Below are 55,825 nucleotides of genomic sequence, written 5' to 3'. Positions count from 1 at the left end.
TATGGATTGGAGAATGCATACCCTTTCTAATAGCATACAAAACAAACAATCTTAATAAACAAATTACAGGTCAAAATAAACACAGTTGCAGGTTGGATTTGTCCCAAGGGTCAGCAACTTGATATTCTTGGGTGGTCACACCCCTTTGATGTACAGATAATAAACAGGTCTGGGGAGACAACCCATTCAGTCAGTGATGAGCTGGCCTCAGAACCCAGGTTTCCTGGCTCCCTGGCCTTCTGGTTCGAATCTCTGCAGAGAAAACTGCCCTGATGGCAGGCCCGCCTCCTCCACTCCCCCATAAGGGTCAGGATGGCAATTTGATAGCAAAAATGCACCCTACCAACCTCTTTCTGCAAATGCCCAGCCTCAAAAAACCCTCTGCCTCTAACAAGAAACAATCTTTTTTTTTTTTTAATATCCCACAGCTCACTTGCTACCCTGCAGCAAGTGAGCCAATGAAGGTCCACCACATATACCTGAAGACCAATTAGAAAGTCTCCTTGACGGGGCACCTGGGTGGCGCAGTCGGTTAAGCGTCTGACTTCAGCCAGGTCACGATCTCGCGGTCCGTGAGTTCGAGCCCCGCGTCAGGCTCTGGGCTGATGGCTCGGAGCCTGGAGCCTGTTTCCGATTCTGTGTCTCCCTCTCTCTCTGCCCCTCCCCCGTTCATGCTCTGTCTCTCTCTGTCCCAAAAATAAATAAAAACGTTGAAAAAAATTAAAAAAAAAAAAAAAAGAAAGAAAGTCTCCTTGAGGGTCTCCTGGGTGGCTCTGTTGCTTAAGTGTCTGACTTTGGCTCAGGTCATGATCTCACGGTCTGTGAGTTTGAGCCCCACATCGGGCTCTGTGCTGACAGCTTGGAGCCGGAAGCCTGCTTTGGATTCCGTGTCTCGCTCTCTCCCTGCCCCTCCCCTGCTCACACTCTGTCTCTTTTTCTGTCTCAAAAATAAATACAGATTTAAAAAATTGAAGAAAGTCCCCTTGCTTTCGAAATTCCCACCTTAAGAGAACACTTGCCAATCAGAGACTGTCTCAGTATCTCCTCTTTCTATTTTGTAAAGCAACTGTCCTTTCCTACTACCTTTCAACCCCCGCTGAAACAAAAGCAACCTGCAGAAGGGTTCCCTTGCTGTAAGTTTATGAATCCAAACCCTGAGTTCATTTTGTCCTGGCCGTGGCTTTGCCTCTGACAGCGGTGTGTGACCGGACTGGAGCCCTCAGGGATTTTGTCCCGTATCTGTCTATTCCTGGCAGAGTAGATAAAATTGGTCCCCCATCACCAGCAAGCTTTCCAAAACAGTCCACATTCCTGGGATGCCAGCTGGCAATTTCTGCTTCCCCCTGTCCTGGAGCTGCAAAAGAGGCGCCTGAGCCCACAGCACCCTGGGAATGGCGTCAGTCCCTCGGGCTTTGCACAGAGGCTCCTATGCAAAGCTCCTCCTGGAGCCCCACCGCACCCTGGCCAGCACTACCCCCTCATAATCCTCGCCTGGGACCTGTGAGCCAGCCAGTCACATAACCTCTCTGCACTGCTGTTTTTCTTCAACTGTGAGAACAAAAATGCAGCCACTCAACATCCACTCACTAAATATTTTCTCTGGTGCTCAAGCTGAGTAAAAGCCTTAGTGATCAAGACTCCCCCCTCTCCCTCGCCTGTGAGAAACTGCTGAGGGTCACAATTACATTTATTGAGCACTTACTATTTCCCAGGCACAGAGCTAAGCACGTGATACTCTTCCTCTCACCTGATTCTCATGAAAACCCAATGAGTGAGGCATTCTTGTCTCCTTTGTGCCAGTGACGAAACTGAGACTCAGAGAAGTTTAGCGAGTCGCCCAGGATCACACAGGGGCAGAGTTAAGATTTGAACCTAGGTTTAAGCCGGATCCTTGACCACTTTCCTATATGGCATAACAGCCTTTCTCAGGGACCCTCAGCCTCTCCCCTACCTCCACCCTATACCACGGACCACAGTTCCATGTCACTGCCTTCTTCTAAACCCAGACCAGCCTGGTATGAGGCTCTGGGGTGTGGAGAGAGAACAGAACCTTTAAGTCCTTTGTAGGTCCTAAGACATGTAACTTCTACAGGTACCACTTCAATGACAGCAACTATATTAAAATGTTTCCACAACCCATCTTAAATATAAATGCCATTAAAAACATTCTGAAGGTGGGGCGCCTGGGTGGCGCAGTCGGTTAAGCGTCCGACTTCAGCCAGGTCACGATCTCGCGGTCCGTGAGTTCGAGCCCCGCGTCGGGCTCTGGGCTGATGGCTCAGAGCCTGGAGCCTGTTTCCGATTCTGTGTCTTCCTCTCTCTCTGCCCCTCCCCCGTTCATGCTCTGTCTCTCTCTGTCCCAAAAATAAATAAAACGTTGAAAAAAAATTAAAAAAAAAAAACATTCTGAAGGTAATTTTATAAGTTTTCTTTTGAAATTTTTTTTTAATTTTTTAAGTTTTAATGTTTATTTATTTTTGAGAAGCAGAGAGAGACAGAACACGAGTGGGGGAGGGGCAGAGAGAGAAGGAGACACAGAAGCCGAAGCAGGCTCCGGGCTCTGAGCTGTCAGCACAGAGCCCGATGCAGGGCTCAAACCCACGGACTACGAGATCATGACCTGAGCCGAAGTGGGAAGCTTAAACAACTGAGCCACTCAGGCGCCCTTTTTTAATTTTTACTTGGCCATTTTATTTTCTTATTTTGAAATCAATTTAATCACTCATTCTGAAACATTTTGCTTGAAAAGCCCTAGGCACTGGGCTTATAGAGTACTTAAATGACTTAAATTTTTTTTTAATGTTTATCATTTTTGAGAGAGAGAGAGAGCAGGGGAGGGGTAGAGAGAGTGAGACACAGAATCCAAAACAGGCTCCAGGCTCTGAGCTATCAGCACAGAGCACGACATGGGGCTCGAACCCACAAACCGTGAGGTCGTGACCTGAGCCAAAGTTGGACGCTTAACCGACTGAGCCACCCAGGCGCCCCTGAAGTGACTTTTTAAAAATTCTTGGGTTGTGGAGAGAGTACCTCCATAGGGTTCCATGCCCTCGCCAATGCGTGAACTTTTGAGTCAATTTCCAGAAGCATTATTTTTGCCTCCTGAGCTGACGGCACTAAATCCTTTCCATGAGTGCCTTCTGGGAATTTCTGCCCGTCTACTGTTTTGGAGTTCTTTCAGCCTTTTGGTGCTGTGGGAGGGGAGTAACTGGAAACAACCATGGTTTGGGTGGTGCATCCCAAGTCCTCCGTGACTGCAGCCATGGGGCGCCCTCCTCCCTGAGGGAGGGTCAAAGACTGGCAAGGATGCATTTTGGAGACATTGACACTCCTTTATCTCTGGGATGGTGTATTCGCTGGCTATAGCAAAACACCACAGACTGGGCGGCTTACTTGTCCACAGTTCTGGAGGCTGCAGGGCAGAGATCAGGTGGCTTTCTCGAAGGGCCATGAGGGCAAGACCTGCTCCAGCCTATGACAGATGGGTTTTGGCTTAAAACGCCCTGATGGTGCTCAGAGGCATTCCCTCTACCTTCGCCTAGACCTCAGGAGAAGGCTCCGCCCCACTCACATCAGAGCTGGAGTGAGTTCTAGCGCTTCTGCCCTGTGTGTGCTTGTTAAGCTCTGGGCTAAATAAATGCCTTAACTCAACATCCAGTGCTGTGGTTATTATCCCCACTTTGCACATCAGAAAACAGAGAGGTTAAGCAATCTGCCCAAGATTAGTCAGCTAAAAAATGGCAGGGCTAGGACATGAAATGAAGCAGGCCATGCTCTTAGCCTCTATAATATGTGGGTTTGTAAAAGCCCTTTATGGGCAGGGAATAGCCTTTCATTTGCAAAGGATTTGGTCTGCTCATGCTGTGTGTGTGTGTGTGTGTGTGTGTGTGTGTGTGTGTGTGATGGAGAGAGGTGATAAACAACTTCTTGTTTTGTGTTTTGTTTTGTTTTGTTTTGTGCTGTGTAGAGTGGTTCAGAGACTTGCTCGAGAGATCACCCGTAGTCGGGCCTTTGGTTTCAAAGATGGAGGCCAGAGAGGCAATTTGGCATGATGGCCTAGCAGTAGGGGGGTAATAGGCACTGTGAGCTTGAGGTTAAGAGAAAAGGGCCCTCTGCCCAGGACTGTCTCCCAAGATCTGGAAGGGGTCGGTACAAACAGCATCCAGGGTGGGTAGAGGCTGAACCCACTCACATACTCAGACCCCAAGGTGGAAGAATCAGGAGGCCCAGTGCCTATGGAAATAGACACTGATTCCTGTGACTCTGGAACCCTACACGACGGTCCCTGAGGCCAAGCCTGGCATAAAGGGAAGCATCTTCAAGAAGAACCACCCTCCTTTGAATGCTGACTGACAGATGAAGATACATCCTCCTGTCTCGCAAGCCCAAGGGTTCTGACCTTAAGAAGGGGGAGGGGGTGCAGTGGAGGAGACACAGAACCCTGACAGCTGGTCCTGGGATTCTCCACATCCGGTCAAGTGGGTGCGTGTATAGCAGGTTTATTTTGATTTAGAGAAATAAATGTGACATTTCTTATCAGTCGAGTGCCATGACGCAATTCACATTGCACATTTATTCTGGCTCCTTTCCAATTTTTCCCATCTTGTTCAAGCTGTGGGATCCCAAACTGGGTAAGACAGATTAGTCAGGAGTGTGCAGAAAGGGGGTTAGAATTCACACTGACCAACCCAACTGTTTCCTGGTCTGATCACAGAAGTAGCTAATATATGAGTGTCACCTGTGTATTTAGCGGTCTCATCAAAATGTGGTCATTTCCCAAACCAGGCATTAGGCTTCTCCTAAATGGAAACCAGGGCTTTACCTCGGCTCTCTCGCCCCATCTTGTAACAGCCCAGAGCCCAACGCCTGGAGAAAGCTTCTAGGTGGAAAGACAAATGTGTTTAAGATTTGAACGATCTTTGTGCACAGGCTTATTTTCTGGGTAATGACAGATCTGCCCCTACAATGGGCACTAATCCCAGCCAACTGTGATCTAACCAGGGATTTTAGGCCAGAAGCATCATAATCAGAAATTATCTGGCATCTCTCAGCAGGTGCTAGACAAGAAGTACCGTGGAAGTTGCTGGCAGCTTTCTACTTATCCCTGACTTGCCAGACTCTCACCTGGCTCAGTGGAGAAAGGACTGCTTTAGAAACCAAAAGAGTTGGATTTTGAGTTATTTAACCTTGGATGAATTCCTTGAGCAAATTACTTAGCCTCTCTTAACCCTGTTTCCTGGTTTTTTAAATGGGGAAAAGAGCAATTCCTTTAAGGCATTTCTAAGAGGATTAAACGATGTCACTTATGCAAAGCCCAGTCATCATTGGCTGCCCTACCTCATCCTGCTGCCCCCCCCCCCCCTCCACCCCATCCATTCCTCAGGGGTAAGACCAGCATCCAGAAACACTCCTGAGAAGAAAGTAAGCACTGGAAAGCATTCGTAGAGGAAAGATAACTGCCTGGAGACTCTGGACCTCACACCGAAGAAAGGGCACAAAGATTTGGGACGAGGAACGCAGCCCATTTGGGGACTGGGAATTGCGTCTGAGAGCCCCAGGCTCTGCTTACCTCCACCAGAGAGCCATCTAGGTGAAAGGCAGCTCAACAGTGCAGGCCTGCATGGGGCAGCATGGCAGGCTGGTTGAGATCATAGACCTGAGTTTAAATCCTCACTCTGCCGCTTACCACCTTATGACCTTGGGTATGTCACGTAACCTATCTGAGCTTATGTTATACCTTGTAAAATAAATAGTTTGAAACACTAGCACACTGTCTGGCATCTAGTCGGCACTCAGAGGCATTTTGGTGGTTAAGAGCCTGGACTTAGGAGCCTGGCTCTTCCCCTCACTGACTTACTAACCGTGGTCAAGTAACCACCCTCTCACTGCCTCAGTTTCTTTCTTCGCAAGACAGGGACAGTAACACTACCTAATACTCTTAGTTTGGGTGTCTCCAGAAGCTCTGAGACCATGATTTGAGAGCAAGGAGTTTATTTGGGAGGTGCTTCTAGGGAACACTGGTAGGGAAATAGAAAAGTGAAACACAAAAGGAAAGGAAACTAGCAAAGGGTTACCTCTGTGGTCAGCTGGAGCTTCTTAGCACTGGGGAGATGGGAGAGTGTAGAATGTCACCCCAGATATTCCCAACCAAAGGTCAAGGAAGCTTGGGGCGCCTGGGTGGCTCAGTCAGTTAAGCGTCCGACTCTTGATTTCAGCTGTCATGATCTCACAATTCGTGAGCTCGAGCTCCCCGCTGACGGCACGGAGCCTGCTTGGGATTCTCTCTCTCCCTCTCTCTGCCCTCCCCCCACTTGCACTCTTTCTCTCCCTCTCTCAAGATAAAAATAAATAAACAAATAAATAGGCAAGGAAGCTAGAGTGTTTATCCACCAAATGTCCATCGGTCATTGGTTGAAGGCTGTTTCTGAAGATCTCAACTCTCAGCATCCCCAGAGTCTTGCGTGTGAGTTAAGTGTGCTCCCCAAACCAGGGGAAACAAAGACTATTTAAGCAAAGAATTTCAGGTGCATGCAGCAATAGTCTGCAGGATAGGGGAGAAGGACAGCAGATATGGTCAGGGCATCAGCAGCATCTGCTATCCTACCTCATAGGGCTGTTATCATGATTTAATAAAATAAACACGTAAAGTTCTTAGGACAATGCCTGGCATGGAGTAATGACTCTCCCAGATGACAGGCACACTAAACAGGTTCAAATAATCTTTCACTTAAATACATTTCAAAGTACTTGTGGATATTCTTCATTGTCTCGTATTTAATGGAAGGGAATAATTAGGAAGAGATAATTAAGTTCAAAAATATTTATGCACCATCCACCAGGCCTGTGTTCCCATAATAATCAATAGAAATAAAGACATTAGACATCTGAGGCAAGGCTTTACTCCTATCACCTCTTCCTAAGCATATCCTTTTGCTTGTTATCCTTTAAAAAATGTTTTCTTTATTTCTGACCTCTTCCTGACTTCATTTTCAGTTTGCATGCGGGGTTGTTGGTAATCTTTGGACCACCATGGAGTATATGAATTGCCAAAATCATGGAGACAGGCAAATCCCACTTTTCAATTCGATGAATAAAGATGTCAAAGAAAAAATGGCGACAAAGAGCTCTCAGCAAGCCTACTCACCAGCAGGAAAGATTCACACTCTTCTCCCATATTATTAACCTAGTCCTTCATCGTTAAATATGAACAGACCATCAAGAACCAACAGATCTTTGGGAGAAAAAAAGTCTATGGCACAAAAGAGGAACAAAAGGAGCAAATAGAATAATCTACACAGAGGGAACAGACAAAATGCAGGAAATAACAGGACGTCTACAACTGCATATTCATATGTTTAGAGAAACTTGAGAAGTCATTGTAAGCACAAAACAAGAACAAGTTGCTATAAAAAAGGAAGGAAAATAATGAACAGTAACAAGAATGCTTGGATATTAAAAGATACTTAGATGCAAATCTAGCAAAGCATATGCAGGACTTGCAGGCTGAAACGCAGAGTGCTCTATGAAGCATAAATTTAAGGAGTCTCGGGCATCACTATCACTATGCTATTGTAGAAAGAACTTAGACCTGAGATGGAAACTTGGTGTGTCTAGAGCTGTGAGATTTTGGCAAATTCACCTCAAATATCTACCACAGATGCATTTTTGTCATGGCTGAGTTGAAGCTGTTGCCAGATAATTCTAACATCTCTGTCCTCAGTGTTGGCGTCTTTTGCTTGTCTTTCTTCATTCAGTCTGAGATCTTCCTGGCTCTTGTATGCCAAATGATTTTCAATGGAAACTTGGATGTTTTTGTATTATATTATGAGATTGGGTCTCATTGATACCTTCTTCTCTAACTACCCCTTACCCCCACCCCCGCCTTTTTAAACACTATTCCAGCAGGTAAAGGAGGTGAGGGTACATCGCCCTGTTACTTACAGATGGAGGTAGGAGTCCAGGTTCCTCATGTGGACTCTAGTGACATGGGGAAGGGCCTCTTCTTCACTGCTCTGTGGGAATGGGGATTCTGGGTCCCCATGTGGTCTCTACAAACACTGAAGTGGGGGTGACCACGTTGCCTGTAGCAATTGTGAAGGTCCTGACTCTCTACTCTCTACTAGGCCTCCTCTGACCCCACCTCAGTGGGAAGGAGGGGGGGATGTCTCATTACTGCCAGATGGGGTAAAAGTCCAAGCTCCCCATGTGGTCTCCACTGACACCGCAGGGGTGGAGATTAAAGTCCTCACTCCCTATTTGGCCTCCTCTGACTCCATCCAAGAGGGTTCGGGGGATGCCTCAATACAGCCTTGTAAGAGTGGGAGTGTAGGCCTTTGGGTAGGGTAGGGCCCCGGTTTTTTCTGTGTTGTTTGGCTAGAATCGGGTGGTTACTATCCAAGTTTTCTCTTTTGCTAGGCTGTACCTTTCCTGGTCCTTTGGCTAAACAGAGCAGGAGTTTGTTGGGGTCTTTTATGTCCGCACCCATTGGCATTTCTTTGGTGCCCCAAGTCTAGGATGTATAAGGGAATGAGAAAACTGAGCTAACTCACTTCTGTGTCATTCCTGGGTCCTCGTGTCCCTAGCTGGTCTGCCTTTTCTCCTCCACCTTTCATAGTCTCTTTGTGCTCATTTCATATAGAATGCCAGGGTTTTCGTTGCATTTAGTATCAGGAACAGGAAAAAATGCATCTGTTCTATCTTTCCTGATATCCAAGTCATTCAGTTTTCATTTTAAAGTAACTAGTATAATTAAGAGTTTCATTTCAAGGGTACCTGGATGGCTTAGTCAGCTAAGCGTCTGACTTTGGCTTAGGTCATGATCTTGTGGTTCATGAATTCGAACCCTGGGTTGGGCTCCAGGCTGACAGCTCAGAGCCTGGAGCCTGCTTTGGATTCTGTATCTCTCTCTGTCTTCTCTCTGCCCCTCCCATGCTTGCGCTCTGGCTCTCTCTCTCTCTCAAAAATAAATAAACATTAAAAATTTTTAAATAAAAAAAAAAAGAATTTCATTTCAAGGCTTGGAAAATCCAACTGCTAAGAAATAGTCATGACTTTATGAGAACCCATAAAACTGGTGTTTGGGGGCCAAAACTAACTTTTCTAACAGAGAGAGACTCTATGTAAGTTTTCACGCAATGTTATTGTTTTGTTTGGGGGACCACTTTTGACCTGTGATAGATATGACATGTCATAAAAAAAAATATTAAAAGGACCGGGTCGTCACTGTGCTTTAGACGATCTGATGATATAAGTAAAGGAGGTTTTATTATATTTTGGAGCACTCTGAGGTTTTAGGATTCTATTGCCTGGATGCTTTGAGTCGGAAGGTAGGTTATTCTAGGCCAGGCACACTCCATCTGAGTGGTCTGCTTCATATCCCCAATCAATTAGGTCATTGACATGTGTGCGTGTCAGGAATAAACACTGCCAGTCTCAAAGAGTGGGGGGATAAAGTTCCCTAGGTCACCCTGACATGGAACGGCTTCCATCTGGCTTGGGTTAGAGACAAACAGCTGACTAGATAGCTTAATGAACCCCCAAGATAGTTCCATAAAGAGAAAGTGATGATCAGGAGGTTCAGCTTCCATTCTGGGATTCCCACAAATATTTCAGAAAAGATCCAGTTGCTTTCTGAAGGTCGCAAAAATTAAACCGTCTCTGTTGGAAAGGCCCCCTCCCCACCTTAAAAAAAAAAAAAAAAAAAAAAAAAAGCCCTCCGGGACTGCCGGGGTGAAACTGAGACTCGGATGATGATGACGAAGAAATCTCACTGCTCCAGTCAATACTTTGCTGGTGCTGTTCTGGTCCAAGGGCCCTGTGTACTTGAGCAATGGGTGTGAGTCCTGGGACAAGGGAAGGGGAAGGGAAATGAAAAAGCAACCCAAAGTGCGTCCCGCCAGAGTTGACAGCAACTCTCCTTGATGCACATCGATTTTCCTCCCCAAACAGTCCTGACAGAGCGTTTTAGCATCAACTAGATATTCCCAGAGAGCGCTTATAACCCTTTAGAGATCACTGTTTTCTTATGTCTATACGCATATTACCGGCAAAGACCTCACTTGCTCAGAAAAAAATGAAGTGCTGTTCACCCTCCGAGCAGCTGGCTCCGATTTTATTTCATAAGGCGCCAGTTTCCAAATCTTATGAAATGCTGCATCTTGGCAATGCAGGAAAATATCGGTGTGTGGATTCTCAGTTCCCATACACCTACCCAATGGCACAAACAATGGGTTTAAAGATATGCACACCAAGTGGGCCAAGTGGGTAGTCTTGGTAGCAAGATCCTTTCCTAACAAGTAGCTCCCTGGCCAGGATCAAGCAGTCCAAGCAAATGCAAACACTGACATTCCGAGATTCAAAGGGCAGCCCCTTCAGCAGTCTTCCTATCCTTGCCAAACAGGTCTCTAGTAACGGGACAGGACCACATCCAGAGGATATGTGCAACACTTGACTTTATGTTTTGCTATACCTTCTTCAAAGGGAGGCCAGCGTTCTTCAAGTTTCTGATGAGAGCGTAAAAACACTACAGTATGTAAAATAACACACTTTCTACTCTCAAAGAGCGGACTCCCAATGTGAGCGATGATACAAGGAAGGAGCATCCAATAAGACTTAGAGGAAGAGAACAGTCGATGGGCAAACACAACAGCATGTGCTGTTTTTGTATTTTAATTTTTTTTAATGTTTGTTTATTTTTGAGAGAGAGAGAGAGAGAGAGAGCACGAGCGGGGGAGAGGCAGAGAGAGCAAAGGAGACACAGAATCTGAAGCAGGCTCCGGGCTCCAAGCTGTCAGCACAGAGCCCGACGCGGGGCTGGAACTCGGGAATGGCAAGATCGTGACCTGAGCCGAAGTCAGATGCTCACCGGACTGAGACACCCAGGCACCCCGTGCGTGTGCCGTTTTTATAGCAAGGTGCAGGTAAGTGTGTAGAAGGAGGCAAAAATGAGCCAGACGGCAATCTATGCACAGTGAACCGGATCTCCACACCATCACACATGATAATTGAAATATTCCCTCCATGGCCTACAGCATTTACCACTTGCCAAGGGAGAGAAGGTGGAGTGGTGGGTAAAGCACAGCTCTAGAGGCAGGCAGACTGCTTTTGAATCCCAATTCATTACATCCTAGCTATGGGAAATAGTGCTGGTTGCCTAATTTCAGAACCTCCATGTTCTTATCTATAATATAGGTATACATGCATCCATGTAGCATTTATTCAATGCTTATTGCATGTCAAGGATTGCACTAGATCCCGTGTAATACAGAAATGAATAATACTTCTTGTGTGTTCTGATTTAAATGAAATAATATACAGAAATGCTTAGGCAGTATTATTTCCTTTCTCTTTCTTAATCCTTTAAGGGATGTAGAAGTAGTTTATTCCCAAATAATCACTTGTTCATTAAAAGATAAATTACAGAGATATCTACCTCTAATACACAAAGAGCTTCAATCCATGGACTTCTCTTGGGGAAATTTGGCACCTCAAATGTCAGGACCTGTCACCAGGGCTTGAAATGAAGGGATGGAAGGAACTCTAAAGGCTTCCCATCATCCACCTGCCCTGACCACTCCCAACTCTGAATCTAACTGTGGTTTGGCAGCAGGGATAGAGTACAGAAAGTGGAGGAGGTGTTGGGTCACTTCCCTGAGCTATTAAGTAGCCATGTGATGGAAAGTAAGTCATTTAAGCCAAAAGTAACAGCAGCCATCACCTACCGAATGCCTCAAAAGCGCTCCCACTAGACTAAAAACTCCTTGAGATAAGGACTTACTTATTTGTGTCCCTCCTTCAGTGACTACCAAACTACAAATAGCTGGCACTCGAACCACATTTGCTGAATGTCAATTGGGATCATTTTGCCTTGGCCATGTTGTAGGGTTTTTATGGAGATCAAATAAGGCCATTCCTATAAAAACGCTTTGAGGTTGTAAAATACCATGCAGATGTAAGGAATTAATATCTGCCTGTTTCGGGTCTGAGAAGGAAGTAGCGAAAAGGGAGAAGAAATGGGACGGATGAAAGGGAGCTGGGGGTGGGGCGCTTGGATTTGAAAGCAATCCGAAGCCGCTCTGAGCTGGAGGCTTCCATTGCTTCAAGAACAAGGGCTGATTCCCACAGAGCCTGACTGTCTTTCAGTGGCTATGGCTGAAGACCTGCTCAAAGATACTCTATCCTATGACCAGTTTCGGGGTATTGGGAAAAGGAATTACGACAGTCATATAATATGATGGAATACCACATTTCAAAGGTCATGCTTCGGGGCGCCTGGGTGGCGCAGTCGGTTAAGCGTCCGACTTCAGCCAGGTCACGATCTCGCGGTCCGTGAGTTCGAGCCCCGCGTCGGGCTCTGGGCTGATGGCTCAGAGCCTGGAGCCTGTTTCCGATTCTGTGTCTCCCTCTCTCTCTGCCCCTCCCCCGTTCATGCTCTGTCTCTCTCTGTCCCAAAAATAAATAAACGTTGAAAAAAAAATTAAAAAAAAAAAACAAAAAAAAACAAAAAAAAAAACAAAGGTCATGCTTCAGGGAGACTGTGAATGACATAAGGAGATGATTAAGAACAAATTAAATCTTTTAAAAAATAAGGCAATTAGAATCTTAATTTTAATAAAAACAAACGAATAGATAAAAGCATATGGAAGCAAGGAAAAAACACTGAAAGGACGTATACCAATAAGTTAACAGTAATACATTATTACAAATAGCCATAATAATTATAAAGAATCTTCTTGTCTTATTTATACTTGTATATGTTCCACATAACCTTCAATAAACTCGTATGGCTTTTATAATTGGAAATACGTCTGTGTGTGTATACATGGGTATTCTCTTTGTTGGTTCTTGCATCCCTTTCAGGAACTGATTTAGATCCAAATCAGTTGTTCCAGGAACCGAATCATCAGGAACTGAATCAGACGTTCCATCCAAGTCCCAGTTGGCGAAAATGAAACCCATAACTCAGCTTCTTGATTTTGTCAGCTGCAGGCTAGATTGGACTTGCTCCCCTTTCCCCTGGAAGTCGGATGCCTGGGTTCTAGTCACAGGTCTCTCCAAACAGCTGTGCATCCTTAGGTACATCACTGCCCATCTCTGGGCTCCCCTCCTCCTCCGTCAAATGAAGAAGCTGGACTCTGGGGATCTGGTGATCTGGGACCACCTGGACAGTTTTTATACCATTTACCACCTTTTCCTAGCTTTCCCTCTATGCATATGTGTTCCATTTCACTCCCCCTAACAGTTCTTCCCCAGGAAAAGAAGCAAAGCGCAGAAGAGGCTTGTTGAGTGCTTCGTGACACCTGCCATTGCAGGTTGGAAGACCTGGTTGGCTAGAGCGGAGGGCTCTGCTTGTTGGGTAGGTCAATAAGTAGGAGCCGGCCCTGCTCCCACTCTCGCCCCACAGTCAGAGCCCTGGCATCAGAATGGCACCCCACATTTGGTTCACGTGGGACACACTGTTAGTCAGGGAAAGGCAAGCACGAATACAAAAGGCCTCTCTTCTATGAGCCAGCAATAGCGCTGCTAGGAATCTACCCAAAGGATACAGGAGTGCTGATGCATAGGGGCACTTGCACCCCAATGTTTATAGCAGCACTTTCAACAATAGCCAAATTACGGAAAGAGCCCAAATGTCCATCAACTGACGAATGGATAAAGAAGATGTGGTTTATATATACAATGGAATACTACTTGGCAATGAGAAAGAATGAAGCCTGGCCATTTGCAGCAACGTGGATGGAACTGGAGGGTGTTATGCTAAGTGAAATAAGTCAGAAGAGAGAGACAGATACCATATGTTTTCACTCATATGTGGATCCTGAGAAACTGAACAGAAGACCATGGGGGAGGGGAAGGGAGCGAAAGAAAAAAAGTTACAGAGAGGGAGGGAGGCAAATCATAAGAGACTTAAGGACTAAGAACAAACTAAGGGTAGATGGGGGCTGGGGGAGTGGGCAAAGTGGGTGATGGGCAGGGAAGAGGGCACCCAGTTGGGATGAGCACTGGGTGTTATATAGAAACCAATTAGACCATAAATTATATTTAAAAAACAAAACAAAACAACAAGGCCTCTCCTCCAAGAGGCCTCTCTTTCCTCCAAGCATGTTTGAGTGTCTGCTTTTGGGTCTGTGTCTGTCTGCTGTCTGTAGTTGGCAGAGCTGGTCTTGGGGAAGGCCTGGCACTTGTGACCAAAAGGTCAGTCTCCTTCCTGCTCCAGGCTAGAAGCAGCACAAATTGTTCTGATCAAGGAGCAATAACATGGCATGACCCCAGAGCCCCCCCGCCCCTCCCCCCAGCAGCCTGAGGGGGGCACCCAGTCCTCCTCTGCCTCCATCGTCATGGCCTGTGGCCACTCGGCCTCGACAGCCTCACGCCTCACATCTCCCAGCTCTGGCCTCCTTTCAAAGGCCCTTTATTAAACCACCAACTATTTGCTGTCGAGACATTTAGGATGAAATCATTGTGTTAAACAAATAAACGTAGCTTCGTCCAGATTTCTGCTCTGGGGGCAGAGTAGGAAAATAATTTCTGTCTGCTCGCCACAAAAGCGGCTGGAAAGGCCCAAAGAAAAATATTATTTTTACTCCATTGTGTGAAATATTGTCCTGGGGATCTGACGCACTGAGCGTTTGAAGAGTTTGCGCTGGCAGGTTTCAAGGGTCCCCTGGGTCGGCCCCCTGGGATTGTTTTCTGCATTAATAAACTTAGCATGATGTGTGTTAAAAGGAATATTCTGTTTGCTTTGTAAATAAGGGATGTCAAACAAGAAGCAGAAGCCTTACAGACATTAGGTGATGTGTTCTCAGAGCAGGGAGAGGAAGGCAGGGAGGGAGAGGCACCCTGGAAAAAAAATGGGCATTACTGGGGCTCCCTGAACTGGGCTGAGGCCATGTTGGGAAAACAAATCAGCCTGTTTGAGTCCAAACCGGGCCATTTCCTCACTGATCCTGGTGGGAAAGCTGCACACTTTGCCCTGAACCAGCAGGATACAGGCTTGGGAAGGAAAGTTCTCAAGTGTCTGTCAGCTGTGTGGTGGAGGGGAGATGATGGCGCCTGGCAGAGGCCCTCCCCCAACCCACACCCACCCCCACCCCTCGTAGAGAAGTTTCTTGGCTTGTCAGGATCTCCCAGAGCTGGCGGGCAGGAGGGGGCGGAGGTTAAAGCCATATCTTTGGGGATGATGATCTGACTATCGCTCCCTCTATCTCTCTCATATGCCTTTCTCAGATGTCACTGCAGCCCCTGAACTAGTTCCCCTGTCAAATTCCTGACAGGCCCTCAGGGATGCTGACATCGTGGGAGACACATCACCCTCGCCCTGTGATCCCTGCCTCTGTGGGGAACCTGAAGGAGGCCGGGCAGGATGTACCGTCTCTGGCTCAAGTATTTGCTATTTTCACAGGTGCCTCCCCCTGGCCCCACAGCCCCCTCCGTTGTCCAATGCAATGTTATTGAAGGCTCCCCAGACCTCCCAGGCGTTTTCATTTCCACCCGCTGCCCTGCTGGCCTCCTCTTTCTCCCTAAGTTCTCCATCTCCCTCAGCCGTGCAGGGAGGACTCCCTTGAAGCGCATTTCTATTCTGGAAAGTCCTGATTCTCTCCTGCTTGGAAGTTCACGCCGATTTCTTGAGACTTTGGAGGAAGGCGAGGGCAGACGATGCAGAGATCTGTTCTGTGAGAATCACAGACTCAGAGCCCTAAGGGTGCAGACACAGACACGAGGGGGGCTGGATCCCCGGAATGAAGAGCTTTCACCGTTGCGGTTTTCCGAGCCCACCCCCAAGCCGTTCTACTGGAGTTACTCTGGGGTAAGGCTCAAACCTCGAAACGTTCCTAAGGTTTGGTGAGTCCGATGGAGGAGATTCCAGGGCAACAACTAAGCCACACAGTGGTCTCACCCACACGCTTACTTCATGGAAGAGTAACTCGTGTGTCTGCGGTCCCTGTGTTAGTTTCCTGTGGCTGCTGTAACTAACGCTGCGAGCTGGTAACTTAAACAACACAAATTTATTCTCCCAGATTTTGGCAAGAAGTTCAAAATCAAGGTGATGGCAAGGCTATGCTCCCTCTGCGAGATGCAGGAAGGCTCCTTCCCTGCGCCTTCCAGCTTCTGTTGGCTGTTAGCATTTCTTGACGGTGGCTGCCTCTCTCTCTGCCCTGTCTTCCCATGGTCTCCTCCCCTGTGAGGCTCTCTGTGTTCTCCTCTGCCATCTGTATTTCCTCCTTTTGTGTCTTTCTTATAAGGACATTCGTGATGGCATGTAGGTCCCATCCGGATACACCAAGGTAAGTTCCTCCTCTCAAAATCACTAATCACATCTTTTCCTATATAAGGTAATATCCATTCTTCTACTATATAAGGTAATTTTCGCAGGTTATGAGGATTAGGACATGACATGCCTTTTGCAGGGGGCCGCCATTCAGCCCACTACAGCCCCTCGGTCAATGGCAGAGTCAAGACCAGAACCTGGGTCTAGAACATGTTTACTACTACATCAAGCCCCTGGGCCACACGCAACCCTTTGAAGCAGCCTAGTGTAGAACTTATGTTCAGAATTTAAAGCAACAGACCTGAGTTTGAAACCCCAGCATTTACTTAGTTTACTACTGTCTTCAAGTCTGTAAACTGGGGATAATTGTATAGCCTTGTATGAAGGATGAAATAATAGAATTTGTATAAAGCACTTGGCAGGATCAGGCACATGGTAAAGGCTTAATGTTAGTTATCAATAGTATTTTTTGTTCTGGCAGGGGTTAAATATTGTATCATTACAAATCATAAGAGGGAGAAAATATTTGTAAATCACATATCCGACAAGGGAGTAGTACCCAGGATATACAGAGAACTCCTAAAATTCAACAATACAAATAAACAACCTAATTCAAAAACAGGCCAAGGACATGAATAGACTTTTCTCCAAAGAAGATATATACAGACGGCCAAGAAGCACATGAAAAGATGCTCAACACCATTAATCATTAGGGAAATGCTAAACAAAACTACAAGATACTACCTCATACCCACTGGGATAGCCACTATCAAAACAACAGAAAATAACAAATGTTGACAAGGATGTGGAGAAACTGGAACGCTTGCACGTGGTGAGGCCGCTGTGGAAAACAGTCTGGTGTTTCCTCAAAAAATTAAACATGGAACTACCATAGGATCCAGCAATCCCATGTCTGGGTATATACCCAAAAGAATTTAAAGCAGGGTCTCAAATCAATATTTGTAAATTCATGTTCGTAGCAGCATTATGAACAATGACCAAGCCATGGAAGCAACCCAAGTGCCCATCAGTGGGTAATGGACAAGCAAAATGTGGTATCTACATACAGTGGAATATTATTCAGCCTTAAAAAGGAAGGAATTCTGACATTTGCTACAGCATGGATGACCCTTGAGGACATTATGCTGAAATAAGCCCGTCACAAAGAGATACACACTATATCATTCCATTTATATGAGGTACGGAGAACAGTCAAATCCACAGGGATGGAAAGTAGAATGGTAGCTGCTAGGGGCTGGGGGAGAGAGGAATGGGGAATTATTGTTTAATGGGTATGTAGAGAGTTTCAGTTTTGCAAAAGGAAAAAAGTGCTGGCGATGGATGGTGATGATGGTTGCACAACAATGGAGGGAAGAAAACAAACTACAAATGCAACAAGTATATTGCTAATGCAACATTAGCAACCTATGAACTTGACTGAGATTGAACAAGGAAGGTAAAGGTCCCAGAAGCCCCACCTGGGAGGTAGGGGGAGATGAGCCACACCGCGAAAGTTCCTCTCTCTGGCTTCATAGCTAAGTGGCCTCCAAGGAGCTGGGCTGCCAGCTGCACAGCATCCCTGTGACCCTCAGCAGTAGCCACGCCAGCCTGCTGTTCTCCCACCGCTAGCCTGCTTTAGGACCATCCACCTGGCTGAGGAGGATGAGCCGAAAAAAGGCAGAGAGACCTGAATGGTATGCTGAGAACTGTCAGAAATGAGAGGTTGTATCATCCAAGAGCTAGGAGCTAAGACACTGAAGGATTTCACGTCACTTTTGAAAACCTCTGTCCCACGGCCAGTATTAAAGGGAGAGTTCCTTGTGGCCAGAGTTCAGAACAAATCTCTCAGCATCATGGGGTTGTGACCTTCCCCATCGTGTGGCCGTTGTTGGCAGTCAGCATGATCATACTGAAAGATCTATGTTAAAAGGTGACCTACTCATGTCCTTGTCTCCCCCTCTGACACTTCCACTATATAGCCCCCCCCCTCCCAAACGCACACATACTGCCAATGAGCCCCCCAGTGAAGCCCCAGCAATTCGTCTGAAAATACTCTCGGCTATTTGCTTCTGTTGCAGTTCTCACTATGGACAGAGGTCTCCAACTTAAGCACCCATAGCCCAGAGAGAATTTGAAAACTGCAGAATGCCATGCAACACCCTGACGGAACATGCAGCTTCCCTGAGATAGACGAGGTATGAGCAGGCCACCCAAGTACTTCACATCCGGGGACCAACTCCCGTGACCTGGTGGTCTGCCCTATGGTCAGAATAAACCAGGCAAGGAGGTAAAAGCAGCTTTAGAAGGCTCAGGAATCTTCCTGCAACTGTCTCCCACGGTTTTCTTTTCCTAATCTTGCTCCATGAGCAGCGGGTTACCAGAAATCCAATCTGGCTCTGGAGGAAAGTTCAAGATGGTAAGATAGGGGAGAAGTCTGAGTGTTAGGATCACTCCACCTACCTTCACAGCTAGAGAAAGCCAGGCTGGTTTCAGCCTCTTTCCCAAGCTTCATACCAGAAGGCAGCCCGCACCAAAACCCACGCCCAGAGAAAGCTTGTCCTGTGCACATAGTATATAATCAAAACAAAGTAAAAACATTCTCCCTCTAGGATGTTGAATATAGGTCCACTTTCCACTTCTTTTCCCTTCTCTCTTTAACCGGTTGTCTTTTCATATAAATTTCAAAGCTGTAGCCAAACAAGCTTTAACACCATACCAGTAAGGGCTCTTAAAGATATTGTGGGAAAAAGAGACCAAGACTCAATAGTTTCCATGCTCTATCATATCATCTTCATGCAGCTACCTTTAATGATGCCTCTGGCTGTTCTCTGCATTGCGGTCTCTGCCTACAGGCTAACCAAAGCCTGGCCACCGCAGGAGTAATGACAGCTTAAAGTAGCTTGAGCTTTGGATGAAATCAGAATCATGATGTGGTGACAGTGTTTCCAAGCTTGTTCAAAATAATGCTAGAGCACCATTCGGTATCTTAAAACTGCCGCAACCTTCCCTGGGGATCTTGCCTTCAGCGCACCCTGGAGGATGGGAGTTTTAGTCATAAAGTATTCAGGGGCTAAGTGGTCCCAGCACCAAGACATGGGTTAAACTGGACCAGTTCTAAGAAGCCTTTCAACTAAATACCTGGGGGTGTACGGATCTTCAGTTTAAATAGAGGGAAGGCTAGGGGTCTCACTCAAGCACCCGTCGCCAGGGAAGGAGACACCCAAGGGATGACCAGATCTCAGGGCTCAAGATTTCCTGTTTGCAGACAGCAGAACTTTTTTTTCTTCTCTATATATCTAGCTTTATTTTTTTATTAAGCAGGGTCATAAATTACGCATAACAAAATTCGCCCTTTTAATTGTACAGTTTTGAATGTTTTGACAAGCACACCAATTAGGTAACCACTACAATCAAGATATTAATCAGCTCAATCATTCCGCCCACACATATCTCACATTCTCCCATACCATTTTGTAGTTGGTCTTAGTCTGCTTGGGCTGCTATAACAAAATACCAGAGACTGGGTGGCTTATAAACAACAAACACTTGTTTCTCCCAGTTCTGAAGTCTGAGAAGTCTGCGATCATGGCACTGGCAGATGTGGTATCTGGTGAGGGCTTCCTGTTTCACAGGTGGCCATGTTTTCACTGTGTTCTCATATGGTAGAAAGGGGCAAGGTAGCTTTCTCAGGCTGTGTTTTTTTTTGTTTTGTTTTTTTTTTTTATAGATAAACTCTACCCCCAACGTGGCACTCAAACTTATGACTCCAAGATCAAGAGTCACACGATCTACCAACTGAGCCAGCCAGGTGCCCCTCAGGCTGCTTTTATAAGGTCACAGTCCCATTCATCAGGGCTCCACCCTTATGACGAAATCACCTCCCAGAGGCCCACCTCCAAATACCATCACCTTGGGAGTTAGGTTTCAACATATGAATTGTGGGGAGTCATAGACATTCAGACCATAGCAGTAGTCAACCTCTTTTCCCACCTCCAGGCCCTGGCAACCACTGCCTTTTCTGGTACATCATATGAATAAAATCATACACTATGCCGTCTTTTGAGTCTGGCTCCTTTCGCTTAACATAAGCATTGAAATTCACCCACGGTATTGGGGGACGCCTGGGTGGCTCAGTGGGCTGAGTGTCAACTCTTGATTTTGGCTCAGGTCATGATCTCACGGTTCATGTTTTTAAGCCCTGAGTTGGGCTCCACGCTGTCTCCCATTCTCTGTCTCCCATTTTCTCTGCCCCTCCCTCAGTCGCTCTCTCTCTTTCAAAAATAAATAAATAAACTTAAAAAAAAAAAAAAGAAATTCACCCACATTATTGGCAGTATCAGTGATGTGTTATTTTTAATTTTTGAAAATAATTTTAATTATGGAATTATTTGTATTATTTGTATGTTTATTTTTTCACCAGTTGAAGGACATTTTTTTTCCCTAGGTTTTGGTGATCACGAATAAAGCCACTATAAAAATTCATATGCAGGGGGGCGCCTGGGTGGCGCAGTCGGTTAAGCGTCCGACTTCAGCCAGGTCACGATCTCGCGGTCCGTGAGTTCGAGCCCCGCGTCAGGCTCTGGGCTGATGGCTCAGAGCCTGGAGCCTGTTTCCCATTCTGTGTCTCCCTCTCGCTCTGCCCCTCCCCCGTTCATGCTCTGTCTCTCTCTATCCCAAAAATAAATAAACGTTGAAAAAAAAAATTCATATACAGGTTTTGGCATGGACACAGATTTTCACTTCACTTGGGTAAGTATGTGAGAGTGAGGTTACTGCATCATATGGTAAAAGTATATTGAACTTTAACTGAGGGGCTTTGAATTGAATTGAATTGAATTGAATTGAATTGAATTGAATTGAATTGAATTTGAACTGAATTCAAAACTGCCACAGGGCTTCCCAAAGCAACTGTTCCCATTTTGCATTCCCATCAAAAATGGGTCAGAGATCCATTTACTATATATGTTCGGCAGCACTCAGTGTTGTTACTTATACTTTGTTTTAAACATACAACAATCCTATTCTTTACCAAAGGAAGGCGAGCCAGCAAGAATGTGTGACTTATCCAGCTGACCAAATAGCCAGGCCAGAATTTGAACTCAGAACCGTAGACAGCTCTAAACTAGGGGTAGCCCAGTATTTTAACTTGCTTTAATCTCATCTCCTACATAGCTCTATGATAGTCAAATAACTCAATAAGAAAAAAAAATAGCTCAATTAAAAAATGAGCATGGAATTTGAATAGACATTTCTTCAAAGGTATACAAATGACCAATGAGCACTTGGAAAGATGCTCAACATTGTTAACCATCAGAGATGCAAGCTGAAACTACAAGGAGGTATCATATCATATTAACCAGGATGGCTATAAAAATTTTAAAAAAACATAGAAACTAACAAGTGTTGGTAAAGAAATAGAGAAATTGTAACCTTCGTGCATTGCTGATGGGAATGTAAAATGGTGCGGTCACTTTGGAAAACAATATGGAAGCCCCTCAAAAAGTTAAACACAGTTACTCTATAACTCAGTAATACCCACTCCTAGCTATATCCCCAAGAGAACTGAAACCAGATCTTCACACAAAAACTTGTACTCGAAAGTTCATAGCAGCACTATTCATAATAGCCAAGAAGTGGAAACAACCCAAGTGTTCCTCAACAGATGAGTGGATAAACAAAATGTGGTATACTCGTGCAAGAAAATATTGTTCTGCCACGAAAAGGAATGAAGTTCTGATACATACTACATGAGTGAACCTTGAGAACAGTATGCTAATACATCTCAATAAAGCTGTTACTAAGAAAAAACGTGTCTATGTGTCAATATCCCAACTTGAGGAAAAGCATGGGGAGAGGAACCAAACTTGGGGATGAAAGACTCAACTTCACCCCTTATTCGCTCTATGACCTTGTAAAAAATCCCCTTAACCCATTTGACGCTTGGTTTCCTCATTTGAAATATAGGGAAAATGAATCCCCCTCGAAGTGTTTTCTGTCAGAGAAGATACTGTCTGTAAACTTACAGGTTGCTATTTCATTGTTAGCTGTAACATGAAGGTCTTGAATTTTTCTCTGAAATGGTAATTCTCTTTCTGTAAGATTTGAGCTGCTTAAGAGTAGCCGAGTCAGTTTTGTAGATTCTGTTCCTTGCCACTGGCCCTCAGTGCTTAACAGTGTTTAGTAGAGTAAATACTCCATAAATTTACTCACCCGTTGAGCAGCGGTTGTAGGCCTGGGTTATAAACATAAACAAGACTTAACTGTCCCTTCAGGAAGGTCAGTCAATTGGGGGAAGGGTAGGAGACCAGATATCTGAATTTATAACTATAAAGTAGGTACATGTAATCGTAGTAAGATGAGCAGGTGATCATGTGTGCGCATCCAACCTTTCCAACATACGTCTCCTGGAAATAAAAGTTGAGGACTTTGATGGATTGGGGAATCTGTGTCTCTCGCCGTTGAATCCCGCATACTTCCAACAGAAGGAAAGGGTTGAAAATGGTTCAAAAGGATTTCTAAAAATGTATGATGTTAGCTATTTAAGGAAATAAAAACATCACTAACATATGATTGCTAGTAGAATGGGAACTTGAAAAATATCATATTTCCGCAGCGAGGGGCCATTCTTAGCTCACCCGCTTTCCTGGTAACCTCTCGATTATTTTGTCTTAAAAACCCTAATAAAAACATCATGTAATTCCTTCCAATAGTGGGTTCAAAGCAAAGCAATGGAGTGGATCAGCTATGTATTTTCTCGGTTATTCATAGGGCTAAAGCCCCACGAGGGAGGCATTAGATGGACCTACTTCTATTAGGTCATATGTTGTTTATAATGAGTTTCTGAAAATCCAGTTGTCTTTTCTCAGGACCCCAGGATGTTATGACCAAAAACATACATTTCAGAACCTCTCCACCTCCCGAGCCCTGCTCAAAAGGAGCCTTGCTGTATCTTTGGAGTCTCGATATTGAAATATTTCCGTTGATGAGTACTTGGCATAGCAGGTTTCAAAACCTTGGTATTCGGAATCGCTTGCTAATGTTTTCTTAAATTACATCCTCTTGTGGGTCCATCAAATCCTGTAGTTATTACAAATAAATAAATGGAGTTTCTCTTCATGATGTAAACCAGCTTTCAATGAAGTCATCGAGGGGAAGTTTGGTTTGGATGAGAGCATCGCCTACCCAGGGCAAGCGCTGCTTTCCGCTCGCTGGGGGCTGGAGGCGCTGGTCAGCAGCTGCTCTGAGGCGACCAAGTAGAGCAAACTCCTGCTGTTTCATTTCTTGTTGTAACTTCCAGCAGGAAATTCCGCATTTTCAAATGCTCCTTTTCCCAAAAGCCCTGTGTGTGTGGTGACCACGGCCCAGCCACCCTGGAGCTGCTTGAAGACAGACGGTGTATTGGTGCTCACTCCCCACATCCTCACCCCAATGTGGACCATGCTGGATGCCCTCGGGCAATCCTACAGCGTGTAGGTGCCCCCAAAGCTGACGTGTCTTGCCCTAAGCCACAAGGCCCCGGTCTTCCCCAAGCACAATGGGAAATCCATTATTGAGGATGAAAGGGAGGTGGGATGAGAAGGTTGACTCCCAGGAGAGCAGCAGAGACTCTCGGGGCTCATCCTGGGCATACTTCTGGGACACCACCTGGGAGGTAGACATTCTTGTGGGCCCACCTCATGGGGAGTGGTAAGCAGGCAGTGTCCTGAATACCTGCGGGCAGCCCCACCCTCCACAGTGGCACGAGGCAGAAGGTACCCCCATATCGGCGTGGAAGTAATGCCCACTCACGGACACAGTTTGGGTCTGGAGAGCTGTCTCACAGCATTTCTTGGCTGGATAATTTCCTTTTCTGCTTCTTGAAATGTAAGGCAGGGCCTCCTCTGTGCAGGGCCTCTCTTTCCCACCTCTCCCCCACAAAAATGCTTTCCCTATGTGCCTAGTAATAGGGAAATATACTTCTTAAATCATAATAGAGAAGTGTTGTCTAGGATTTGGGGCGTAATTGAGAGCCAGAAATATAAGGTTAATGCTGTTGCTTCAGTGATATGTATAGATTGTTGTTGCGTTTCTTCATTCTTTTCCTTATTCATATGGTGGAAACTGCTACCTTATAAGGGTGTCAAACAGCTCCTGGACTCAGGGTCCTGCCTTTTGATTGCCTTCAGATTTGCATCGGTAGCTAAATGGAAATTAATCAGAGCTAGATAGCTTAAGGCTATCAAGTGGCTTCAGAGTAAAAGGCTGATTTTAAGTGAGGAGTTTGCTATTGTGTTGTTCCATAACCAAGTAAGAGAAAGAGAAATGAAAATGCCGAATTCACCAGTGCCCCTACTCTCTCAATATAAATGCCCCTGCTGGGATTCAATAGAAAGCGAAAGGCAGTGCAGTGCAGTGGTTAGGAACATGTGCCCCCAAATCCGAGAGACTTGTGCTCAAATCCCTGCTCTGTACATTTACCACCATTTATCTTGGGAAACTCACCACTTTGAGCCTCAGATTGCACATCTCCAAGACCAGGATCAACACTACCTACCCCACATCGGCGGGTAAGGTTTGATAGCGTGCTTATAACAATTGGCACATGGCAGGCTCCCAGTGATCAGTCATTAAGCTTCACTTCACCTTGAAGTTCAGCTTTGCTGCCTACCCAGGAACCAAGGCTTCACACCATTATACACATTGTCTTCTCCCCTCTGGAAGGTAAGACCCACAAGGCAGAGATTTTCATTTCCTTTATTTATAACCATTTCCTCAGTACCCACGACAATGTTCGAAACCTGGGAGGTCCTCAAGAACTAAATAAATTCACTCATTCATTTGGTTTCCATGCAACAAATTTTCACTGAATACCTACACACCAGGCAATGTGTGCCAGACAATGTGCGTGACTCAAAATAACAGGTCCCTTGAGGGACGATGAGATACCATCTCGTGTAGAGATGTGAGGCTCAGGCAAAAGAACTAAAGGTTGCTTTCAGGGAGTGCCCAAGAGCAACACTGGGTGGTATGAGAGCCAACAGAGACCTTCACACGACAAGGGGCTGGTGGGATGAGCGGGTCAGGGTGGGCTTTGCATAGAAGCAGGTGTGGAGTTAGGGCTCCAGCCTCCTCCTAAAGAAGGCAGCACCAGGGTACATTGTAGAGGGCTCAGTCAGGTACCTGGGTCTCTTTATGGGTCCAGTAAGACTAGTTCTGAGGGCTGGTAATATGCTCACAAGTTTTTGAGAAATGATTGGAAAGCAATTAGTAATTCTATTTTTCATTCCGATTGCTATCAAAAGAAAAGTTCCACGTCTTAGTAAACACTGATCAGCAATCCCAAAAACTCATAAAAAACAAAACTCTATTTCACATGACAAGTTTTCTGCCCCTGGAAAATTTGCAGAATGACCAAAGGAGACAGTAAACTGATCCACCAGTAAACGTACTGGCATTTTTACAGCCCCAAGCCTCCCTGCCCCTTGTTGGTTTTTAGAATGCTCCTGCCTTCACCTTATCAGGTCTGAGACCTGACAGGCTCCCTCCTTCCTCCTTCCTCCTTCCTTCCTTCCTTCCTTCCTTCCTTCCTTCCTTCCTTCCTTTTTTCCTTCCTTCCTTCCTTCCTTCCTTCCTTCCTTCCTTCCTTCCTTCCTTCCTTTTTTAAGATGTATTTATTTGTGAGAGAGAGAGAACAAGAAGGGAAGGGGCAGAGAGAGAGAGAGAGGGACAGAAGATCTGCAGTGAGCTCTTGCACTGACAGCAGCAAGCGCAACGTGGGGTTCAAACTCATGAGGCATGAGATCATGACCTAAGCTCAAGTCAGAGGCTCAAATGACTGAGCCACCCAGGTGCCTCTGACAGGCCTCCTTCTAATTTTCCCTGATATGAGATGCTTGCCTTTTGCCTTGATTCTTTGATTTCCCTCCTTTTCCTGACAAGAACATCACTGCGTCCCAAACTCCACAGGCTGAACCACAGGGCGAGTTGGGGCTCAGTGGGCTAGAGGCATTCCTGCAGAGTCCCTCGTGTTTCCTGATGGCCTGCCTCCTTTCCCCACAGCCCTTCGTCTCGCCTCCACATCTGAGAGATGGCCAGAGCGAAGCCCATGATGCCTACATCTACATTTATTGCCTGGGTGCTTACCCATCACCCCAAGAAGCCAGATGTCCCCAACGGCCCTCTCGCTTGGACTCATCCCCACAGAGCCAGGTATATTCCCGCTTGAGCCAAGTATATCCCCCCAACTCCCCACCTTGCACACTCCCAGACACCTTCACCCAGTGCTCTCTGGAATGCACAGCCAATCATCAATAGAATCCCCCAAATCCTCTACTTCTCCTCTAAACGTTCCTTCACCTTCTGCTTCAGGTGGGAGCCTGATCCCCTCTGAGGGAACTGCTTCCCTACAGCTCCCTCAGGGGTTCTGGAGCAGGGACAGATGTCTTCTTCCTTTCCAGAGGACTGTCTCTTCTCCTTCAAACATCAGACTATGGCCTCCAGGTCATTCCTTGAAGATTCTGCCCCAGGCTCATGATCTCTCTCTGCAACATCACTCCTGCCATGATTCAATGTCCTGGAATCCACCAGGATCCCCAACTTACATCCCTTCTTACCACCTTTCCTCTGCCACATAGCGTCACCTCCCTCCTTACCCAGCACAGAGCCCATGATCTGTCGCACATCCTAACTCCCTTCCCCCTCACCTTGCTTAGGGCTCAACAGGAAAAAACCCAACCCTGTTAAATCCAATTCTCCACCCACTGATCATCTGCTCTCAAGCACGTAAAACATGCCATACTCTTTTAGATTTTATTTTCCAATGAGAAATATCTTAGACAAGGATTGCAGCACAAATGGTTTTTTGGGAGATGATCCTAAGAAACATCAGAAGGGTCAGGAAGTAAGACAGGGGATGAAAGAAAACCAATAAAGGATTACTACTAAGCAAATTATCTCTGTGGACAACTGGGGAATCCCAGTGGGGAATGCTGCCCAATATGTTGAACATGCCTGAAAACCACCCCAGCTGAATGCTGTGGGAGCTGGCGTATTTATCCACCAAAGCCCGGTCCGTCATGGGTTGAGAACTGCTTCAGAGGCACAGTAAGTCTTTAGCGCACCCTGATTACGCAGTGTGTAGGCAGCAAGTGCTCCCACAGCCAGAACAAAGCCCTGAGGCAGCGCATTGGAAATGCATGCAGTCATTGTGGGAAGGTGAGTGCCTGCAGGTCACCCCCCACCCCAAGCAACGTCTCCACTTACTGACCAGTTTCCACCGGAGATAGGCCATTAATGCTACCTGAGGATCTTGTTGCATTCCTCCAGGGAACTTCGTCCCTCTCTCACACGCTCCTGGAAAACTCTTTCTCACTTCTTCCTCGCTCCTTAAACTTCCAAGCTCCCCCAGCCTTTGACCTTGCTTCTTCCTTCATGGAAATAACCAAAGCCATCAGAACACAAGGGCATCCCCTCCCACCAGCACACCCACTCTACCTGCCCCTGTAACCCATTCCTTCTGCCATCCTCCTATTGACCGTGAATGAGCTCAGCATTATCATCTCCAACACGGAGCCCTCCACTTGGGTGCCGTTAGCCCCATCCCTTCTCCCTACTCAACGTCAGCACCCCTGTATTTGCTTCACCCTGCCTGCCTCATCTATGTTCCCGTATTAGTATCCAAACCTTCTGTAACTTCTCCCATCTCAAAACAAAACAAAAACAAAATCCAGAGACCAATCCAGGCACTGCCCGTTTCTTTACTCTCCTTTAGAGCAAAACGCTTGAAAAAATTTGTGTATTCCTGCTGTCTCTAATTCCTTTTTTCCCATTCGCTTTATCTAACTTAGAAACAATTTACCGTGACAGTTTTCAATCGTACATAAAAATAAAGAATATTATAATGAACTCCATAATCACATCACCCAAATTTAATAATTATGAATGCGATACTTACTTGCTTCATTCTTTTTTTCCCTTGCTGAAGTATTTCAAAGCAATCACAGATAACATGACATTTCACTGTTCAATATTTTGAAATGCATCTGTAAAGACATGAAAAATTTTCTTACATAACTTTAATAATAGGTAAGAACAATGAGGTAACACCATTGTAATATATATTGTGTAACAATAAAACCAACCCCGCCCAGGTTTTTTTGTCCCCACTATTCCACACAAACTTTTCTTACCTTAACATTCATGACCAATAAGCCCAATGGCCATTTCTCCCTGGTAGGAGAAATGCTTGGCATTTGCTTCGCATTAAGCACTCCCTTAGAACACAGGATTTTCAGTGCTAAGACACGGAGAGGCCTGGGCAAATCAGGACAGTTGGTTGCCCTATTTCTCAGTTTTTATCCTCCTCAACTTTTCAGGAGCAATCACAGAGGTGATTACTCCTTTCTTCTTGAACAACATTCTTTTCTTGTCTACTGGGACCCCACTCTCCCTTGACTGTCCCCCTCCCTCTCTGGCCGCTGTGCATCTGTCTGACCTCTGAATGTTGGCACAGCCCAGGAGTCTCTGTTCACAGCCCCTTTTCATCTTTCCTCACTTTCAAGTCTTTAAATACCATGTACAGGGGCGCCTGGGTGGCGCAGTCGGTTAAGCGTCCGACTTCAGCCAGGTCACGATCTCGCGGTCCGTGAGTTCGAGCCCCGCGTCGGGCTCTGGGCTGATGGTTCGGAGCCTGGAGCCTGTTTCCGATTCTGTGCCTCCCTCTCTCTCTGCCCCTCCCCCGTTCATGCTCTGTCTCTCTCTGTCCCAAAAATAAATAAACGTTGAAAAAAAAATTAAAAATAAATAAATACCATGTACACACTGATAACTCACGGTTTTCTATCTCTAACCCAGACCTCTTGCCTACATGCAGACTCTTATTCATCTGACTCCTTGGCATCTGCCCTTGGAAGTCTCAAAGGCATCTCAGGCTTCGGAGTTCAAAACCAAATTCTTGATCTCTCTTTGAAAACCACCTCTTCTTACAGCCCTCTTTATGACAGTAAATGGCAAATGCCTTCTTCTATCTACTCAGAGTAAAAATCTTGGAGTCATCTTTGACTTCTCTCTCTTACGCTTACTAAAATCTACTAGCAAATCTTATTTTCTTTCAAAAATCAGTGACAGTCTAAGGACTCACTTTCCCCATTTGCTCAAATTATTGCAACAGTCTGCTAACTGGTGCCCCTCTGTCATTCATTGATCCCTTTACCATGCTAAGATGTTCTGAGTTTTATGTCCTTACGTTAAAGCTTGAGAAACGTAAGAATCATGTATTAATAGAAGTGTGAAAGAATTTCCCCATGATTCTATCCTAGAGGAATATATTAGGTCATAGGCATAAAATTGACGCTCTTTTAACGTTTGATTTTACAAAGAATCTATCCTAGGCTGTGTCTAGAGAGCCATAATTAAAAGATTGAGTTGTCTAAGACTGTGGAATACTTTTTCCACATTTCTCTATTTTTTAGAAGAAGCTATATTGCACATGAAACAAATAACTGGGTCACTTCCATTTCAATCCTGTTTTACTGACACAGACTTTAATAATTTTTAGAATACTTTATAAACTTGTATTAAAATGCACATTTCTCATATTAAGAAGCCGGAGAATATGAGAGGAACCCAACTGCTGGCCTCTATTCAGTGTGCCCACCCCTTGAAGCCAAATTTTCTGGAGGTAGGGGTGCCTAACTGTAGCAACTATTCTTATGTTTTAGCTTTTCATTACGAACAGTACCTCTCACAAAGTGATTTCTCTGCTGTCCCAGCAGATCATTAATTTTAGCATTGCATTGCGGTCTCTATTTTAGAAACCTTTCTTTAAAGAGAATCACTCTTTTTAGAGGAATTCCTGAAAAACTAACACGACAATTGTTTCATTGCCATGAAAAATAATATGTTTCTAATTATCTTTCCCCAGAAGCTCCCCAGCAAACACAGCTGTGATTATTCATCATTCTCAATAATCAATAAAATATTGGCCAAGCCCTTTATTACTAGGATTACATGCAAAGAGGCATGGAGAATGTTATCTGTGGTGTAGCCACCAAGAGTTCTAATGGAATACCTCCTGCCACCACAAAATCGTGCTGAATACTACAGAGACGGACTTCCCTTCTCCTAAAACCATGCTGACTTGCTCTGCACATATAAAAAGCCGAGTTAATCGTCCGAGAAACCAGTGGGGAAAGAGCAGCTCCTTGAGGCAGGCTTTGTCTTCTGTCCGGACCTCCTCCCTCCTCCTTCTGGAGAAAGGGCAGGCTGTGCCTTGGCCGTCACACTTCCTCCATTCTTTCCAATTCCCGGAAGTCACAACATGCCTCCACGTGCAGTTACCCAGCTCCTGATCATGGAACTGGGCTCAGTCTTCCGAGGCTGTCACGATAACTGTGATCTCTTCCACAACGTGAAAGGACTTCCACCAATTCCTAACTGCCCGCGGAACTCTTCCCTGGGTTTGTCCGGCCATATGTCCTCGGGGGGGCCTGAGCCGTTGGAAAACTTAAAATGTGGTCCAGCAGGACCCGTGTCTTTGGTCCAGCGTGATCACGGTAGACCTTTTTCAGCCATCGGGGTTCAACTCTGTTTAGAAGAACGCAAGTGGCAAGAGAGGCCACAGCAAAGCAAACAGCCCACTGAATGATGTCACCTGACACGCTCTCCCCAGGACAATGCAACTGGCTGCATGTGCAGGATGGTGGGCATATGCTCATGGGAAACACATCCTCTGTAGATGCTGATGAATCACACAGAGGTTCTGTGCCACCCTTCTCATACCTGAAGCGCTAATCGCCCCCTATTATCTTTTGACAGGAGAAAATGGCCGAAGACCCCCCCCACACACACAACTAAGAAGGTTTACGAAGCCTGCCTTACCTAATTTGATTCAGATTCACTGTATAAATACTCCATGTTACTTTCTCTCCACAGAAACAATCAAGTCTGGGGTGCCTGGGTGGCTCAGTCTGGTAAGCAAGCACCCGACTTCGGCTCAGGTCACGAACTTGCAGGCCGTGGGTTTGAACCCCGCAACAGGCTCTGTGCTGACAGCTCAGAGCCTGGAACCCGCTTCATATTCTGTGTCTCCCTCTCTCTCTGCCCCTCCCCCACTTGTGCTCTGTCTCTCTCTCAAAAATAAATAAACATTAAAAATTTTTTTTAAAAAGAAAGAATCGGGGCGCCTGGGTGGCGCAGTCGCTTAAGCGTCCGACTTCAGCCAGGTCACGATCTCGCGGTCCGTGAGTTCGAGCCCCGCGTCGGGCTCTGGGCTAATGGCTCAGAGCCTAGAGCCTGTTTCCGATTCTGTGTCTCCCTCTCTCTCTGCCCCTCGCCCGTTCATGCTCTGTCTCTCTCTGTCCCAAAAATAAATAAAGGTTGAAAAAAAAATTAAAAAAATAAAAAGAAAAAGAAAGAATCGAGTCTGCATAACCAAACTGAGCAAGACAGCTAGTAGCAGTTTCAGATATTCTTTTTTTTTATTCATTTTTTTTTTTATTTTTGAGGGAGAGAGAGAAAGTGGGGGAGGGGCAGAAAAAGGGGGACAGAAGATCCGAAGCGGGCTCTGGATTGACAGCAGCAAGCCCCATGCAGGGCTCGAACTCATGAACCATGAAGTCACAACGTGAGTCGAAGTCAGACGCTCAACCAACTAAGCCACACAAGCACCCCTTCGGATATTCCCTTGGCTCATATTAGACATCACCTCTGCCAGAAGTCCCATAAAATTAAGGTCTCATTGTAAATACACAATCATTTCACTACAGATAACTGGACACCCTCTTTCAGAGAGAAGCTATTGCTCAGTTTTGTTTGTTTCAAGTGAGTTTCCGTATTTCAAAGGAAAGAAACAGTGGCTGATTGTTTGTCTACCTAGCATCTGTTCCCTTTTCCTAATTAGCAGTCTGATTTCTTTTTTTGGGAAATAACTCTTTCCCCCGCGTGTAGTTTGGGTGGGACTATCCACCTGCTGTCACAGAAGCTGAGAGACTGGATACTATTTTCTCCTATGGCATATCCGCGATAAAAACCCAACCAACTGGATGCCTCTTCTCAAGGCCGTGACTCTTGAGTGACCCAAGGGTGGCAACCTTGCCTTATCCAGACCATTAGAGCTATGGCATCATTCCCAGACCACAGGCTTCCTCACTCTGGAGCGGTCTTGGTTTCCACCTGCCTCCATGCCCGTTTCTTCAGGCTCCCTGTCAATCTGGGAACACCAGAGAGCTGCTAAAAAATCCCCCTCCTCTTGGGTCATCCAGAATTCCTGCCTCTTGCCTACACCACAGCACTCTGACTCACCCACTAACACAACTGAGGAAAACATACGTCTGACCCCACAAACACCTTCTCTTCGGCCTGCGGGCAAGTGAGAAGCTCAGTGAGCTGCTGATTAGTAGGGTTACGTGTTTCCATAAATGTGCAGATAGGTGGCCGGGCCTGCTCTAGTGGCACTCTGTGTGGACCATACAATGGCAGGGCTCTGATATGAATCACTGGAATATTCTTAACCCACTTGACCGTCCTGGGCTCCGCTTGTCAGTTTAAAAAAAGTAAATCAAGAGCCTTCGTTTTTATTAACCAACCTAAACTACGTGGGTCCGGTTGAGACAGCACAACTTAGTGGCATCAGACTTTCAGCACACCTGCTTACGAGCCCTTGGGGGGTTGAAATTTCCCTTTCCCTCCCAGAACTAGTATTATAAAAGGCTTCCCATGTTACCTGTCCTTCAGGGTCATGCGTGGGAATAAAAATGTTCCTGGACGTGCTCATCTGAAATGGGTGAAAGGTTCGGGAATACCCATGTGGCAGGCAGGAAAGAATGCCATTCACCAAGGCAGCAAAGCACAAAGTCGTGAGCGGGAGGCGGGCATGGAGGGACATGAGGCTCACGGCCAGGGGTCCTCAGCATGTGGCCACAGTGAGTGCCTGAGCGGCCACTTCTATGAGGTTTATACCCCGAGAAATCCTCACACCTCACAGCCGGATAGATGTGTGGATTCCACACCAGGCCACTTGTGTGGCAGTGCCTGCTGAAGAGGGGACAGGCCGAAGAAGGGCAAACTGAGGGGTCCTATCTATCAGATGATAGAGGCATCTCTTGGCTCAAGGCTTCTGCTTATGACACCAGCAAAACAAAACAAGACAAACGCACAAAAACAAATGGCCCAAGCTGGCATTTTGCTGAGCCTTATTTATCAGTCAGTGCCTCCAACCAACCTCCCTGGTGCTTTCCAACAGTTGAGAAATACGGCTCCCACAGGGAGTGGCTCATAGGACCAGTGTTGCCAGAGACAGGGTGGGGATTTGAGATCTCTATCTAGATCAACCAAACCCCAGAGACCAAATACGTAGTGCAGGCACGTAAAGGAACATTCAGAACTGAATACCCATTGGAGTCTCGACGGATGGACACTGAAGTGCAGAGATGTGGCCAGAAGGTAGGAGAAAAGATGCGCCAATAGGTCCGTCCAAGCCGCAGGTCTGAGGTGTGCAAATATTTGAACAAGGTTCCCAGTTGGCTCAGGGAGGGAAGCAAGAAGGAAATGGGGCTGTTTCCTGGAGACTTGAGTTCATCACTTCTTTTTTTTTTAATTGCATTTTTTTCATCGAGATAAAATTCACCGTTTTAAAGTGTACAATTGAGTGAGTTTTGTATACTCTTAATGTTGAGCAACCATCACCACTAATTCCAGAAAATTTCTATCACCCCAAAAAGAAACCCCATGCCCACTAGCAGTCATTCCCCCGTGTTCCTCCCCCCAACTCCAGGCAATCACAAATCTACCTTCCGACTGTGTGAATTTGCCTCTCTGGGTATTTCATCTGAATGGAATCATACAGTCTGTGGCCTTTTGTGTCTGGCTTCTTCCACCGAGAGTGCTTCCAAGGTTCGTCCTTGTTATAGCACATGTCCACACTTACTCTCTTCACAGCTGAGTAATATCCCAGTGCGTGGACATACCACATTTGTTGCCCCATTCAGTAGCTCATGAACATACGGATTGTTTCCACTTTTTGGCTACTGTGGACAGTGTTGCTGTGAACATCTGTGTACAAGTTTGATTGTGAAGATATGTTTTCAGTTCTCTTGGGTATATACCTAGGAGTGGAATGGCTGGGTCCTAGAGTCCCTTTATGTCTTAAAACTCTTATCTTCAGGGAAGGAGTATGGGGCAAAATGGCAACAGTGCCGTCCTTGGCTGCCACGCTCTTGGATGTGACGCCAGAGGCGCAGAGGGAGGGTGCCATGTGACGGTGTGACGTGAGCCCTTGGTGCCTGCAGGAGTGTGGTGGTGACCACAGTCTCTCCCTGAAAAGTGCAAGTAGAAGGTGACGTGGCAAAGGAAGCCAGGCGAGAATCCGAGCGAGGACCCTTGCAGGGAACATCCATTGCCTCCTGCTTGTCAGCTCAGCTCCTCCCAGGAGTCTGCTGTCCTATCCACATTCCTTCCACTGCTGTTCTTTGCAGAAGCAGCAAAACATGGGTCAGGTAGTCAGGGGAATAGGTGCAAAGAACTGATAAGATTTTGTAAGATACCACCCTGATGTCTTAGTCGGGCTGCTAAAGCCAACTACATAGATTATGTGGCTTATAAACAATAGAAATTGATTTCTCACCATTCTAGAAACTGAAAGCCCAAGGTCAGGGTGCCATCATGGTGGGGTTCTGGTGACAGCCCTCTCCCAGGTTGCAGACCACCATTTTCTCACTGTGACCTCACATGGCAGAGGGAGCGTTTCTTCAGTCTCTTTTACAAGGGCGTTGATCCTATTCGCAGGGCCCCACCCCGTGACCTAATCTTTCTTCCCTTTGTCATCAGGCTCTGTGGTGAGAGTCCAGAGTTTGGACGCCCTGCAAACACTCTGCCTTGGTCCAGCTCATGTCCAAATTTCCCTTCCGACACAAGAGCGATTTAGTGATGTTCCTGGCACCTTGTGAAACAATGCCCGCTATGACATTTCTGACCTAAAACGATGCTCTTCTGTGCCTTCCCCTTCCTTCCCTCTGTAAACTGCTACCCTGGCCAAAATTGGCCAGAAGAGAAGGCACACCTTTCTGCCAATCTAAGCTTGTCTTCTTCTGACTTGTCAGGCTATTTGAGTTCCTTTCCTCCCATAAATCCCAAAGGCACCGTTGCAGTAGTTCAAATGGATTCTCACCCTAAAAGTGCAGATGCCGAGGAAACCCACAGGATGACGACAAGGCTGGTCTTCTGTTGTGGTGGTAGTGAAGACTGAAATGTTGTTTGTAGAGCTAATTAAAACGAAAAACAGAGAGTCTCCCTAATATTAGGTTTGAAGGTAGCTGTCTGGGGGGAGATTTGCCTTATCGTGTGCCTCCAGTCGGCACAGATCTAGCCTAGGTGGCTCACAATGCTGGCAGGTAAAAGGGCCCTACTCATTTTAAACACCGTTTTCCAATGCCTAACTTTACATGGTGGGTGCTCTGCTAGGAGAAAGGGATACAAAAATTATTAAAACGCTATTCTTGGGGCGCCTGGGTGGCGCAGTCGGTTAGGCGTCCGACTTCAGCCAGGTCACGATCTCGCGGTCCGTGAGTTCGAGCCGCGCATCAGGCTCTGGGCTGACGGCTCGCAGCCTGGAGCCTGTTTGCGATTCTGTGTCTCCCTCTCTCTCTGCCCCTCCCCCGTTCATGCTCTGTCTCTCTCTGTCCCAAAAATAAATAAACGTTGAAAAAAAAAATTAAAAAAAAAAAACAACACTATTCTTGTCCTCAAGGAATTTATAATATTAATAGAAATATGTGAGGGAATCTGGTATGTTGGGCAAAAGAGAAAAGGTGAAGATTCCGGGGAAGATTTCGGGGAAAAGGGGACAGAGCCAGTACAGGCCAAGATCACTTAGCCTTATCGAGCGCCCTGAGGCTGGAAAGTCAGCAAGCCATATTCCTTCTGCTTCAACCACTGCGGTGGGAGGGGGAGAGGGAAGACTAGTTCTGTGGATCTAATGAGCCCACCTGCACCTTTCCTTGTGGCCTTAAACTCCGCAGATAGTACCCTCTCTAAACGCTACTAAAACCACAAACCCTAGATAATCCCTAGGGTGGAATTATTTGCTTGGAAGGCAAAAAGATGCTAGTGGCTTCCTTCAGAAAAGTGTCTATCTCTGTAACTGATTGAATCAAGTGAATCCCTACAGTCTATGGTAGGGATTCTACTGTATTCTAATTCTAAAGGCATTGATGACCCAAATATTTATATATCTTTCTAAATTTTTTAAAGTTTATTTCTTGTTGAGAGAGACAGAGACAGCATGAGTGGAGGAGGGGCAGAGAGAGAGGATCCCAAACAGCCTCCATGCTGCCAGCACAGAGCCTGATGTGGGGCTCGAACTCAGGGAACCGTGAAATCATGACCTGAGCCAAAATCAAGAGTCGGACGCCTAACCGACTGAGCCACCCAGGCATCCCCAAACATTTATATTAATACATTTAAGCAAGAGGGTGCTGGGGTGCAGTAAGAGCATCTATAAAAGGCAGTTCCCTCACAGGCCCCGCAGCAGGAAGAGCACAGGGCCAGCCTGGAAGGGGCCACCACAGCGTACTGTAGCTTGGAGGCATTTCTTCTACCCACAGTTGGGACTTCAGCAAATTTTTCAGATCCTTGTCAAGTGCTCTGAAGCATTTCAGTCCCAGAGCCGTGTCTGGGGTCAGCACTGGTGCTGTCCGCTGTCGGTCTGGGAGACACTATGGGGATGACGGGCCATCGGGGAAAAGGTGCTTTGTGAAGGACACAGCACGTCGTCACTGACTGCTTTGGAGTAATGTTTTACGCCCTTGGGAACGTTCATCTGAAACTACCTGGTAAACATGGACCTTCTCGCAGCTGCTGGAAGGTAAGCATCCCTCTTTGAGGAGACTGAAGGAATTCTCCCAGAGTCTGAGGGTGAGCTCCAGAGGCAGGACTGGAAATCCATTCGTGGCCCCAGTTTCTTGAAACGCTGTTCACTTGCTTCACACCCTCATCCTCCTCTTGGAAAAGTAGGGAAGGCAAAGCCAGGAGGCTTTCACTGCTTAAACTGTTAACTAGCATTTTCCCGAAATGTGTTTCTGGTTAGTTTAAAGAAGGATAAACAAGATTTAATAGCTGGCAATGAATCACATTTTTTTTTCTCCCTAAATGCTATTTGGATCCACTCAAACGCCTGTCATTCTACTTTTGTACAAATAAATAAATCTCCTTTTCTTTCGTGCATTTTTCTCTGTCCTGCATTTCCTAAAATACAATTTGTTTGACGGATGAGTTAAGCAGTTCTGAGGTTTGTTTTTGGCTCTGTAGGCAACTGGGTTGTTTTCTCATCATAATTCAGTAGGACAAGGTTACCACCCCACAAACACTAACACCTCATTTAGAACCAGAAGCACCCCCCCCCCCCCCACACACACACAGAAGAAAGCAGTTGCTGGTGTTCTTGGTATAAGTTTCAGTTTACATCTGTAGTTTCCTTGCATCATGTCTCTGCCCTGCCCCTCCCCTTTCCTCCTGTTTTAGTTTTGCGGGGGGTTCGGGCATGTACACACGTTCTGAAGTGTCACTGCAGACAGACAGAAAGTAAACTTGAAAGGAAGGACAAGGAGGCCCGTCGTGTGCTCAGGCTTGGGGTTCTGGACCAGAAACCTGATAAATAGGGACCAACCTCACTGTAACCTGAAAGCAAAGTTACCCAGAGTATTTTTTTTCTGCAACGCAAACCACATAATCATGATTTTTTCTTTACGTGAAAAAGTTGCACAGGAACTAAACCTTATGTGTTTTTGAAAGTCATTGTACTGGAGGGAAACAAATGTTCTCCGCATAGTCTCAGAATCAAGGTGACATTTCTCTTGGTTTCCAGTCACCGGTTGAACAGAGAAGTGCCGTTTAAATAACTGCCCATCATAAGAAAAGATGAGGCAGGTCTAGAAAAGTATGTCAAAGTTCGCGTTTTTAAGTTCTCACTAGTGCAGGGTCTGTGAGCCTGTTTCAAATGATCTATCAGTGCTTCTCATAATCAGAAATGTCGTTGCCCAGGAAAGAGGCAGAAGATTCCAAGAGAGGGAGGCAAACCCAGAACCCAGAGGTGGGCTCCTTTTTCTGCAGCTTTCCTGGGTGGCTGGGGAATGAAGAGGAAGGAGTAGGTTTCCACCCAAGAGTTGCCCTGCCGACCTCCCTCCCTCCCATTCCAGCTGTCCAAGCTTCTCCACACAGTCTGGAAGCAATATGGCCTCACCTGAAGATTTTTTCCCCAAGGTTTTCAGATTTTTTTCAATTACAGTACTGTTTGAGTCTGCTTTTTAGTACTTGCTATATTGTATTGCAATAATCTGTTCGCAAGCCTATAATTATCTCCAGAGTAAGGACATTACCATCTTTGGAGCTCCTGGTATCTATCATAGAGCATGTAACAACACAAATGAGTGGGGGCATGAAGGAAAGAATACTCAACAGCACTGACTAATAATCGAGTTCCTAAAAAATGGCAATAATGAGATATAATAGTCCATTTCCCTTTCCAACTGTCATTTATCAGCCATCTATAATGAAATATGCAATTTTTAAAAAGTAACATTAAGGCTATGATTCCTAGTAAGTTTCGTGAAATTTTGAAAACTGCTTCATGGGATGCCCACTGGGCCTGGTTTAGGAAATGCAAACTAGTTCTTGGCCCAGGCCAGTCATTCTCAAACTTGAGTGTGCATCAGAATCACCCAAAGGGCTTCTTAGAACAGATTGCTGGGCCTCACTCACAGAGGTTCTGGTCCAGTAGGTGTGGGGAAATGCTGATGCTGCTGGTCTGGGGACCACAATTCGATGAGAGAACAAGCAGGGGTGGTGGGTGCTGAGTCTGTAGTTCTTATGCCGACCAAACTGCATGACATCTAATAGGCCATTCGCCCGTCTCGTGGTGGCTTGGGCAGGTGGGAAGGACAATGAATGGCATCTCTAACTCACAGAGCACTTCAGAGCACGAACGCTGGGTCACTGACACAATCACACCTTTCTCAACCCGTTTTATAGGGATTGAGGCTAATGGTGGGAAAAGAAGTAAAAATGATGATGCTTTGGAAAATCAGAAGTACTATGCAGAAATGTGCTGTTTTATCCTCGCAAAGATCTTCACTTTGTACTGGGCTTTCCCACTGGGGCTTGCCTGCATTGGCCTTCTTAGCATAGAAATACTGACGTTAATTTAGTGGAACAAACTCCCTGCGTTAGGAAACGTGAAAAATGGCTGAAAACATTCACGTATTGGGGTTTATGTCCTGGGGGAAGTACACAATTTTCCAGGCATTCTATTAAACTGATACAGAAGGACTGGCATCTGTTCAGTATCTGTGCATATGTCTCTACCCACTGATGCTACAGCCACCAGGGTTGTTTCCTGGGGATCTGCTGGCAGCCCTGACTCCGACATTAATCAACTTGACATCTGGAACCAACCTGAGGCACCCCATCTGATTGTCACAGATGCCTTTACTTTTCAGCTGTCAGCAAAGAGATTATTCAGTTAAGGATGCCAGGTCTACACCACACAATCTGTGTGGAGGAGGGCCGAGTGGTGTATTAAAAAGAGAGCTGAATAATCTGGGAGTGTGGGCAAGACAAAAATTTCCCTCGGTAATCTGTCAACTCAGACCTACACCAGGAAAGCATTTTGCCTGCAGCAGCAAAATTACTGTGGTCGGGGAGACCAGGCTAGATTATGCTCTACATATCCTTGGAGCACATATTTTGCCCATGTTTGCAAACTACAATCCTCCTTGAGCTAACTAAATAACAGCAGCAGCTACTTTCAAAACCGTTTAGCCCCTCCTTGGTCTGTTGCAGCCAGGCCTGCATTCTTCAGGAGTCTGGGGAAAGATGTGGACACCTCTTCTTGGGTGAGTTTCAAAGAAGACTGGACACTGCTTAGAGACTAGCAACCTAGTCACTGTCATTATCACGACAGCGGCATGGGATGGGGCTGATAGGCACAATCTCAGTTACATACCTTTTTGATTTTAGCATTCCACGTGTTCTAATATGGAAAATGAGGCTCAGGACATTATCCAGAAGAACTGCTTGTTGGCAATTGCTCTGTGATGTGTTCGGATGAAGCAGGCAATAAGGAGTCAAATTTCACTTCATCAGGGAGGAAAAAAAGAAAAAAAAAAAAGCTCTGTAGATAACACTGTAAATCAGCCAGGAGACAAATGTCTGCCTGGATTGTCACCCACCATTTCACGGCATTGATTTCTCAAAGCCTGAAACCGTAAAGGACCCAATCCAGAGCGGAAGGGCATCCTGGCGTCCCATGTTTGCTGATTTAATTTTCCTCTCTGAACACACGCAGCCCCATAATTAGAACATCTACCAACCATAAATACAATTTAAACTCTGTACATGTGTGCCTACATGTGTGGAGAAGTTTAAGCTGAGATACGGTTTCAATAAAAACAATCCTTCTGCGCTGATTAGAATGTGTAAAGAGGAAATCTGTTTATACCACAATCTACTCAAAACTTGTGTTGGCAGCAACACTCTTGGCTAATAAATGTCAATAGCAAAGCTACATGGAGAGTATGAATTAAACTGCTCACAATCTGGAGATTCAGAGCTCAGTCTAGAGTGATATGTCCAACTAACTCCACTATGTCTGTCGTGAAGAAATGCCATCCATAAGCCCTTGGCGAAAACACAGACTGCTAACGGACGGGGCCTGCTTAGCGATGTTCGTCCTGCTGTTGAGTTCAAGTCCACCCTCAAAAGGAAAGGAGTTCTCAGAGGAAACTGCAGAGCCCTGCAATGTTTTGGAAGGGGGTTCATATTTATTCACCTTCTCTTAAAAATAACACTGGTAGCACGAGGAATGAGATTACCAGAATGATTAAAAACCAACAGGGCATTTAATTTTTTTGATGCTCTATTTCTCATTTCCTGTTGATTTTATAAGAATTAGCAATCGGGGCACCTGGGTGGCTCAGTCGGTTGGGCATCCGACTTCGGCTCAGGTCATGATCTCGTGGTCTGTGAGTTCGAGCCCCACGTTTGGCTCTGTGCTGACAGCTCAGAGCCTGGAGCCTGCTTCGGATTCTGTGTCTCCCTCTCTCTGACCCTCCCCCACTCATGCTCTGTCTCTCTCTCTGTCAAAAATAAATAAACATTAAAAAAATTTTTTTAAAGAATTAGCAATTGAACACTGTCCATTGAGTCCATCTACACACCTATTCATCCAGAAAAATAGCAGCCCTGGTCTGATCAGTGCAACATCCCCTCACTGTCGACAGGACTCAGGACAGCCCTTCATCATACTCAAGAACTGGAAGGAAGAGGAAAAACACAAGTCGAGGAACTGAAGGTGGTGAAAAATCACAAGGGACTAAAGGGCACCATATGCAAGGGTGGAGTGAAGGTGTGGGATGCGACAGCCCCCTGGGAGGGGTAAATGTGTCCCTCCTGTAGCGAACTTTTAAAGAACCACCTTAGGATAAAGTAGGCATGACCAGCCATACAGGTGAGAGTCATAGAAAGATTTCTGGGTGATCAACAGCCTTCTCCTTCAGGTTGGCTAGGGAGTAATCTACATTTTTTGAGCTGGAAGGAAAGGAGTGGGGGCAGCTTACCTGTAATAATGATAATAAAAAAACAACAATAACAGCAAATATGTGCTACATGCCAGACACTGTTCTAAGCCCTTGACATTTATTAACTCATTAAATCATAACAAAAACAACCCTAGGAAGTATTACTACCACCCCCATTTTACAGATGAAGAAACCGAAGAACTGTAAGAACTTCCCAAGGTCATCCAGTCAGTAAACGGTGAAAACAGACTAAGGCAGCTCATTCAGAGCCACATGCTTTAGCTTGAGTCTCTGCTGCCTCTCAAAAGCACTGATACCTAGTATATTGAGCACTGTTCTAAGCAGGCTCCAGATATCCTTGCTTATAACGAGCACTCCATTCTGCCTCTTGACATGGCTGACAAAAGTCAACTGAGTATACCATGTCCCCTGTACCGTTTTCTTTTGTCCCATTACGCTTGCTCTAACTCTGGAGTCGGCCAGAAGCCCTGTTACACTCCAGAGTGACTAAGTTTGTATTTGTGGGGCCCTAGGCTGTCAGATGGAATGCACATGCAGCCCCACCCTCAGACCAAGTGCCTATCCTTCTCCAGGTTTTTCAGGCATTCACTCAGATCTGACGTGCGGTTCAGGAAGGCTGTGTGCACCCACGGAAAGACAAAGAGAGAGTACAGGCAATTTTTTTCTGGTAATTCAGATTCAAGAAAACCTCCAGACAGCAGTCAGGTCATTGACAGAGCACTTGCAATATATTTAATCGGTTCTTTCACTTGTGTTATTTCACTTAATTCTCATAACAACTCAGTGAGGCAGCCAATGTTATCTCTGATTTTAGTGGGAAAAAGACTTAAGATTCAAGAAAAGGTTACATGACTTGACCATACATCAAGTAAAAAATACAGGTGGGACTCAAAATCCATGTCTATATCACGGTGCTGAACTCAAAACAATCTTTCCTTCAGCACTTTGTAAATAACAACAGCAGCTGTAACTAACTAATCTAACTAACTAACCAGAGCCTTGCCCTCAGCTGATAGGATAAGAGCAATTAGTAGCTGGAATGGACACCTTGGCTATATTCATTCGGGCAGCCAGGACGTCCACACAAGGTGGGGTAGGTTCCATGTAGCTTCAGGCCCATAACCCCTCTTCTAGGATGAGATCTGTCTCCACACCCAGCCCTGGAGTGCATTTCTAGGGAGCTGGAGGCAAAGGGTCTTCAACAAGGGGCCCTCATCTGTAAAATACCATTCCTCTTGTTCTCCTGAAAGCCCTGGTTAGCTGACCTTTCAGGCACGATGAAAGATAGCTTTTTTTGGTTTATTTTCCCCAGACAGTTGGAGGAATGTTGTTCTGGGCCAGTGTTCAGTGGGTTTGTGTTTTTGTTGCTGTGTGGTGCTTTGCTATAGTGGTATTACCATATTTTGGAAGTTTTCTAAACCATTGCCCATGCACCCAGGGGTGACTATTAAAATGATGAGAACATTTTTATAAATCATAAAAATAAATAAATGTACAAAAGCACAGTTAGTAAAATGGACAAAGCTAACTCAGCTTAAAAAAAAAAAAACAAAAACCTGAGAGTATTTCTTTCAGAATCTGAGTTTTGTGCCTAAAAGGAAGTCCATGGGGAAAAAAGTATACATTTTAAGGGAAAAAAAAAACAAGTGAACGTGAATAACACGATAAATGGTAAATGCTGACTTGGATTGTATATTTTATCTTTGTATCTAGATGGAAGAAATACAGATATAAAAAAGCAAGCATGTATGCATTAGGAATAACTATAATGCTATGTCTTATTTATGTATAATCATTCTTTTGCTAGAATCAAACCATGCATGACAATTTTTTCTTTTTAAGTTGCTTTTTAAAAAATGCTCGTTTTGTTCTTTCTCATCCAATAGCTATGATCTTTATCATATCTGAAGGCCTATCAGCATAAGAGATTATGGCCACAACCTGCTAAGAACATTCAGAAGCTAGACCTTCTGGATCGTCTGCTCACCCCCTCTTTCTCCTTCTCCCATCCACTGCTTCCACCCACCCCGTCCACTGCTCTGCCAAGATCTCGTCCTCTACTAGTTGAGGGCTTCCCTGGCTGCACATAAACCGAATCCTTGTCTCCCTGGGCATCCCTGAAAACACACGTAAGTGGTTTCCCAAAACAGAAGAAACTGACTGCCAAATACTCCATGTGCTGGGCAAAATTTCAATGAGCAAATGAATACATAGAGGAAATAAGAATTAAGTGCTTAATAGTTCATTAATGGGTAACTGTTTACAGGTTGACAGTCGTTTTAAAACGTCTGTTTTCCTTTAGAGATTTTAGGGGCAGGCACGGCTTTTGGCCTTCACGTGGGGAGGGGGAGACCGGAAAGTGAGTGTGGAGAGCTTCTCACTTGTGGGGCTCCTCCAGGATCTTTACGGCTACCCCACTAGTAGTGCTGACCCTGGCCTGGGTTCCTGTCTCCTAGCACAGGGGCAGGGCAGATTCAATGGCATAGGGTCGTTATGGATGATTACAGTTATAGATCTTGGGCAAGATCTAAGGAAAGCGGGCTTCAGACCAGTTGAACTTAAACTAGCTTTGTTCTCAATGCCAAAGTAGATGGGCTGTGAGAGTCACCCTACCACATCCCACATTATTAGTGACGAGGGAATGTCTTCCCACAGTGTAATACTATGCAGAGGCAGGTGGTCCTAGAGTGAGCCTTCTGCCACCTATAGAACTGATAAGACTATGATCACTAATGGAACATTCAGTTCTCTGTGTGTGTGGTCTGAAAAATCAAACCAAAGCCTGTGTTATGGGGAGGTGGGGGGAGAGGGCCGACAGAATCAAAACAGCAACTGTATCCAAATTTTTTTTTTAACTATGTCAAACGCATATGGAGGATTAGAATCAAACAGTTTTCTCAAGGAGAAACAATTATTTTGCTTTCAAACACCAACCAGGTAAAAACAGTCTCAAAACCAATTAGAAATGCAGGGGCTTTTCCACCGTGGTTATTCTTTCCAATCACATACAAAATTACAAGTACTTTCTAGAAATTACTCACACACAATGAAGTCCTTTAGATTCATCCTGTGATGGGGGCAGTCTTATCGGGCAATGTTTGTCCTGGAACAGCTGTTGAGATCCTAGCAGGAGAAAAGCCCACATGATTCTTTAGCTCATAATCCAGTTAGTTTATTTTCTCTAGATTACCTGTGGGCATCATGTTGATGCAAACAGTAACACAAGTAGCTCCTGGATGACAGCCAGAAACTGGAGCTCCCCCTAACCTCACCACAGGTGGAGAACGATCAGACAATATATTTGGACTTTCCCTCCCCACCACACTCCTACAAACACGCAGACATATACCATGAACTCCAGATTTGCCCTTAATGTCATCGCCTGGTGCCACTGCAAGTGCAGAAGGGGCAGGAAAAGGAGGACAATAGCTGAGCCACACCCCGTCTGGCTACTGACTTCCTAGTCTCCTCTTCTAGCTTTCTCTCTGACAGGACCTGAGCATCACTTGGGTCTTGGGAAGTTGGTGGCTTCCACATTCTGTTCCCTCAGCAATACTATGCAAGCCCTTCCTACTCCCTCCTACTCCTACTTTCTACTTCCTACTAGATAAGGATATTCTCAGTTTTCTAAGTCTCTTCTCCCCGAGCAAATTAGAGGCTCCAAAAGGGCAGGCAACACATCTGGTCCCTCTGTGCCCATCATTATTGCTAGTGCAGTAGTAAGCAAGAGCAGTCTCTCAAAAATAAACTGTGTGAGGAGTCTCTCTGGTGTAATTTTTGGTCAGTTGTACTTGATGGATAAGAAGGACAAAAGAAAACGTCAGGGGATGCCTGAGTGGCTCAAACAGTTAAGCATCTTGATTTCGGCTGAGGTCATGATCTCACAGTTCATGGGATCGAGCCCCACGTTGGGCTCTGCACTAACAGCACAGAGCCTGCTTGGGATTCATTCTCTCCCTCTCTCTCTCTCTCTCTCTGCCCCTCCCTCACTTGTGCTCTCTCTCAAAACAAATAAATAAACTTAAAAAAAAAAGAGGGGGGCCTGGGTGGCTCAGTTGCTTAAACAACCAACTCTTGATTTCTGCTCAGGTCATAATCTCATGGTTCGTGAGTTTGAGCCCTGCATCGGGTTAGCGTCAACAATGAGGAGCCTGCTTGGGACTTTCTTCCTCTCTCTCTCTGCCCCTACCTCCCCCCCCCCCGGCCCCCCCCCCCCCCGTCTCTTTCTAAATAAATAAATGAACTTTAAAAAAAGAATTAAAAAAAGAGAAACATCAGGAAAGACAGTAAGTCAGCCACTACTAAGAAACCCTGTTAAACTAAAACCCTATTTTTATGATTGCCCAGAATATGTGAGCACTGTACTCTCAGATAATTCTGTTGTCTTTCCTCATGCTTCATGGCTATGCTGACCATGAATACAAAGTAGAATTTTAACTTTAAAATCATTCCTTTTCAGGACAAACCTTTCAGTCCATCTTCATGAATTGACTAAAACTAACTTCTAGAGTTGGGGTCTTTTCACACTCTCTGTAGATTTATTTTCAGTAAAAGGTACTGAAAATGCCACAAAATAAAATGCTCAAGGATCTCAAAAGAGAGCTTGTCCCCTATAATTCAGACCTATATCCAAGTAGTTATATAAATTCTTGCTCTTTGTCACAAATCAGTGGATTATTTGGGTTTTTGTTTGTTTGTTTGTTTGTTTTTTGTTTTTTTTTGTTTGTTTGTTTTTGAGGTTTAAGGGGTGGAGTAGGTTGGGATTTTCGCTCCTTTTACCCCTGGAACATTTTGATTCTTAAGAATTTTTTAATTATTCATCACCAGTTTCTGCACAAGTAAAATGAAGTAGGGAATTGACCATGGAGTAGGAATTCAGGGCTTGCCAGCAGACGGGGATGGGGGTGGGGAGGGCTTATTTCCTTTCACCTTTGGAAGAGATGGACACTTTATCTGTGGGGACACAGGTTCTGGCCTTAGATCTTTGTTTTCCCGCATTTACCCAGGAGCAGGCCTCCACCCTAACAGAGTTAGCAAAGGTCACTTCTCAAATCCTTAACACTAAGACTTGGGTCTTCCTTTGCAGAGGAGTCATTTACTGATTTTTATGGCCTCCCACAGACAACTATGACAGTTCCTCATACTAAGGTTAAAAGAACAGGGGCGCCTGGGTGGCGCAGTTGGTTAAGCGTCCGACTTCAGCCAGGTCACGATCTCGCCGTCCGTGAGGTCGAGCCCCGCGTCAGGCTCTGGGCTGATGGCTCAGAGCCTGGAGCCTGTTTCCGATTCTGTGTCACTATGACAGTTCCTCATACTAAGGTTAAAAGAACAGGGGCGCCTGGGTGGCGCAGTCGGTTAAGCGTCCGACTTCAGCCAGGTCACGATCTCACCGTCTGTGAGTTCGAGCCCCGCGTCGGGCTCTGGGCTGATGGCTCAGAGCCTGGAGCCTGTTTCCGATTCTGTGTCTCCCTCTCTCTCTGCCCCTCCCCCGTTCATGCTCTGTCTCTCTCTGTCCCAAAAATAAATAAACGTTGAAAAAAAAAATTTTAAAGAACTGAATATTGCTCCTTTTACCAAAACAGCCTCAGTTACATTCGCCACTGTTTGTAAAACATTGCAGTTGTCTCCTCTCCCAACTTTTCCTCCCCTTGAAAGAGTAAGTTAGCATGGGATGCAGAGGAAATGGCTGATTTCTGCCGAGACACTGGGATAATCACCCAAACCTCAGACGCAAGCCCTGACCAGTCACCGCACCCTAACCTGGGCTCGGGGCCTGCTCCGCAGACCAGACCTGGAAGAAGCCTGGCCACGGGAGATGAGGCTGCCACCAACCTGCGGCTTTTCACCGCCGGCATGGATTAAGTAACACCCGCAAAATCACCATTTGCACACATGCCAGGGGCTGATTACCAGCCTCTCCGCCAGGGCTGCGGACTCGATTTCAGAGCAATTTCTCCCGTTACTCAGCCCCAGGACAGCCGGCCGCGTCTCCAGGCACACTCCCGGGCGTGCGGAGGCCACTCCGCAGCCACCTCGCGGCTCTGGGCTCCTCGCCCCCCACCCCCGACGGGCACCGGCAGGCGCCCAAGCCGGGTCAAAAACGAGACCACCAGCCACCAGCACCGCGTCCCGCCGGCGATTCACGCGCCCTGATCTCTTTCCGCGCCCCCCAGTCTTGGGAAGGAGACCTCGCCCTCCTGGGAGCACCAAATCGTCTCCCTGCCGCCCGCGAAACGGCCAGATGGCCGCTGAGCCTTCTGCGCCTCCATCCATCCTCGATCTGCGAAACACGCCGTCAGAGACCTTCCCACCCAGGCTCCCGCCGCTTCCCTGCGGTTTCGCGGTCTGTCACTTGGGAAACAGGGCCCGCAGCTCGGGAAGGTGGTGCAGACAAAAGAGACGCAAATTCGTCTTCCGGGCAGGAGGAGTGGCTGCTGGGGGTCACCCGCTGTCAGACTAGCCCACCCCGCGGAAGCCAGAAGGCGGCAGGGCTTCCCCCCAGTGCGACACGACTGCTCCCGCGACCCGCGCGTCTGCGTCTGTGGCCATCACCAGAAACCAATTGGTTTTCAAACAGTTAAGATAAACCTAGGATCTTAATTTCCTTTATGGGACCGACCACGCGGCTGTGTAAAAGTCTCCTGACAGACGTAATGGAGGGTTATTAGCAGTACAAAGCCTGTCGGACCCGTAGCATTAGTTCAAGGGGATACTTCGGTGTTGCACCAAAATTGCTGTGCATGTAAACCAATTTCCCCGACAGAAGGGTAAACACAGACTTGTTTGAACCGCGAGATGAAAACAGATGGGATATCGCAAACAGTTCCCCCAAATACAACAGACTTCTGGGCCAATTACACGTGGTTAGCTCTGAATGACAGAGGAAATAGGTTTCTTTGCTGCTGAATGTCACAAAAGTCACCTAAAGGCACAGAAGGAGGCCGGTTTGTTTTTGCGAAACTTGCTAAAATTAATCTGTGCTGGAGTCACTTGTGAAACGCAGAACCACCCCCCCCCCCCCTTCCCGCCGCCTTCGTGAAGGCCAGACCGCCGGGTTGGGATCCCGGGGCTAGGATTTCGAAGTGTGCCTCCGCCACTCGGGAAAACTGGGAAAGGGAAGGAAAATCGAGCAGGCGCTTGCCAACCCAGAGGGCCTAAGGAGTGCGCTGGAGGCGGGGGGGAGGGGGGGGTCCTAGCCCCCTCCCCGCGGCCCATCTCGCCGCCCCCTCTCTCCACCCCCGGGTGTGCACGCCTCCCTCGGCACTCCCGCCTCGGGCATGGCAAAGCAAGAAAACAGGACAAGAAGTGTGCTATCGATCCTGGCCGACCGGGTCAGGGCTGCGCCACGTGCTACTTCGCACGGAGCGCGGCCGAGGGCGCAAGGGACGGGCCGCCAGCCGAAACCCTCCCGAAACATCCCGAGCGACCACCAGAGCAGGCCACCGGGCTGGGGGGCAGAGGCCTGGCTCCAGCGGGTTGGGGGTGGGAGGGCGGCGCGTCGCAGCCGGGCCTTTCCACCGCCCACCCCCGCCCCCACCCCGTCCCCCCCACCCCCACCCCCGTCCCCGCCCCCGCGAGCCCGGAGCTCCGGGCCGGCGCGGGGCGCGGAGACCAAGGGAAGGCGGCGCGCAGGGCCGGGCCTGCACCCCAGTGACGGAATCTCGAAGACGGAAGGCCGCGGAGACCCGCTGCCCGGCCGGCCTGCGACGCCTGCGGGCTAATGCCGGGGCGGGGGTGGAAGAGAGAGCGCCGCGCGGGGTGCGCCTACCCCCGAGGCCCGGTCTGGCGTGGCCAAGGGCCCGGGTCACCGCGCTGCCGGGCTCCGGAAGCCGCGCTGGCGGGGCCGCAGGGCGGGAGGCCGGGTCCTGGGGCCGCCCGGACGGAGGAAGCGGCTCGGGTCGCGCCGCCCCGCGCCCGGGAGCCGCGTGCAGGGTTCAGCCGTGTTTCGGTTGCCCTCTGACCTGACCCTGGGCGCACAAAGGCCTCCTGGGTGCGCAGCCATGGCCCAGCCTTCCAGTCGCTGCCAAATTAATGAGCCCACGTCAGGTTGGGTTTACAGCTCGGCCGGGACGCAGCCGAGTGGAAAATGAGCCCGGGGCCTCTCGGGAGGTACCCGCACTAGTGCAGAGGCGGTCTGGCGTCCTTGAGGCCGGGGAAGCCTCGGCCCGCACGGTGCCGCCTTCAGCTCTCTACTCAGCTGCTTTCGCGGTCTCCTGAGGAAACAGGCCCGCCCCTGGGGAAACCTGCCAGCGTCCGCCCCGCTTTATTAAAACAACACAGAGCCCACATTTAACATCCCAGCAGCACAGGCCAGGCATTCTGGACACACGTCGTTGGCTTGTGGCTTGGCGACCCTTTGGTGTCTTTGCGGCGCCCTTGGCTGCCGGGCTTTGGGAACCGAGTCTGCCTTCCCGGGAATGAGTTCCTCCTGGAGGTCCCGGGTGCCTCTCATGAGTATAGGTATATGCCCCAAGAGAGCGGGGAATGCTTCCTCTTCCAGAAGCAAGGCTCTTAGGGGAAGCATTTTCAATGGCTGTTGGATGCGGGTCTTGAAAGCCAAAGATAAGTCGAAAAGGGATTTGGTGTTTGAGCACGAGTCCATCTGCGAGTTCATCCTGAAGTCTAGGAGACTGGCTGTGCTGAGGGCTCTGTGTTCTTATTGTTCTTTAAACGCGGTGGGGGGAATTCAGTTCAAGAAAAATGATTAAACCTGAAGCTGATAAGGTTTAAGTCATTGATTTACCGTATTCCTTCCAGATTTTTCAAATATGCTAAACGAAAGCACTTTTATTTAAAAACACTCAAAAGGTCAGAAGAGTGATGCTCTTCAGAAGCCCTCTTTCCCTGCAGCTTTGTCTGCTGTTGTCTGCTGTTGAGAACCAGGAAGGTTAGGAACTGGAAAGAACTGGTGTGGCTTGTCGCTGAATCATGCCACTCCTGCAGCTTCCCCATCCTTGTTTCAGAGAGCATGCCTTTCAGAAGGGGGGGGGGGCTGCTACAGACCCCTTTTCTTCATACACCCCTCCCCACCTTAACCATAAGTTCCTTGTCTAGATTCCACGCAAAGCTCCCCTGCACCCATCCTGTGGGCACTTCACAGCCTTACAGACCTGGCCACCCTTCCTCAGAAATCTCAGTGTACATAGGTCAAGTTGTTTTTCTGATGGCAAGCAGCCATGACCTTTAAAGGGGCAAGTATCTCAAAGAGCGCACACCAATAAACTATGATGTACTATAATTATCTTTTTTTGGTAAACTGTTTCCTCAACTGAAATTTAACAACTTGGGGATAGGGACCAAGACCAGGTGTTGGTATTGTCCCAGTACAGTGTCAGATCAAGAAATGTTATCTATCTTGGGGTGCCCGGTTGGCTCAGGTGGTGGGTTAAGCATCCGACTTTGGCTCAGGTCATGATCTGGCAGTTCTTGAGTTCAAGCCCCGCGTCAGGCTCTGCGCTGACAGCTCAGAGCCTGGAGCCTGCTTCGGATGCTGGGTGTCCCTCTTCTCTGCCCCTCCCCCTCTCCCACTCACACTCTGTCTCTTTCTCTCAAAAATAAATAGACATTTTTTTAAATTTTATTTATCTTTTTTTAATTTTTTTTTTAACGTTTATTTATTTTTGGGACAGAGAGAGACAGAGCATGAACGGGGTAGGGTCAGAGAGAGGGAGACACAGAATCTGAAACAGGCTCCAAGCTCCGAGCTGTCAGCACAGAGCCCGACGCGGGGCTCGAACTCACGGACCGTGAGATCATGACCTGAGGTGAGGTCGGCCGCCTAACCGATTGAGCCACCCAGGCGCCCCTTTTTTTTAATTTTAAAAAAGAAATGTTACCTATGTTGATTCCACAGTTAAAATTAATACAGTCCCCTCAAAAATGCTAATAACTACAGTGGTGATAGTGAGCAGAGGCACCCGACTTTTCCCTCACCATTCCTACTTGATTCTACTTTATGTCAGCAAACTTACTTCTTTCTGAACCCACAGTGAGATAGTACTGCTAGAGAAATGGAAATTTTGATTGGAGGAGGCGAGAGGGTGTGGGGAAAAGGAGAAGAAACTTAGGAAGCAGGGGATTTTGAGAAATAATAGGGATGGGCATCAATACAAAGTGAGGGTCCCTAAGGAAACAGGAGGGCACCAAGGAATTAGGGAATGAGAAGACCACCCAAAGGTGGGCCAGAGAGAAAGAGATGTGGACCAATACCAAGAACAACTTTCACCAACCGAGAGGCAATGGTAGTATTGTGGCTAAGAGCTCACGTTCGCTATTCTCTGTCTGTATGCCCCTAAACAGATTATAAAACCCTATGAGCTTTCGGTTTCTTCACCTGTGAAATGAGGATGGTAATAACACTTATATCACATAGTTATGAGGATTAAATAAAATAACATGCAGTTTCACCTGTGGCCTCATGTCAGTCCTTTCTGCTTTAATGTTACAACTTACCAAATTGGCAGATTATGAAGTAGGGGAAAGTAGTCTTTCCCCTTGAAATATAAGAAAGTGAAGAAGAATCACCCAGCTATTTTAAGGAAAACCTTTACCAAATGATAAAAACCAAAATGGAAAAATAAGTAACTGGGAGAAGTTGGAGAAAGTTTAAACACACACATGAGTGCGCGCACACACACACACACACACACACACCCTCCAAGTAAAATCCTTGGAGAGATGAGAGAAAGTATTTCATCCACAGAATTAGAAAAGGATATTGTAAAAGAGAAACATTAAGGGAACAAGACAGAAATTTCAGGAATTAAAAATACAGTAGCAAAAACAAAATCAGTAAAAGAGTCTAGAAGAAGCTGAAGATATCTTTCAGGAAAGAACAAAAAGACAGATGAAAAATAGGGGGAAAATGATAAGAAACCTAGAAGATCAATACAGGAAGTCCAACATTCAAGTAATTCCAGGAAGAAAGTACAGAGATAATAGAGAGGGATTTTTAAAAAATGTTTATTTATTTTTGAGCGAGAGACAGAACACGAGTGGGGGAGGGGCAGAGAGAGAGAGGGAGACACAGAATCCAAAGCAGGCTCCAGGCTCTGAGCTGTCAGCACAGGGCCTGATGCACGAACCACGAGATCATGACCTGAGCCCAAGATGGATGCTTAACCAACTGAGCCACCCAGGTGTCCTGAGGGGGATTTTTCCCCCCAGAGAAACAGCACAAGAAAATTTCCCAGAACTTACTTGGGTAAGTTCTCAGACTAGAAGGACTAGCTGGGTCTAGCATAAGAAATGATGAAAGGTCATACCAAAGGACATAATCATGAAATTTTAGAAATTCATCAATAACTAGAAACTCCAAAATTTTTCCAGAAAGAAAACCAGGTCCCATACCAAAAACCAGTAATCAGAATGGCATTGAACTTCTCAAAAATAACACTAGAAGTGACTAGAAAATAGAGCAATGCCTTACAATTCTAAGGAAAAATTTCTAGTCTAGAATTCTATATCCAGCAAAATACCCATCAAGTGTGCTGATAAAGACATTTTCAAACATGCAAAATTCTCAAAATTTTTATCTCCATGTACCCTGTAACACACATCGCTGACCCACCCAACAGCCATCTCCAACTTTCTTTCATATTATTTTTTAATCATATAGCCATGTGCTTCTGGGAAGCCAAATCTCTACCCAGCCCCAGAGAGAAGCCTTGAATAATTTAAGCTAACAACTTGTAATTTCCTACTTTGGGTCAATAACTGGCTTAGAAATGGGCATGTAACCCAACTCAGGTCAATTAAATCTGAGGAAAAGTCTACTGGGGTATAGGAAGATTTTCTTCACCTTAAAAAATGGCGTACGGAAAGGACTTAACTCTTTCAGCCACCTTCTGTGTGAGGACCTGATGCTCTAGGTTGCCATGGTTATTTTATCAAAGAGAAAATCCAAATGCCAAGGATGGCAGAGAAAGTGAAAATAACCCAGGTACTTGATGATGTCATTGAGCCACTGCATTCATCAAACCTGAAACTAGCCAATATCCAGACCCTTTGTTATGTGAGTGCCAGAAGGCAACTCTGTGTACTCTGCGTGCTCATCTCTCAAGCTGAATTGTATGCTAAAAGCAGTATTGGGGTGCCTGGGTGGCTCAGTTGGTTGAGCATCTGACTTCAGCTCAGGTCATGATCTCACAGTTTGTGGGTTCGAGCCCCGCATTGGGCTCTGCACTGATGGCTCAGAGGCTGGAGCCTGCTTCGAATTCTGTGTCTCCCTCTCTCTCTGCTCCTCCCCTGCTCATGCTCTCTCTCTCTCTCCTTCAAAAATAAATAAAAATATTAAAAAAAATTTTTTTTAATTGAAAAAAAGCAATACTAACTAAGAAAAATACCTACCACTGATTGAGTAGTTAGGTATTATTCTGTGGTCTTTTGATTAATGGCTATAGTAAGCCAGTGAAGCAAATATATTACGCCCATTTTGTAAATGAGGAGATATAGGCTCAAACAAGTAGGTGAATGAGCCAGATTTGTACCCAACACTTTCTGACTCTAAGGCCTGAGTAACTCTGATGCTATGCTCAGGATTTATCAGATGATACTCAAACATAGGATTGGCACCTGTGTGTATCAGACATGGAAAAATATTGGGAAACAATACACTGATCTCAAATTGCACTTAATAACCATTTTTAGTTGACTCAGTTACTTGTCAGTATAGTTCAGGTTTGTGGTAACCAATCCCCAAGCTAGCCTCTACCAATCCTCACTGCCTAGTGTACAAGCTTCTGTGCACTCCACTCCCATGATGAGCTGGCTAACCAACAGAATATTGCAGATATGACAATGTGTAACGCAACTTCCAAGGCTAGGTCATAAAAGACATTGTGGTTTCTCTCTTGCTTTCTCTTGGATCATTCAATTTGGGGAAGGTCAATCACCAAGCCATGCACCCTGAAGAAGACCTATGGCAAAGACCATGTGTCAGGAAACTGAAACGTCCTGCCGATATCCATGTGAGTAATCCATCTTGGAAGTGGGTGACTACAGATGACTGTAGCCCTGGCCAACCCTTGTTTAACACTTTTTTAATGTTTATTCATTTTTGAGAGGGAGAGACAGAGACAGAGCGTGAGTGGGGGAGGACCAGACAGAGAGGGAGACACAGAATCCAAAGCAGACTCCAGGCTCTGAGCTGTCAGCACAGAGCCCAATGTGGGGCTCGAACCCACGAACCATGAGATCCTGATCTGAGCCGAAGTCGGACGCTTAACCAACTGAGCCACACAGGCACCCCCCCCCCCCCTCCGGCCAACATTTGACTATAATTTCATGAAAGACCTTAAACCAGAACCATCCAGCAAAGTCACTCCTAAATTCCTGACTCACAGAAACTGTGAGATGATAAATGTTTACTGTTTTAAGCTGCTTAGTTTTGGGGTGATTTGGTACACAGCAATGGATAAATTAACACACTGAGTACTTAAGTAAACGTTCTCTTAACTTTAAAGGCAAAAGGGGATTCGACTTGTTTATTACTTTCTGTTTTTCAAGAAGACATATATGGTCCTCGTTACAGCTCTGTCGAAAAGGCAGGGGAAGTGTCGTTTCAGAAAACTGATCATCAGACACTCTTGCTTAAGGTACTTAAGTTAGCCAGGTACAAAACTGATAGAAAAGCATTCTGGGTCTCTTTCACTAAGCCTTTCCAGTATCCCTGTTTAGAAGTTGGCTTAGTCTGAAAGAGCCTAAGAATCAGCACAAAGGAAAAATCCCCAGAGGGTCCCTAACTTTAAAATCTTTCCTAAGAGGCAGCTGGCATTATATAACACTCCTGCCGCTCCCAGCCTCACAGCCTCTCTGGTTCTCAAAGCACAGAAGAGTTTATGGTCTTGGATCTTGCCCAAAACTGTAGATAGCCATCAATTTTGAGAACATTTATATATTCTGAGCAGTGAAACTGTTAATGGTTATGGTGTTTATGGCTCGGGCTTTAATAGGAAACTAATAGAGATAAAATCTCTGCTTGATAAGGGCGCTC

General features: G+C 46.3%; 1 long non-coding RNA gene across 2 annotated transcripts; it reads right to left on the bottom strand.

The window, feature by feature from the left end:
• Positions 1–28,158: 28,158 nt before the first annotated feature.
• Positions 28,159–50,006, bottom strand: LOC121014622 (uncharacterized). Of its 2 annotated transcripts, XR_005783311.1 has the most exons (5): positions 49,794–50,006; positions 44,874–44,955; positions 41,452–41,546; positions 40,239–40,369; positions 28,159–28,287 (listed from the first exon to the last, which is right to left on the bottom strand). It is a non-coding gene; the product is annotated as an uncharacterized LOC121014622 (long non-coding RNA). The 2 variants fall into 2 exon arrangements; XR_005783310.1 differs by lacking the exon at positions 49,794–50,006 and having other exon boundaries at positions 44,874–45,742.
• Between the last annotated feature and the right edge of the window lie 5,819 nt (positions 50,007–55,825).

This window comes from Herpailurus yagouaroundi, unplaced genomic scaffold, assembly GCF_014898765.1.
Source record: "Herpailurus yagouaroundi ecotype Mexico unplaced genomic scaffold, PumYag 29, whole genome shotgun sequence".
Lineage (NCBI taxonomy): Eukaryota > Metazoa > Chordata > Mammalia > Carnivora > Felidae > Herpailurus > Herpailurus yagouaroundi.
The sequence above is the reverse complement of the archived record's forward strand: the minus strand, read 5'-3'. Positions and strand labels throughout refer to the sequence as shown.